General features: G+C 35.7%; 2 protein-coding genes across 3 annotated transcripts; both read right to left on the bottom strand.

The window, feature by feature from the left end:
* Nucleotides 1-33,515: 33,515 nt before the first annotated feature.
* On the bottom strand, nucleotides 33,516-34,865 carry LOC129895286 (heavy metal-associated isoprenylated plant protein 26-like). Its single transcript, XM_055970978.1, has 3 exons — nucleotides 34,466-34,865; nucleotides 34,263-34,341; nucleotides 33,516-34,034 (listed from the first exon to the last, which is right to left on the bottom strand). Exons 1-3 carry the CDS (start codon nucleotides 34,475-34,477, stop codon nucleotides 33,823-33,825), a joined length of 303 nt encoding a protein of 100 aa, XP_055826953.1. The 5' UTR covers nucleotides 34,478-34,865; the 3' UTR covers nucleotides 33,516-33,822.
* A 2,793-nt stretch (nucleotides 34,866-37,658) lies between these two features.
* Nucleotides 37,659-39,836, bottom strand: LOC129895748 (uncharacterized). 2 transcript variants are annotated; one of them, XM_055971510.1, is made up of 3 exons: nucleotides 39,488-39,836; nucleotides 39,328-39,403; nucleotides 37,659-37,922 (listed from the first exon to the last, which is right to left on the bottom strand). In XM_055971510.1, exons 1-3 carry the CDS (start codon nucleotides 39,581-39,583, stop codon nucleotides 37,777-37,779), a joined length of 318 nt encoding a protein of 105 aa, XP_055827485.1. In that variant the 5' UTR covers nucleotides 39,584-39,836; the 3' UTR covers nucleotides 37,659-37,776. The 2 variants fall into 2 exon arrangements, with proteins under 2 accessions (XP_055827485.1, XP_055827484.1); XM_055971509.1 differs by having other exon boundaries at nucleotides 37,660-37,922; nucleotides 39,328-39,409; nucleotides 39,488-39,824.
* Between the last annotated feature and the right edge of the window lie 32,253 nt (nucleotides 39,837-72,089).

The following is a 72,089-nucleotide window of genomic DNA, read 5'->3' as shown; positions in this document are numbered from 1 at the left end:
AAAATCCAAAGTTTAATAAGGGGAAATTGTGTCTTTTTCAAAGTTCGGTTCAATAAACCTAGACACTTTTATGGCCAAGTTCAAAGTCTATAAATATCCAATTCTTCAAATTCCCCTCCTATTCAATTTATTCTTTCAAAATTTCCCAAGGCAAAGAACTCTCAAAGTCTCTCAAGGTTTCTCCCAAAATTCAAGCTAGGGTTTCCAGATTTCTTCAAGGATCTTCTTCAACTCTTAGTGAATTCAAGCAACGTATGTGGGGATTGATTCATGGTCTCTTTCACCCATGAAGTCTCAAAGATTCCTCAAATTTTCTGTCACGACCCAACCCCGTAGGCCGCAACTGGGTTCCGACCTGGACCCTCTCATGCGTATTTATCAACTACACTTAAGTTGAACCGTGTGTGATGTGATACTATATATAAAAACCCCAATAGTTTAAAACTTTTTCATGTACATATAGCCTCTTTCATTTGTTTCATATCATGAAAGGGCACGCGAGCCGACAAGGCTGCTATAACAAAAACATTCACAACATATCGAATAGGCAACATCGAAACTAACTCACAAACAACCCACATAAACATATGTCTACAGACCTCTAAGAATAGTAACAACAACATATGGCGGGACAAGACCCCCGCCGTACCCCTGAATGTACAAATTTATACATTAAGTGACCAGCATCAAAATTTAGGCTCCAGAACAGTGAAGCACTTCCGATACAGCTGAGAGGAACTCCTACGCTGATGGATCTCCAGAATAAACATCTGTACCTGCGGGCATGAAACGCAGCCCCCCGAGAAAAAGGGGTCAGTACGATATATGTACTGAGTATGTAAAGCATAACACATCGTAACTGAGATCATAACTGAAATAGGGATGCAGGGGATAAGTATAACAATTAACAATTTACTGTACCTGCACCTTAGGACATGTGATCCTATACACCATCATATATTGTACCCGGCCCTCTAGTGAACTCAGTGTCATTATCATTACTTCATAATCACAAATCATCGTGTCATAATGCATTTCATTTCATCATATCATCGTATACGGTATCATACCATCGTATACGGTATCATCTTATCATGTATATCATCGTGTTATACCCGGTTCACTATGGGGCTCAGGGTCACAATGTATTGCTTTAATCTCATATGCATGCCTACATAAAGTATTCGGCCCTTTAGTGAGGGACTCGGTGAATGGAGTGGTGTACGTCTATAGCGTACCATCATAATATACATATGTACCCGGCCCTCTAAGGAGGGACACGGTGTTCCTTCCTTATTTCACCACATATACTATCATATTACTGCCGGCCCGGGACTCGGTGAATAATCGTATCATCATAACATATAACATATATCACACCTCACGTACGGCATCGTCTCCTCATGCATGAAACTATACACATCCGTCCCAGGACGCGGTGAAAGAAGCAGTAACACTGTGCACGATAACATATTCCGGCCCATCATGAGACTCGAGGAAGGATGGGTTACAGTATGTACGAGTAGAGTAGTGAGAAACCATATGCAACTAAGTCATTATCTAAGACTCGATGAAACAGTCAAGTGAACCATCACCTGAAGACTGGAGGAGTAATTATCTGAGGTATCCCTTTAGATGTCATTAGGGCTTATATCAGTTGGGGCTTCAGGGATCACAAACATGCATCAAAATAATGCCACATAATTCATGCAATCAGAAATATAATCTATGCAATCAGAAACACAATTTATCTAGTCAAAGACTCAACTCATGCAATCAACGGCATTTATAATTTCAGAGCCTCTAAAAAGAGGAGCTGGTACCTCTACTTTCTATTCATTATATAGCAGGCTCGAGAATAGTAGTTTGACTACTTTCAGACTCTTAATGTTCAGGAGTGACTACAAGTCACGAGTTACAATCAGAGCTCATAAATGGAATTACCTCTAAACCTATATCATATACCATTTCACTTAAAGTTAAGCCATTCCAAAGGAAAGAAGAAATAGGCTTTACATGTACTAGTTTTCATCATATAGAAGACAAAAGGGCAATGTCTCAGCTATTGCAGAAGTTCTAATACCAAGAAGTAAACAAGAGTCTCGACTCATACTCAGGGCTTTACGAATGGATTGAATCCCAAATATCGTATACATATCATTCATAACTTATATCTAAGACATGCCAAAAGAAAAGAAGAATAGTTCTACATATCTATTCCAAAAACACGCCAAAGGAAAGCTTCACATACCTTGTATGGACTTCTCTTAATCACGTCCACATCGTTGTCCTCGAAACCTATTTAACATGGAAGTAATGTAAGTATTAACAACCTTGGAATTTTCAGCAACTTAGACTACCCACGAGTATTCATAACATTCATCCCTTCGCTCGCCTTCTCGGCTAGTTCCTTAACTAGTTAGGATGTTAACGAAAATCGGGCAGCACCTCCCCTATAATGTGCCCTATCCGAATTCCCAACCATGTCCTTAGAACCTGAAGCCAAAAAACAATGCAACCACCAACCCATACATATACATATTACGACCAAAATTACACAATATAAACCCCCGACAATTAACTCGAAACTAAGATACCAAAACTAGAGTCTTTAATCTTTCTTTCGCGAATTCTTTAATTGCAAAGCGGAGGGTCATGTGGCTGCAACCAGAATCTCCCACACCTCATTTATATAACTTTTAGACCCTGCAATACGCCACAAAAACACCATCAGCAACCCCTACGCGTACAACACCTTATTTCGACAACAACTTAACTATAGCGATTCCAAATTTGTTTATTCCGAACGCTGAACTTTTCAAACCTTTTCCCCAACTTCCAGAAGATCATAAGGTGTGTAATACAACCTAATTTAACCTCATAAACTTCAAATTAGAGGGGAAGAACTTACCTTTCCCGAAATTGACTAAAACTTGCCGAAATCGCGCCTCGGAATTTTATTTACGTGTTGAATCGTTGTGGCAGCTTGCTGTCTGATTTTTGCTGCAAAAAAAACTAATTTTATACGACTAATACTTCCATATCATTGTATTATACGCTAATTAATTAATTTACTGAACGAAAACGGGACTTACCTATTTTTTCTCCCAAGTCGTCGAAATTTTCTCCTTAGCTCTTAGGGTTTGTTTTCTCACGTTGCTGCTGGAAATTTGTTAATAAACTGAAGTAATTAGGATACATATCAACTTATATAGGTGGTCCCAAGGGGTGAAATGTGTCATCCCCTGAGGATGACATGTGTCAAGCCATGATTGGCCACCGTGTCATGTTGCCAATTAGGGGCTGCCACGTGGCAGCGGGGTCCACCTCCCCTAAGCAGCTGCATCACCAACTTGACCCTAAGTAGGTGCATCACCTGCTTGCTTGAGGTGCTGCCACGTGTCGCTCCTCCATTGGCTTCCACGCGTCGTCTTTTTCCCTTCCTCGCGGGTTCGTAATCTCGTCTTACTTTAAGAGCTCATGTAATCCGAACTACGTAAGCTTGGTATATCCTTAAGCAACTTAAGTGTATAAGACTCTTAACTTAGTGTATTACGTAGGTAAATCGAGTCCTACGACTCATTTCTTAGCCTCCAACTCTTTCTGGATTCTTATGACTCTATCTCCAACCTCCCTTCTCACGAGGTATCACAATCTTCTTTCCTTAGAGTTGTTTGATAGTGTCGTAGCTTATCCGGCTCACATGATAGTGTCTAAGGAACTCAAGAAGATGTTCCGAGCTCAAGAGTGCGGGGTGTAACATCCTTCCCCCCTTTAGAACATTCGTCCCCGAATGTTGAATAAAACTTTCCTTAAGACTTTATACGGATCATAGGGAGATGCCTTTCTACTGGAATGGCATACATTTTCGTCCAAAAAAATTAATATACGAGTTCCAAGACTGGTGCTATCCGTAGACATCGGGAATAGGTACGGACACTTGTGTTTTATGTCCTTTTCAACCTCCCAGTTTATGTCTTCACGATTCTTTTTCTGCCACAGTACCTTGACGGAAGCTATGTCCTTAGTTCGCAACCCGTTTAATCTGCTGATCCTGGATGGAGATAGGTTGCCCCTCGTAGGATAACTCCCTGTTACGTGGACCTCCTCCACGGGAAATATTCTGGGAGCTTCGTTCCCATTCTTACGGAGCATTGATCTGTGAAAAATGAATGTATTATTTCAAATCAGACGGTAGGTCCCACTTATAGGCAGCTTTATCTATTCTAAAAATGCTCTACGAAGGATCAATGTATCTCCTTCTTGCTGACTTTAGGCTGCTAATCGATATCTTGTTCCGGAATAAGCTTTACTTTATCAATAATTTAGTGGATCACATCTGGGCCTGTCCCTTAATCGAAGGGAAAAATGTCATACTAAGATTCATCTGGGTTCCTCAATCCCTTTCGAAATGATTTCCAACAGTTAGCTGTAAATTGAACTTTTCTATCTGAGATAATAGATGTGGGGACTCCGTGAAATCTTATTGTTTCCCTACTATGTCATTTCGCAGAACCCTCAGCTGAATATGCCTTTCTAACTGGAGGGGAACAGGTTGATTCTGTCAGCCTATCTACCATAGCCCGTATGAACTCCCAGTTCCTTAGAATGCGAGGTCAGCTTGTACTATAATACATATTAACTGCTTTCCACCTCTGAGTCGGGGTTTCCATTCCCTGAGATAGGCTATCAGACTTCTGATGCTTCTTTTAACTTAAGCTATTGTACAACTCCTCTTAATCCAACTTGTAATACCTTAGGTATGCTATCTTTCTCTTTTACTCAGATCTTTTCTCCAGTTTTCTTAAAATATATCATATTGTAATCCTTACATAAATGTGTGTACAGACATAGAGCAGCCCAGAAAATTCCTTAGCGTTGCTATACTAGTGGCTTACCTCCTTTAGTCGAGTTCAAGGCTCCACTATGGCTCTTTTCCTTAATACCGATTATATCTGAATAGTTCTGCCTCGAACCATCTTATACTTTTCCTGAATAGATTCTAAATATGGCAATCACATTGTTATTACTGACTTTCTTTTATCGAGTAATCATTTGACCTCGCTCTTAGTATGCCAATATTCATAGGTTGCACAACTATTCTTGTGCCATTTTCACGAGGTGCATTGTATTTCAGTCATAATCTTTTCCGCTCTTGGCTTACTCTGTTCTATATGTGTCGTTGTACCAACACGCCTTTATAATCTCTTTTTGTCATACTTGTTTTGTTCTCTTTCTCACTTCCCAGAGGGTTACCCATCCCAGTGCTACTCTCATTCGAGCACGCTTAACTTCGGTGTTTTGACGAAATCTGGTGCATTAGTGTGAGTATGATCACGTCCATCCCTTATGGGGTCTCATTTGAAGTTTAAGCGTTTCCACGTACATACGATAGCATCAGTTGATTTTCTCTTACGCTTGTACTTCTTTTGTCCACTTCCCCCCTTTTAGGGTGTACCTATGTCATTCTCCGTATATCTTCAGCTATTTACACACGAATGATTCTATTCCAACATATTTAACGGGTTGCACCATATCTTCATCTTCTGTTAAATCATCCCCACGTTAGGTTGCCTTTCTAGGAAACCCTAGCACAATCGTAGGGTGCTGTAATATTTGGAATATCTCGAATCGAATCTCATCTAATGATTGATACTCGAGTAGTATCCGTAATGTAGTAGTGCACTCAAAGCCACATTCCATTCATCCCAATCAGTAATTAGCGAGGGCTCATAATTGGTGAACACTCCCTACTCGAGTGTACTTATACTTTAATGACTCATGTTTCGAGCTTCGTCATTATACTAACTTTATTCCAGTGGATACCACTAATCATTAGAGTGGAGTCATGTGTACACCATACTTCTTTACGCCTCCTGAGCTTGCACCTTTGTCGTGTGCCTAAGGCTCATTTCTAATCCTGCTTAAAACCACATCAACTTCGTGGTAGTAGTGGCCTTGTCTTAATACTTTTTCATCGTACTATACCTCCAGTTCGTAACTGTCTATGTCTCTTTTTGTTCGATACTTATACTTAATTAATCGCATCTATCTTGAGTGCCTCTATTAGAACTTCTGTATTATTCCTTCAACTCATTTCCATTTTTGGTTGGGCGTAAGGAATTCCATATTACCCTTTATTTCCTTGCACTAGCCATCCTTTTCTTCATCATATAACCTTTATTCGAAACTTTCCTTATGGAACTTGATAAATCTTCCTTATTTGTTCCATAGCTTGCTTTTCCGTTCCACACCTATCTTTACATTCCATTTACATTGACCACATCATACCTTCTAGTTAATTCCTTACTAAGTTTTGCTTATTCTAATAATGGTTTTTGTTATGTTCACCTGGTACCTTGTTCGCATTCAGACCCATAGTATAATACCGCTTGACTTTCTTCACGATTCTTACTATGGGTTACTTACCCTTCTTAGCTAGTCTTGTCCTTAATGTCTCACAAGCTATCTTATTAACACTTCATATCCGTCACAATTCTTTTCCCTTTGTACTCTTGTCTTAACCATACTGTTACTTCCTTCAACTATCACTTGTCATAGTTTATCCCTATGTATCAATTTAGGCAATGCCTTACTATCTCATTTTATCTCGATCTATCAGTCCTCTCTGAGTCATTTTCTTTGGCTTATAGTTCCTTTCTAACTTATTCTACTATTCCAGTATCGTCCTCCTAGTTTCTATTGCCATTAACTCAGTAATTAACTTATTTCTCGAGGTCATCCATACTTGTTTAGTTAAATCTCATCATTGTTGCAAGGACAACCTTTCAAGACATACTATAGCCCTATATCTCATTCTCCTCTTATTTCTAGGATAATTTGGGCAGAGTTTCCTCTGTATTTCTTACTATCTCAACACCTGCACGCAGAAAATACCAACAATGCCTCACAGGGCCAACATCATATATATTCCTATCGTATTATATCGCAGCCACACAGGGCACACATATATAGTCATATCATCTCATATCACAGCCGCACAGGGCGCCCATAATTAACAGTAAGGAAATGAACTTACCTGTTATGTCCACTCGAGCTGCACCTGTTATACTTTCCTTTTTACCTTTCCTTTCACTTTTCAATTGTATCTATCAATCGCATTCCAATACCTTACCTGACATAGGGCTTTCGTGCCTTTGCTTACCTACGTGCTTCGTAACATCCAATATTGTCAGTTACTTTCTTCTATCGGCGTTGTCTTCCTGCTAAAATCGCAGGTTAGTATGAGGAATTTCATTTGCTATAGCTCGGCTCTATCGCACGATCTTAGATATGAAAGAAAGTAAGATCCTAAATATCCTGTAGCCTCCCGTCTATAGATGTGGTGCACAACACACCGATAAACAAGACTCTACTAGACACGGTCTATAGACATTCCAAGGACGAACTGCTCTGATACCACTTCTGTCACGACCCAACCCCGTAGGCCGCAACTGGGTTCCGACCTGGACCCTCTCATGCGTATTTATCAACTACACTTAAGTTGAACCGTGTGTGATGTGATACTATATATAAAAACCCCAATAGTTTAAAACTTTTTCATGTACATATAGCCTCTTTCATTTGTTTCATATCATGAAAGGGCACGCGAGCCGACAAGGCTGCTATAACAAAAACATTCACAATATATCGAATAGGCAACATCGAAACTAACTCACAAACAACCCACATAAACATATGTCTACAGACCTCTAAGAATAGTAACAACAACATATGGCGGGACAAGACCCCCGCCGTACCCCTGAATGTACAAATTTATACATTAAGTGACCAGCATCAAAATTTAGGCTCCAGAACAGTGAAGCACTTCCGATACAGCTGAGAGGAACTCCTACGCTGATGGATCTCCAGAATAAACATCTGTACCTGCGGGCATGAAACGCAGCCCCCCGAGAAAAAGGGGTCAGTACGATATATGTACTGAGTATGTAAAGCATAACACATCGTAACTGAGATCATAACTGAAATAGGGATGCAGGGGATAAGTATAACAATTAACAATTTACTGTACCTGCACCTTAGGACATGTGATCCTATACACCATCATATATTGTACCCGGCCCTCTAGTGAACTCAGTGTCATTATCATTACTTCATAATCACAAATCATCGTGTCATAATGCATTTCATTTCATCATATCATCGTATACGGTATCATACCATCGTATACGGTATCATCTTATCATGTATATCATCGTGTTATACCCGGTTCACTATGGGGCTCAGGGTCACAATGTATTGCTTTAATCTCATATGCATGCCTACATAAAGTATTCGGCCCTTTAGTGAGGGACTCGGTGAATGGAGTGGTGTACGTCTATAGCGTACCATCATAATATACATATGTACCCGGCCCTCTAAGGAGGGACACGGTGTTCCTTCCTTATTTCACCACATATACTATCATATTACTGCCGGCCCGGGACTCGGTGAATAATCGTATCATCATAACATATAACATATATCACACCTCACGTACGGCATCGTCTCCTCATGCGTGAAACTATACACATCCGGCCCAGGACGCGGTGAAAGAAGCAGTAACACTGTGCACGATAACATATTCCGGCCCATCATGAGACTCGAGGAAGGATGGGTTACAGTATGTACGAGTAGAGTAGTGAGAAACCATATGCAACTAAGTCATTATCTAAGACTCGATGAAACAGTCAAGTGAACCGTCACCTGAAGACTGGAGGAGTAATTATCTGAGGTATCCCTTTAGATGTCATTAGGGCTTATATCAGTTGGGGCTTCAGGGATCACAAACATGCATCAAAATAACGCCACATAATTCATGCAATCAGAAATATAATCTATGCAATCAGAAAAACAATTTATCTAGTCAAAGACTCAACTCATGCAATCAACGGCATTTATCATTTCATAGCCTCTAAAAAGAGGAGCTGGTACCTCTACTTTCTATTCATTATATAGAAGGCTCGAGAATAGTAGTTTGACTACTTTCAGACTCTTAATGTTCAGGAGTGACTACAAGTCACGAGTTACAATCAGATCTCATAAATGGAATTACCTCTAAACCTATATCATATACCATTTCACTTAAAGTTAAGCCATTCCAAAGGAAAGAAGAAATAGGCTTTACATGTACTAGTTTTCATCACATAGAAGACAAAAGGGCAATGACTCAGCTATTGCAGAAGTTCTAATACCAAGAAGTAAACAAGAGTCTCGACTCATACTCAGAGCTTTACGAATGGATTGAATCCCAAATATCGTATACATATCATTCATAACTTATATCTAAGACATGCCAAAAGAAAAGAAGAATAGTTCTACATATCTATTCCAAAAACACGCCAAAGGAAAGCTTCACATACCTTGTATGGACTTCTCTTAATCACGTCCACATCGTTGTCCTCGAAACCTATTTAACATGGAAGTAATGTAAGTATTAACAACCTTGGACTTTTCATCAACTTTGACTACCCACGAGTATTCATAACATTCATCCCTTCGCTCGCCTTCTCGACTAGTTCCTTAACTAGTTAGGATGTTAACGAAAATCGGGCAGCACCTCCCCTATAATGTGCCCTATCCGAATTCCCAACCATGTCCTTAGAACCTGCATCCAACCAACAATGCAACCACCAACCCATACATATACATATTACGACCAAAATTACACAATATAAACCCCCGACAATTAACTCGAAACTAAGATACCAAAACTAGAGTCTTTAATCTTTCTTTTGCGAATTCTTTAATTGCAAAGCGGAGGGTCATGTGGATGCAAACAGAAGCTCCCACACCTCATTTAGATAAATTTTCGACCCTGCAACACGCCACAACACAACCAGCAGCAGCCCCTACGCGTACAACACCTTATTTCGACAACAACTTAATTATAGCGATTCCAAATTCGTTTATTCCGAACGCTGAACTTTTCAAACCTTTTACCCAACTTCCAGCAGCTCCTAAGGTGTGTAATACACCCTAATTTAACCTCATAAACTTCAAATTAGAGGGGAATAACTTACCTTTCCCGAAATTGACTAAAACTTGCTGAAATCGCGCCTCGGAATTTTATTTACGTGCTGAATCGTTGTGGCAGCTTGCTGTCTGATTTTTGCTGCACAAAATCCTAATTTTATACGACTAATACTTCCATATCATTGTATTATACGCTAATTAATTAATTTACTGAACGAAAACGGGACTTACCTATTTTTTCTCCCAAGTCATCGAAATTTTCTCCTTAGCTCTTAGGGTTTGTTTTCTCACGTTGCTGCTGGAAATTTGTTAATGAACTGAAGTAATTAGGATACATATCAACTTATATAGGTGGTCCCAAGGGGTGACACGTGTCATCCCCTGAGGATGACACGTGTCAAGCCATGATTGGCCACCGTGTCATGCTGCCAATTAGGGGCTGCCACGTGGCAGCGGGGTCCACCTCCCCCAAGCAGCTGCATCACCTAATTGACCCTAAGTAGGTGCATCACCTGCTTGCTTGAGGTGTTGCCATGTGTCTCTCCTCCATTGGCTTCCACACGTCGTCTTTTTCCCTTACTCGCGGGTTCGTAATCTCGTCTTACTTTAAGAGCTCATGTAATCCGAACTACGTAAGCTTGGTATATCCTTAAGCAACTTAAGTGTATAAGACTCTTAACTTAGTGTATTACATAGGTAAATCGAGTCCTACGACTCATTTCTTAGCCTCCAACTCTTTCTGGATTCTTATGACTCTATCTCCAACCTCCCTTCTCGCGAGGTATCACAATCTTCTTTCCTTAGAGTTGTTTGATAGTGTCGTAGCTTATACGGCTCACATGATAGTGTCTAACGAACTCAAGAAGACGTTCCGAGCTCAAGAGTGCGGGGTGTAACATTTTCATTCAATTTTTAATTAATTATGAACCCTAGTTTTTTGATGAATTGCACTAGCTAATTAAATTCCATTTTTAGATGTTATAAATGATCATTATATGCATGTTCTTACATGAAATGCATGATTTTAAGTTGAATTATGAATGCTCATGCATAAATCTATTCTCAAGCTATGATTATGAGTTAAAGATGATTTTATGAGTTGATCATGAATTAAATGATTTTCAATGAAAGTTCTATGAGTTAAAGATAAGATTCTGATTTTGAAAGATAAAGTTATTATGATGATCAAAGTTAAGATGAAATATGTTATTAAAGATGGTGATAAGTATAATTCTCACCGAGTTTGTAGACTCTTATGAATCACTAAGTTAATGAGCTATTCTTATATGTTTAAAGGATGGATTGATAGGTAGTTACTATCTTTCCCCTATTATGTTATGAACATATTTTACGAGTTTCCATTGGGATATTGACTAAGAACTAAGAGGACTTCTAGGTGGGGTTCATTCCGGTAACACAGTTAGTTACCCAAGAAAATCCTAGTAGCAACCTAAAGTCCCAAACTACGTTGCCCGCATATGATTGCCTTCATGGCTAAGCTAGTGGATCCACATATAGTACAGTTTAGTTGAGTTGAGATGAGTTACCTATGGAGTATGCCCCGGCAAGGTACCCTCCCCTGTCTTGATGCAGAAGTCACCAGATTCCATGTTATAGCTCATATGGTCTTACATGTAGGTGAAACGTCTTATCCCACACAATTTGAAGTTAATTTATGAGTTCAAAGTTGAACTTGTATGATATGCATTGACCATGAGTTTCATATGTTTTAAAATGCTCTTTTAAGATTTACTCATGTTCATTATGATTGGTCATGCATCTTATGACATATTCATTAAGTTATTTTACTTGTTCATACATACCTCACATACTGAGTACATTCAAATGTACTAAAGTATATATTTCCTATATTGTCTAATAATGTAGGGACAGATGACACTCACGACCATCCTATTCGTGGCTAGTGATTGCTCTAAATTTTCAAGAGGTTTGTGAGTCTTCATTCTATCGAGGACATGACATTTATTCATTTTGCTATTACTTTGACCTTTCTTCTATTGTTTGGGTGATCTAGGAGCTTATCGTAAGCCCTCATCAAAGACTAGGCTAGAGGCATAATTAGATGGCTTATGATGTAGTCCAATTGGGATGCCTATTGAGATGATTTCCCTTAGTCTTGTTCCCCACTTGATGATTATTTATGCTTATCTGTTCATGTTCTTTACCTTATGTATGTAATAAATCAACGATGACTTATAGTTGGGGTCCTTCGCATCCCGATCACTATATCGCGGCTTGGCCCAAGTTTGGGTCGTGAAAAAGACACACTTGGCCTAATAAACCCTTTACTGAAGAGGTCCTAGTGCTACACCTTCAACTCCCTCAACTCAACCGGATCTATATGATATAGTAGAATAAAGATAGGCTATTGAAGCCTTAAGAAAGCTGGATTTTTTGGGCACTTGCTTCCTTCTTCTTAAGTAAAGCTCAGTTTACTTTTTTGATTTGAAACTCTATATCCGACTAAACATCAATGCTGAAATCAACATCATACTCTGGATAACGGTGGGAAATACATCAAGGAACTCTCATACCAACGAAACAGAATCAATAGGAGGAGTATCAACACTAGTGTCACAAACATAAGCAAGACAGGCTAGACATCCCTTTCCCACTAACCGCTGAGCCTTGAGGAAGGAAATCACACTACATGGTATATGACTAACTGCACCTTCCCATACAATTAGAGGAATACCAGGCATACACAAAGTAACGGTCATGGAAAAGCAATACAAATTCACATGATGAGTAGACAACCAATCCATGCCTAGAATCAAGTCAAAGTCTACCATATCTAGCACAATCAGATCCGTTCTAGTATCATACCCAATGATAGTCACCATACAGGATCGATACACTTGATCCACTACTAAAAAATCACATACGAGGGTAGCTACACACATAGGCACAGGCAATGGCTCACATAAAATATCTCATCTAGTAGCATAATGAGTAGAAACATACAATTAAGTGGACCCCGGATCAAATAAAGCATAGGTAGGCTGATGAGAGACAGAGATTGTACCTGTGATGAAGGAATCTGATGTCTCCACCTCTGGCATACCCAAAAAAGCACACCTATGACTACATCTATCTCTACCACCTATCCGGCCTGCCTAGGACTACCCCTAGTACCCTAAGACTCACCTCCACCACCCTTCACACTCTCTCTGGGCAGTTGAACTAGGGCCCTAAATGTTACGATCCAACCCCGTAGGCCGCGACTGGGGTTCGACCTGGACTCCCTATACACATATCTATTAGTTGTGGTCACATTGAACCATAAATAAGACAATATCATGTAACCAATCCCTACTGGGCGATAACATTTTCATAAACCTATAGCCCTTTTCATTTGTATCACAACATAACAGGGCACGCAAGCCGATAAGCCTGCCATAACATAATCACATATATCATATATCAGGTAGACCCAGCTGAATCAAACTGACATATACAACCCACATATACATATCTACAGACCTCTAAAAATAATAATGACAACATATGGCAGGACAGGTCCCCCGCCATACCCCTGAATAAATAAAACGAGTATATACATCAGTGGCTAGTGCCAAAACTAGGCTCCAATACAATGGAGCCTCTTTCAGCTGAGCTAAGCGGAATCCTAAGCTGACGGACTCCCAAAACTCGTACCTGTACTTGCGGGCATGAAATGCAGTCCCTCGAAGAAAAGGGGTCAGTACGACATATGTACTGAGTATGTAAAACATAACATAATACAACTAGAAGCATATCTGAAGTAGAGAAATAGGGGATACACTATCAAAATTGGAAACCTGTATCGGTGCTCTGTGAGTCATAAAAGCATGCATGCTCAAATTATACAATATAGCCGGCCCTTTCAGGGATCCGATGAATCATATTTGTAGTATCAGTATCAGGCCCCGTGCCATGGTAACCTTATTACAACACATCATCATCATATATATATACATACGTACCTGACCCTTTAGTGAAGGGCTCAGTAGACAATGTAGTGAGTTGTGCACGATAACGGACCCGGCCCAGGACTCAGTGAAAGAAGTGTTACAGTTTACACGAGTAGAGTAGTGAGAAACCAACACAATTTAAATCATTATCTGAGACTCAATGAAGTCATCAAGTGAACCATCACCTGGGGATCAGGGCAGAAGGTATCTGACGTATACTCCCTAACTATCACTAAGGACTATGTAAAAAGGAGATTTTAGAAATCTTAGATGTATGCCAATGTGAAATATCTTATAGCAGTCCGAGCATTGATTATCTCAGAGCCTTTCTTTTTTTACAAACAAGAGTTTAGTCGAATCAATTGTTATACAGTCATATAGAAGACTCGAAGATAGCAGCTTACTACTTTAAAGTTTAACATTCAAAAGTGAGTGAGGGTCCTGAAGTCATATTCAGAACCTGGGAATGGAATTACCCCCAAAGCTCATATCATATCCTGCTTACATCTAAGACATGCCAAAAGAGAAAAGATAGGCTTTACATACCTATACCAAAAACATACCAAGAGTAGCTTCACATAACTTATCTGAATTATTCCTTATCCTGTTTGCCTCGCCGTCCTTTGAACCTATTCAACATGAAAGTAATATGAATATCAAATACTCTTAGCTTTCCAGCATCTTAGGTTACACATTAGTATTAATGGAATCTATTTCCTTAGTCGTTTCCTCGACTAGTTCTTCAGTTTGTTAAGGCGTTAACGAAAATTGGACAGCACCTCTCCTATAATGTGCCCTATCCAAATTTCCAATTAGGTCCCTAAGACCTAAATCCAACCAACACCAACAACCTGCAGCATATGTTTAAGTAATCCACACCAATAATATACAACATAAACTCCAAATGACTTATTAAAAAATATGATATCACAATAGGGCGTCTAGCCTTTATTTTGTAACGCCTTTTATTATACGCAATGAGGGGTCGTGTGACTGCAACCAGCAGCATCCACATACCTTTTATAATGAATTTAGGACCTGCAACAATACATTACACCCCTGCAGCAACAACTCACTCAAAACTATCAAAATGTGAATTCTGGACAGCTTACTATTTTACCTTGTCGCTTTGTTTCAAAGGGGTAATAGAGGGAAAAACGATTTACGTCCTTCATGAAAGTTATAGACATGTGTCTTAGGTAGAATACAATTTATAATCACCCCTACATCAATTTTGTACAAAAAGATATGCCCAAAACACCAATAGCAATCCGTGTAAGATTTCAAACCCAAAATCTGGGCAATACCTCCTCTACACTTCATCACCCTTTTTCGAGCATCTAAAAGCAAAAATGGATTTGAAAGTCGAAATGAAAGTTATATACCTAGGAAATACCTCTCCAAAACATATTAAATCATTCGAAACGAATCTGTATACAAGAAGTTATACCAATATTACTAATAACAGTCCCTTCCAAAAACGGGTTTGTTAATTAGTTCTTAACATTTTCTCCTTCAACTTTCTCTTATTTCTGTCCAAGTGTAAACTGCAACCATGGTTCCGTAGGCATCCTAATACACATGTATACACCCCCACATGGTTGAAAAACATTGTAGATAATTAATTCACGGAGGAAAATTAAAGAACTCACCTTAAATTTGGCCAAGGTCGTAGCTAATCCTTTTATTGCTTCACGTTTATTCTCTCTTCTCTTTGGTTTCCTTTTTGCTGAAAATGAATGACTTAAGAGTCATTAGCATACCTTTATGTGCTGTTTTAGGAGGTGACATGTGTCATCCCTATAGGGGGATACGTGTCCACACCTTATTAGGCCAACGTAACCATGCAACTAGTTAGGGGCTGCCACGTATCCTTGGTGGGGCCCACCCCCAAGTAGGTGGGTCACCTACTTGACTCCAAGAAGGTGGGTCACCTTTTTTCTTGAGGTGCTTCCACGTGTCTCCTTCCTATGCTTCCACGTGTTATCTTCTCCTCTTCTTTGTGGGTTCGTAATCTCGTCTTATTTTAAGAACCCGTGTAATCCATGCTATGTAATCTTGGTATGTCCTCAAGTAGCTTAGGTATGTAAGACTTCTAATCTAGTGGCTTACATAGGTAATTCGAGTCCTACGACTCATTTCTTGGCCTCCAACTCATTCCGGATTCCTACGATTCTATTTCCAACCGTCCCTCTCATGGGGTATCACATTCTTCTTTCCTTCGAGTTGTTTAATGTGTGTGGATACTAGGGGTCTCATGGCTACTTTCAAGAAGATTAGGGACACGTTTCAAGGTTCAATAGTATAGGGTGTAACACTGACCCTGCTGCATTTGGCATCTTCGATAGCTAATAGTAGGACACTCTCTAGCAAAGTTACCTATCATACATCATTCATAGCACGGCTCTCTTAATGAACCTTCCTGTGATGTCCCAGATAAACCTGAATGGCCACCATAGCCTGAATACCCAGAAGCCTAACCCCCAGTAGACTGAACAGAAATCTGGCTGGTCTGACCATTGGTACCTGCTGATCCACCGTCAGCAAGCTATAAGGTTGTCTAAACCATTCTACTAGGTGGATACTGTTGTGGATGGCCTCTTCCAAAAGAACCCTTACCATGTGATTGTCATACACTGAAACTGCCTTGGCGGCGAGGCCTTTTGTTGTTGCCTTTGTAAGACTCACGATGTATAGCCTCAATAGTATGGACATGATCTATTATTTGCAAGAATGAATAGCCTGATGCAACCATCTGCTCTGTAGCCAACCTTAAAGGAACAGATAACATTTTGAAAAACTGGCATACCCGTTCCTCCTCTATCGGTATGATCATGGTAGCATGCCTGGAGAGCTCATAAATTCGAGACTCATACTCTGTGACCGTCATCAGTCCCTGTACCAGCACTATAAACTCATTTCTTAGTCTCTCCCTTAAGATGCAGAGTACATACTTCTCCATGAAGGCCTCAGAGAACTAAGTCCATGACATAGCCAGTGATCTCGCTAGTCTGCAACTAAGATATGATCTCTACCACTACTTTGCTGGTCCATCCAGTTGGAAAGTAGTGTAATCGACCCCATGGGACTCCACTAATCTGAGATTATGCAACCTCTCCTGGATACTAACCAGAAACTTGTGGGCATCCTCACCTGCGACACCTGAGAACCTGGGAAGGGTCAATCTAATAAACCTCCCAAACATCTTCTGCTCCTCTATGGTCATAACGGGCCTAGCTATCATATGTTGAACAACTGTAGGAATAGGCTGAATCACCGAACAAGTTGTAGTAGCAAGATATAGAACTAGATCTAATAATATTGTGCCCCAGCCTGGCCTGAAGTGTAGGCCTCCTCTCGGACTTGAGGTCCAATTGAAGTGATAGGAAGTGTCCCTGCTAGAGACATCCCCTCCATGAAGCAGAGGATCCGGGCCAGAGTATCATGTAATAGTGGTGTAGCCATGAATCTGAGGTGAAGGTTGGGCTGGATCCACCTCTTCTTGTTGATGCTCGAATTGCTCAGTCTCTATATCTGGCTCCGACACTGGTGTTGTGTCTTGAGCTCTACCTCGGCCCCAGTGTTGACCTCAACCTCTACCCTGAGTTGGTGCTCTATCTGTAGGCATAAGGGGCTCTTGTCCATCAGAGTTGATTGCCATCTGAGAAAGAGTGAAACAATTAGAATTTTGAAGTGTTCATCATCATTAGCGGACGATTAGAAACAAGATTAGTGAATTAATTCCTAACAATGTCCTATAGCCTCCCGAAGATTGGATACGGACGTCATCATACCGATCCGCGGTACTCTACTAGACACTTTCTCCTATAATGGTGAGACCAGTGAACTAAGCTCCAATACCACACTATCATGACCAAAATTCGAGCTATGATGACGCCTACTATAACCCCGAGTAGGCAAGTAAAACCCAGCTAATGCAGAAGTCAAATCTCATTTTAAATAAATAGTTAATAAGAAAATAAAGATGGAAGAAAGAAGAATATAACAAAAGAAAAGTCGAGTTAGGGTATAGATATGTAAATACGATACAGGCCTGATAGTGACCAAAAATAACGAACTAACACAGACCAATTTCGGACCCGGTGTCACCTATACAAGAGCTACTATGTACAAAAGCTGACAATGTATATATATAATATAGATTTGACTATCCAAAAGTACAAATGTAAGTCAATACAAAAGAGGGAAATTAGTAAGTGTTTGAATGCCGGGAGCTCACCAAAATCTGAGTCTAGCACTGCCATAAAAGATCAGGCACGCACTGGCGGTTGCTCAAACTAGGAGCTGCATTAAAAAGATGCAGAAGTGCAGTATGAGTACCAAAACACGAGGTAATCAGTAGACATAATAGGCCGACCGAGATCAGAAAAAATAAATATATAATAAGCAGCATGATGATACCACTAGTAATAAAATAAAAGCACAAAACTACAGTAACAGAAAAAAGGGTACGGAAAGAATCATACAGTAATCAAATAAATTCCAACCAAACAGGTAATCATATTAATAATTTCAACCCACAAAATACAAGACAAATGCATCAATATAAAATAGTAGATATAGGTCAATATTTCCTCAACAGTGTCGTGGGGCGCCCAAAGTTCACACTTGGAGCTTCTCAATAGTAATGATGATGATGATGATGATAATAATAATAATAATAATAATAATAATAACTCAAATATGTATCAATGGGCCGCCCGGAATTCACACCTTGAGCTTCTCAATAATAATAGTAATAATAGTAACCCGAGTATGTATCAACAGGCCACCCAAATACACATCTCGAGCTTCTCAAAATGAAATGTCATAAATAAAATATCACTCATGCCAAGTAAAGATGCCATCAACGGCACCAAATCACTAACCTTAGACTCTGGTGTACTAAGAGCATGGCCTCGGGCCAAATATTTTAATATCAAGGCAATCAAGATACAAGAATAAACCAAAATTCAAAACAAGTGGCAAACGAAACCAAACAAGTCAAACTGCGACATCCTAATTCCAAATCACCTAAGAGCGAGTTCTAAGGATTCTAAGCGGTGTAAGCATACCACAATATCACCTAGACTAAGGCTCCAAGGCAAAACTCAAACTAGTCCTAATGATGATCATCATCGGCTCCAAATTTCTAAATAGAATATCAACACCTAAATCACCAACCTAACCACACGTTACAACCTAAAATATACCTATTCCAAAGTCTAACAAGAGTAATCCATAACTTAACTAAAGTCAAAACCACATAAGAACCGCTAAACTTGAGTCTTTCATTTTTGGGCCGCATCCAAATGATGTCACTCTATTAAATTATTGAAGAATACATCAAAACAAGGTCAACGATACCCATATTGCAATAATTAAAAATAAAACTAAAATTGGGTCAAATTTCGACAGAGAGACCCGAGTACGAAATTGAAAAACCAACTTCGTCACGAGGTCCCAAATAACTCAAGGAACTTGTACCCCAAAAATGGGCACATTCCGAACACCAGAAGAGCTCAAACAACCCCACCACATTCAAGCCCTAGAATAGTTCAAAATTACAAAGAAACGATGAATTTAGGAAAAACTTACAAGGTTCTTATGATGGAAAAGGGTCTTGAAATGTCCCCGCAAGAGTTTCCAACACATTAGAGTAAGAATGATCAAAATTGGACAAAAGGAGCTCTCAAAATCCCAAAAATTCTAAGTCCCAAAATGGGACTTAGCTACTTGAAATGGGTCTTTTAATTCACTGAAATCAGTGAATTTATTCATGGGCCTCGCGATCGTGAGGTCTTATCTTGCTAACCCATTGCAATCGCAATGGTCAGTCACGCGATCGTGATGCCCAGGGTCTCATACCTTCGCAATCGCGAACTCCTAGGTCGCGAAGAGCAAAACTCTTGCACCAGTAGTTCAACTGAACTTTGGAGAATTGGATTTTTCTCCGATTGGGGTCTGAAATTTATTCGGAACCTCGCGAACGTGGAATCAACAAATTTTTCAGTGGAGGTCATTTTGTTGAAATTTTGACCACAGTCAACAATTTCCAAAGAAAGCACTCACAAAGCTCAAACGGCCTAAAACTCAATTTGATCACCTCATGAACCGACCAAAGGTCGTTCTAGACCAAACTTGGCATTCCAGAGCTAACCGTGTAACAGAATTTTTATTCGAACGAGTTTACTCAAAATGTTGATCGAAGTCAAATTTGGCCAAAACTTTAAGTTAAAATGGCAAAACCAACTAAACTCCAAACGAAGACTCTAAAATCCAAACCAACCTTCCTTCTAGACCAAAATGGGCCTTCTAGAGCTGATGGAACCATTGGAACTTTCATACAACACCCTAATCTCCGGATGTTGACTAAAGTGAACTCTTTCAAACCTTAAGCCTCAAAACTGGCCAAACCACCTAAAAACTCAACCGGACTTCTTGGGAAGCGTTCCACCCATCCCAACATCACATATGAGCTATAAAGAAGATATATGGAGGGTTAAAATGGTAAAAGCACACAAAATCACGAAAATGACCTTGCAGGTCATTACAGGAAACTTGCATTAGAACACTGTTTCTGTAACTTTTCCATCGTTTTAACTTTTCAACTTCGTGGTTTTTACAATTGCACTCCACCATATCTCCACAGATTCTGTGTGTGTGTATATGCACCAATTATAATGTTTTATTCAGTCAGTTTGTGAGAAATGAACGTAAGACATTCATTCCACTTAATTCCTCTCTCCAGAATTGTTTTTCTACATTAGATTCCTTATCTTCCTTCTCATTGAGCTCAACCTCAATCAATGGAGGAAAGTTACTCATCTAAACATTTTTGTTTCCAATTTCGACATATAGTTTTAGTTCTCTGAACTAAACACTACAAAAAACACGGCTATTAGCCACGCGTAAAACCTTGGCTACATGTTAACCAAACCGTGGCCACCACAACTTCGCCACGGTACCTTAGCCACAGTTGTCAGCATGCCTATAACGGGCGTTGCCAGTAAATTAGCCACAGTTTTACCATCCGTGGTAACATTTATTTAGCCACGGTCTTGTGTGTGTATTAGCCATGGTTCAGTCGTAGGTAAAGTTAATTGCCGGAAAATAAATTTCATTTTTAAAAATTAATTAGCGACGATTTAAAATTTTAAGTAGCCACGGTTAACCTAATAAAATGCAGGACATTAATCGTAGCCACGGTTGAACCGTGGCAAAATGTGCAGTTTTTTTTTTAACAAAGTAGCAGTTAATTCCCTACAATAACCTAATGCTATACACTAATAAATCCACAAATCTTTACTTTAATTATCTACTCATCATATATATATTACTAACAAAATGTAAGTTTCATTAATAAGACAAGTACTGCTAGTATAATCAAAATGCATAAAGGTAGAAGCAACACCATATATATATATATAAACTAAGAAGAATCTAAGTTCAAAGTAGGAAATTCACTACCAAATTTAGCTTGTAAAAATCTATGAAGAGTTGCCAAGTGATTCTCATTTTGTGCAAGCCGTTTCTTGGTCTCCTCAAGCTTTTCCTTGGTCTCTTCATATCCGATCAGCTTCTCTTCCAAGGTTTCTACATATTTCTCTAGGTCTTCAACACGTTGATGAGATATGTTACTGGAACTACCGATATTAGCATGACTAACTGAATGTCTAGGCATCCCAAAAGTTGTTGAAGGACAAACATTACCACCTATACCATGCACACGACCAGAATGTTCAACTCCAAACACTTTTCCAATGGCGTCATTAGGATGAGCCAATATCTTCAACGGAATACCTAAAGTAGTAGCACGTTCTTGATCTTCAGGTAGATGCTTCGATATTTTATCCTACAAACAAAATAGAAGACATGATACTAAGTAGTTGCAACATTTGATCCATCCAACACCCTGCAACAACATCAAAGAGTCAGCAACTTATCATGAAGCTGCAAACATTTATCTGAACTGCAGCAACATACAGAGCTGCAAACATTCATCTGAACTGCAGCAACATACAGAGCTACAACATGTTGTATTCAATACAAGCTGCAACATGTTGTATTCAATGCAAGCTGCAACATTCTTGGAGTTCAAATCAACTAGAGTGAAGATACATACAGTTCAAATCAAATAGAGTGCAGATACATAGAACTTTAGCTCAACCAGGTCAGAATTCAACACTTTCAGAACTTATAGAGAAACAAGAATTGCTATAGGCACTTCAATATAAAATTCAAGTGCAGTGTTACAACCAAGACATAAGAAAAAAGGAATAGGCTGATCTCTATAGCTAGTAACACAAATCATAAATCATTAATATGGCAAAGACCGGAGAAACAGTTAATTCAAAAACATGCTAAATTGCCTATCGCTTTCCACTAAAACTAATCATTCTTTCATGATTCAGTTATAGCTACATGAATCAAATGAGCCAAACAAAATCTTTAACCAGGTCATCATCTTTTTTCCCTATACATTCAGCTATGTTTATGTCTCAGGTTAACAGATAAATAATTATGATTAACTCAATTGGCTAGCAGATCTAACATACTGCAGCACCAACACTGCCAGGTAAGTCAACAGAATCATGTTCTCTGAATATGGAGTTTCCATTGGATGTTCAATCAATAAAATGGTTTTGACTTCTAATTGATAATCAGATTGAGAATTGTATTATAGGTGTGCAACTTACAAATGCAGCTAGCTGGCTTATTTTATCTCATACTACTATAGACTATAGTTGCTATTTCATTGTAACATGGCCTGTCTGACACCCCTTTCTTGAAAAGGGGAAAAACCCTCTGATTTTTTCACTTATATAAGAGAAGATATTGTCAGAAATGAAACTCATATGAATAATAATTAAATGGAATTATAATTATGATAGTATCTACTAATTGCTTACTATTTTCATGCTGCATACTGCTTTGCAAGCACATAGTTTTCTACTTAAAATCCACATGCCGTCAAAAAAAAGAGCATGTGCAAATTCATTTACCAGTTATCAAGACATATAAACTAAAATGATTTACAACAGATGAGTGTCTCTAGTATCATAAACAAATGGCGACGAAATTTTTTATCAGTCAAGACTTGTTCAAAGTTCAGTATGACTAAAAGAAAATTTGTTGTATGTAAAAACTAAAAATGGAACAGAACTCAATGACCATAAAAACCATTAGATATTCTAAGAAGGCAATTGCAATGTCACAATGCCACTGTTAAAAGAAATTTCCAGGTGGTCATTGGCAAATACCCACGTAGTTCAGTTATTTCCACAAAGATCAACAAACCATGTGTAGGATAAAGTTATATAACTTAAGAAGATAAATAAAGTATATTTAAAACAGAACAAAAGGATGTCATTTCTAGACCAAGACTGTCACAAAAAGTAGATAAGTATTTAAATCTTACCGCTAAAATCTTTCCCTCTTTATTAACATAATTGCCATTCTTTTTTAGTAAAGTTGACAAAACAACTTCACTTCGGCATACGGGCCTTCCCAATTTTTTCTCCTATCATTAATCAAGTATAGATAAAAATAATTAACAAGCAACATATTTTATTTTGTATAATAAATTTGCTCTCAAATAAGAATGGAATTAATACGCAAGCAAAACAAAGAACTACAAGAGTTCTGCTTGTCCCTCTGTTTGTCCCTCTTTAAAGAACTAATACGTCGATATTTATACAAAATCTTCTAGGAAGAGTTGTCTCAAAAAAGAACACCCTACAAGAGAAAACAACACTCTTCTTCTTTTACGTTACTGCAATAGGATGACAAACATAGCAAGATACATATAAAAAAGAAGAAAGCTTAAAGATAAACAAAATGAAGGGTAAAGCTGTAAAGTTATAATTCAAATACATCTCATATTTTCATTTTCATGGCATTAACATACTTATGGAGTTTTTCATATACTCCTTATCTACATAAGTTAACAAAATTTAAGAATTACAGATCCATATCAGACTTTGTAAATTTTCTTATCAAAAATAAATTTCTATTCAGAAAATGTTAAAAATTGTTGTTCCACTCTGAGGCTGCAGCTAATTTGGTCTATTCGAAAAGTACTTGTGTTTCAAAGGGATAATATAACATATAATCTTGATACTTCAAAAATTAGGAAGTTCTTGATTTATTTTAAGGCAATATATTGCTGACATGCTAGTAGATGACGGATTGAGTGAAGATGAACAATTGAAAGCACCAAAAGGAACATTATTTTGTATAATAAAGTTGCTCTCAAATAAACTTCAAGGTAAAGAAACTTACCATTTGACGACCTCTCCTTGCATTGCTTTTACTACCACCGGCATGTGAAACTTTAAGTTTTTTTCTGTTTCTCGCATTTTGTGCACTTTGTGTCTGCGATAATCAAACATTCATCCAAATATATAGACTCAAAGTAGCAATATCTATACATTAAAGTAGCGACATAGAAATTTGTAAAGCATTACAGTTCTTTAAAAGTCTTTAAGGCAATAAATTTTAGCCAAAAATGTAGAAGTAGTGATTGTTTTGAGTTTCAGGGTGAAGGATGATGAAATAAACTAAAAAGCCAAGTACAGATAGCCTAAGGATGGATTACTTCCAACTTCAGAACCTGATGTTAACATAGCTCTTGAGAAATGCAATTGTTTTGCTCGGAATGTAACTCAAATTTTCCCAAAAAAGCTGCAATAGTTTTACTTATAATATGGCTGCAATTTCACTCGAATTTGACCAAAAAATAAGAGTTTACTTCAACTACTAAGGAGCAAGATAATCATTCAAAGACCGCCAAGCAAATTCAAGTTACAATACATTCCTAAGACCTTTACTTAGGCGAATACAATCTAAATAATGCTATATTATAGAAAGGAATGTAGTAAACCAAAATAATACAGTAAAATAATACCAAATCTATAGCAAAATTGAAGAGAAAGAAAGAATAAAATTATGAAGATCAATTACCTTCATCTTGTCCTCTTTATAGTGATGAACAAAAGCAGTCCAATCATTAGAATCCACGCTTGCAGGATGATTAGCAAGTATGTCTTCCTTACTTTTGTTAGGATAGAAGCGCTCACATCTTAACTTATATTTATAGGCCCTCCATCTTTCGCATAGAGAATGCATCACCCATTTAATTCCAACCGCATAATCAAACTCAAAATTCTCCTTCAAACATTTTTATATTTATAATTCAATATCTAATGAAAAAGGATACATTAATTAAAGTAACTTGAAAGAATGTATTACCTCAATAATCTGCCACTGAAGGCGTGTTTTTGCCTCTGGCATCCTATCCCATCTCTCAACTGATATGGGGCAAAATATCAATTTTTGAGAAAGTTTGCCAAGAAATCTTACGAGTAAATTTGAACCATTATCACTTCCTTGTCCATCTCCATTGAGTTCCACCATTATTTTTTTTATTTTTTCCAAGTTCCAAACTCGATCTGGTTGCATCTTTTGAGTAGTAACTTCTCCGGTCAAAGTATCTATTATTGTAACAAGCAAACAACATTAATCAGTTGATTTGTTAATAATAAAACTTGAAAAGTTTGAAGAAGAAAAATATGGTCTCTTACAGATCTGCTAATTTGACAATAAATGTTACTTTTATTGCCAATAAATAAATAATACCAAAATAAGATAGATATTAAAAAACAATAATCAACTCTAATATGAAATTACTTCTAACCTTTAACCTTGACAACTAAGGGCTCCTCTTTCTCTTGGATGTTGGCTTCATTAGAGCTTGAAGAATAATTTAAGTTGTTATCACTGAGTGCAGGAGTTATTATGTTCTCATTTTCAAGTTGATTTTCTTGTTGATCCTCATTAAATTGTTGTTGCGGATCTTGAAAAATTATGCTAATGTTGTCAGCTTGTTGTCCTCGTAAGCTTGCCAACAGTTCTTTTACCAACTTCTTACGTTTTTGCTTCATATGGAACTTATCCTGTAGAGATTACTTTAAAGAAACAAGCATAAAGTAAAAATCAGCACCTGTTATGCACACATACCAGAAAAAAGTTTTTTCATGATCACAAGACTGTAAAATTCCTTAAAATGTAAGTTTTTATTCCAAGTCACTAGCAAGCAAGACAGAAAATCATCCATACAATAGATTATGTAAAATATCTAGCATATGAGTAGATAAATATACTAAAGATACAAAACACACACAATTAATTAAAACAAGGCAAGCAGACTAGAATCTTAGTGCAATTCTTCAATTTCATAACAAGGGAATTGAACTAATCTCGCATTCCTTCACCATTTCAATCACTCCCATCATCATCATGTACATCACTGTCACCATCATCATCATCTCTATTATTGTCACTTTCATAATCATTATTACTGGAATCATCTTGTTCTTGTTCATCACGAATATCTCGGACTAATGATAAGTCTTCAATATTTTCCAAATATTGCTCACGAAAAGGTATGTCCTCCATTGATGGCTCCTCTAAATCTACAAAATCCACTTCTCCCATATCATATATGTCTCTCGGCTTTATATGACAAATACAACACCAATCTTCTTCAATTGGATCATCAACATAGTACACCATTCTAGCATCAGTTGCAAGTATAAATGGTTCATCTGTTTCTTTTGCACCTGTGTGTATCAAACTGGAAAAGTTTACACTTATAATTCCAAATTCATCTATCTTGATTCCCTTGTTAAGTGTAGTGTCTACCCAAAGACATTTGAATAACACAACCTTTAACTTGCCATAATAATTTAACTCTATGATGTCAATCAATTTACCATAGTACGTGTCATCACTTGATTGTTCAATAGATTCTCTACCATTTGAAAATATTTTAGTAATAGCAGACATAACAACACCACTATTTTGTGTTTTCAATCCTTGCTCCTTCCACATAGTACGAAACTTAAATCCATGAATGTTATACTCCTTGAATCTCCTCACAACATTATTTGGTCCATTTGCAAGCAATTCGATTTCTGGCGTAATCTCCACACCATTCTGACTTGCAACCTTTGTTATAAATATATATTAGGACAGTTATATATAAATTATAAGATTGTGAGTTTAAAAGGGAATGAAATATTTGAGATCTTACATATTTCTTAAACCACTCGTGAAAATGTTTGTGCACATATTCTTTCACAAATTTTGAGGAGTTTCTTTTGCCACGATGCATCCTAGTGACTTCAATTCTAAATTTTTTAAATGTAATTATAAATCATATATCAAGATATATATATATATATATATATATATATATATATTAGAATTAAAAAATGAACAATATGAAAGATCATATAACTTACTCTCGAAATACATCAACTAATTCACAATTAGTTAATACATATCGGTGAGCTTGTATGATTTCCAAGGAAGATATGGATAGAGTCTTAATATCCCCAATAGGCTTGCCCAATACAGGAAACAAATTTGACAAGATAGCATATTCACTACTAGCATTAATTTCACTTTCATCATCATTACGCCTTGGTCGATTAAACCTTGTTTCAATATCACCATCCTCAAAATATCTAGAACAATTAGTAAGGTTTTCCTCTGTAAGGCAACCTTCAGCTATACAACCTTCTGCAGCGGAATTGTTACGAACATAAGATTTAAAATGACCCATTCCCCTGACAAAATATTAAAACAAATCGTAAGATTAAAAAAAATTAAAAATACATAGACTTACTAAGCAAAGAATATACCTTTCTACAGGGTACATCCAATGACCTTGTACAGGACCAGCAAGAATTGCTTCCTCTCCAATGTGAATGACCAGGTGAAACATAATAGTGAAGAAGGATGGAGGGAATATTGCTTCCATATTAGCATGATTTAACCAAATTCGTCGCTGGAGATCCTCTACATGCTTAACATCCAAAACCTTGCTTGATATTTCTCTAAAGTAGTTATATAACTCAATCAACACTGAAGTAACTTATTTAGGAAGAGATCTTCTACAGGCAATTGGCAAAATATGCTCCATCAAAATGTGGGAATCGTCTCTTTAAATTAGAGATCTTGCGTTTCTTAAGATCAACACATCTTGAAATGTTTGATGCGTAATTATTCGGAAATACCACATTGTTTAAAACTTTTAGAAAGATATCCTTCTTATCTTTCTTCATGTTAAAGCATGATGGAGGAAACTTAGAAGAATTAGGATATGGATGAAGTTTTTCTCTAATTCCCATCACTTGCAAGTCTTTACGAGCTTGCAAATTGTCTTTTGATTTTTTTTTGTCACCAAGTATTGTAAACAATACATTGTCACAAACATTCTTCTCTATATGCATCATGTCAAGGCAATGACGAATAAGATGGTTCTTCCAATAAGGTAAATACCAGAAGATACTCTTCTTCTTCCATTGTTTTGGGCCAGCCTTACTTGTACTATCATCACGAGGCCTCTTTCGACTCTCCTCAATTTGTCTCAACAAGGTTAATCCTGATGGTAGGATAGGTGCAGGTCTATGATCCTCAAAACCATTAAAAGACTTCTTATTGTACCTATATTTGTGATCATGTGGCAAAAAACGGCGATGTCCCATAAAGCAATTTTTTCTACCAAACTTTAGCCTCATAGAATCTGTATCATAATTACATGATGGACAAGCAAGTAATGTATGTGTATTCCACCCAGACAAGTTATCAAGACCTGGAAAATCACTTATGGTACACATCAATGCAACACGCAATTGGAACATTTCCTTAGTTGAGGAATCATAAGCATTTACACCATTCCATAATTGTTTTAACTCAGCAATTAGAGGTTGCAAGTAAACGTCAATGCTATTTCCAGGCATTTTAGGACCAGGAATTATCATCGACATGACAAGAAAAGTTTGATTCATAAAATACCATGGAGGATAGTTATAAATATATAACATCACAGGCCAAATGCTAACACTGGAACTTAGATTTTCAAATGGATTGAAACCATCCGTAGCTAAAGCAAGTCGCACATTACGAGTCTCTGAAGCAAAGTCTGGATAGAATGAATCAAAATGTTTCCACGCTTTTCCATTTCTAGGATGTCGTAATAACCCATCTGGATTAGCTTTTGTAGCATGACACTTCAATAGTTCTGCAGTTTTAGAGCACATGTAGAGCCTTTTCAGTCTAGGTATAAGTGGGAAGTACCGCAACACTTTTGCTGACTTTCGCTTCTTTCTATGTTGGTCATCAATTACAACATTTGCACCAACACCATTTTCATCTGATATATACCTGGAAGTATTACAGACCTTGCATTTATCTCTATTCTCATCCCCTGATGATCCCCAATATAGCATACAATGGTTCGGACATCCATCAATCTTATTGTAGTTCAAACCTAATTTCTTAATCATCTTTTTTGACTCATAAAATGATGATGGTAGTTTCGCTTGGGGAAAAGCATCCTTTAAAAGGTCAAGAATCATTGAAAATGATTTATCTGTTGCACCACATAAGACCTTAATATGATAAAAATGAACAATGAATGACAATTTACTATATTTTCTACAACCATCATAAAGTTCTTGATTCTCATCCTCCAACAACTTCTTAATTTCCTCTCTCTCTTATTGACTCTTACCTTCATCATCTTTAGGATTGTCATTATTTAGTAGATTTGATGGACCAAAATCTTGAAGTTTATTATTATCAAATACACCAAAAACATCATTCAACATATCATGCATAGGATAGTGTCTAGCCGGCTCATTATGTACTCGGGGTAATGATTCTACATTCGATTGAGCACGCTTTTCGCCATGCATATGCCAACAAGTATACTTTTTTGGAAACCCCCTTTGAAGCAGATGACTAAACACTTCAGCTCTATTGCGCATAATAGAAAATCCACATAAAATACAAGGACATAAAAATTTTCCATTAATAGATGCATTTGAAAAGGCAAATTCCAAAAATTGAACAACACCATCCGAGAATTCTTTTGATCTAATTGGACTCTCAATCCAACTCTTGTCAATCATGTTGGACTAAAGTTGTTGAAGATATGAACAAATAAAAAATTAGGGCTAAGTTTTTTATAAACTTAAGTGGAAATTTTTTTAGTGAATTTAATCGTATACTTACTTCTCCCCTCCAATTAAACCATTCAAAATTTCTAATTACAAGCATATCATAAAAATAACTAATAAAAAAATCTTTATATTAGATGTTATGGCTTTTTATTACTCTATTTCTTTCCTTTCTTGCATTGTTGTTTTAGCAATTTGCCTATGAATGCCCAAATTGTGACATCTCCATGTACAGCAACAATGCAGACTAGTTTTACTCCTTCTGGAATAGAGGCTCCAAATTGTGCCAAACACTTACTAAGTGTAAGTAAATATACTTGTGGATGAGGTGACACAATAACTAATTAAAAGAGAACATGTGTGGTATGTAGATGCAAACTAATAATTTTAATATCATAAACTTTATCGTTGCTCACTCTAATCAGTGCACAAATTAAATTAATAATAATGATTAAAAAAAGAGTAGACATACCAGAAATCATGATTACCATGAGGCCAAAAGATATTAGCAAAAGTTTCAACACTTTGAGGATTAAGCAAATCAGGAATACACAAACTCTCATACAGTGGCAATTGTGGAATCATCCCCATGTAGCCATGTAATGGTTTTTCTGAGAAATTTTTCAATTTGGTGTCCAAAGGAAATTCAAATAAACACTAGTCATATATAGACTCACAAAATGGAATAAAGTTAGAAGTATAAATTTAAGTAGTGAAAATGGACACTTCAGGTGCCTTTAGTGCGAATGGATTAAAGTTAGAAGTATAAATTCACACCATTCATAAAATTGAGTACTAATACTTTAGAGTGGATCAATAAAAGACCACAACTTTGTAGCAATTATCACATGAAAGTAAATAAGAATGGAATTAACACGCAAGCAAAACAAAGAACTACAAGAGTTCTGCTTTTGAGTCTTTCCTAGTACAGCAGAAGCAGAAAAAAGCATTTCAAACCGAGAAGCTAGTTCACGATGTGTAGATTGTCGGACACACAACACATTTGAAGACAACATAAGAAAGTTCAATACCAATAATATGGATTCTTCTTCTACAGAGTGTACATAAGCTAAACTTGGCTCACTTATCATGGACGATTATTAGTAATTATCTTTTAGGTGATGTGATAGTGTAAAAGTCCCAATATAGAAATATTTCATTCTTAAATACTTTAGGTACTAGAAGAGCCATCACACATGCACCAACATAAAGGCTTGTAAAGAAATATTTCTCAACAATATGCCTCTCCTAGCAGTATATATTAAATCCATTGGTGACTGGGGAGTGGCATCAACATAATCTGTAGTAACAAGTAGTGAAAATGGACCCTTCAGGTGCCTTTAGTAGAAGAGTGAAATCAGAAATTCAACCACAGCAATCAGGACTAGGAATGGATTAAAGTTAGAAGTATAAATTTACACCATTCATAAAATTGAGTACTAATACTTCAAAGTGGATCAATAAAAGGCCACAACTTTGTAGCAATTGTCACATGAAAGTAAATAAGAATAGAATTAAAACGCAAGCAAAACAAAGAACTTTTGAGCAGTTCTTAGTACAGCAGAAGCAGAAAAAAGTATTTCAAACCATAAAATTCCTATTCTACGATTACAAGTCATGTGAAAATAGAAAGTAGTATTTGTTGGCCAATAGAAGGTTTGAAGGATTTCAAAAGACCATAAGCCCCGACAGGTTATTATTATCTTTAAATTTTTGTACTGACTTTGTCATCACTTAATTTATCTATGATTCAAGCAAAACTCACAATGTTCTTTGGTACTTCTCTTCATTTCAGACTCAATATTGTAAGATTGATTGATTTGTTGGATAAGAGTGCGATCACTTGGGAAGAGTTTACTTCCGAGGTCAAGGGTTTACATTCCAACAGATTAGGAGCTCCTTACTCTAGAGAAGCGGGAGAATAACCAAGATTAGAAGAGAACTTTTATGCAAATCTTTTTCCAGGTTGTATTTGTGACAGATCTTTGATGGAGGTGAGTAAGCAGCAAATTAAAAAGAGATCGAGTTTGAAGGCTGTTGCACAAACATAAGGATTTATTTCAAAGTTTAAATTCTAACGAAAATAATACTAGGTGATTTTTTTTGAGTTACTCAATCCTTGTGTTGATTAGATTGAGTTGATGGGTGGGAGGTGACACATATCTAGTAGGATTAGTCGATTTCAGACAACACCATGTTTTATACACCATCCAATGAACTAAAACTTGCTACACTTCAAATTCAAATTCGATATTTATCCTTCAAACATTGCGTCTGATCAGTAGGATAGTCAGTACAACTTCACTCCTAGTAAATAAGTACTATTTCAGAATGTATAAAAAGCAACAACTAGACAAAAGTCTGCTAAAAGGGTTTAAAACAACGTGAAACCTATTTTCTGTTGATATATTTATAGGAAAACGGAGAAGGAAACTCTCAAACCCACAACAAAATTGTCTCCTTAGAAAATCATGTATACACTAATCACTCCTATCTATTTTTGCATCAAAGATGCAGTGTGGAAGTGAACGAAAACTAAACTAAGTTGATATGAAGTACAACAGAGAGAAGATACTTTTTATCTGACTTTGAAAAGGGTAATTGGTTGTAGATTAGACAAATGCCAGTATTTGATCTACAATACTATTCAAAGGGCTGTCAAGATTTCGGCCTTTTAGTATACTAGGGCAGAATCAAAGAGGACTTTGTGAAATAAATAGAGAGCATAGAAAACAGAGGAACGTACTGAAGAACTTCACACTTTGCCGCCGATGAAGTTCGCCGGAGAAGAAGATCGCAACAAGTTTTCGCCGATGAAGTTCACTGCGCGCCGATGGGAAGAACTTCACACTTCAATTTTGGGCGTGAATTTGTGTTTATTTTGGGTGAAGTGAGGGAAAAGATTAAAAGTGTGGGAATAAGAGGAAAATAATAGCAAAAATGGAGGGAGTAAAATTTGTTTGCCACAAAATTTAGCCACAAAATTTAGCCACAGTTATTAATGTGTAGAGAATTTTAACTTTTAATTTAATTTTGCCACGATTTTGCCACGGTATTTAAAACTGTGGCTAATATACCGTGGCTAACATGCTTTTTTTTTGGTAGTGTAAAATACGAATAAGAACCGAGTACCTTGGTCGAAGTAGGCAAGTTTTAGGAGGTGACAAAAACTTGGTAAGAATCAATTAACCTCCCCCCTCCCCCTTCATGAGTCGTGTAGGTGGGCTTAGCCAACACCTCTCATTCTCTCAAAGTTGTACTTTCCAATTCTATTTTTGGACAATTATATTTTGCAAATACCAAAAAAATCAAAAGGTGAATGTGTTTGGTAATATTGTGCAACCTTTAGAAACGACTAGTTTCAATATATTTGCACCCTAATTGGCGCCATGAAACATTATTTTGTCCAATAAGTTGCTTTTGTTCTCCATTTGTTGATTGTAAATAATGACTTGTTTTTTTTCAATATGAAATACTCAAATTAATTCCAACAAGTGGATTGATTTTGATTATATTGTGGGAGTACATAGATGCATGAACTAACTTGAAGTTGTTTAAAAGACAACAACACTATGTACATAAACATACATTAATTTGGTATTGTATACAAAGAGGGCCGTAGTTCTCCCGTACAAGCATAAACCAACAAATTAGTTTTACTAAACACATGTAGCTAAACAATTGGAATACTTCAATATAAGAGCATCCGCTGTACAAGGTGCAGAGTTCACCTGCCCATCCATCAGAAGTGTCAAATCTGTAATGAGCATGTCTTTCTCTGATTGTGTTATTTTAACTACTAGTATATATTACTTGGCATGAAACGGAATTTCCTTGAAAGCCTAGGCATGTTGCATAATGGAGTGATCAGGGCCATCTGGGGCATGATGCATCTCCTCAGCCTGTCCATCACCATTTCCGGGTAATTGAATGTCCAAAATCTCTACTCTCCGGTTCATTTTTTTCCTGATTCTTATGGCTATATCTGCCGGATCGAACCGCCCGACTATGCTTACTCTCTTCTCTTGCTTCTCTATCAGGTGCATCTCTATTTCTACACCAAAATACATAAAGTTGTAGATATATAAAAATATTAATTTTGTGACGAAGCCAAAATTATTTATTATGAAAATTGAAAATCTATATTACAAAATAAGGTGATTCAATATTTACTACGTATACATTAAAAAAATTGACCTAATGTAAATTTTTTTATGTGAAGAATGTTTGGATGAATCTTGATTATTCCAAGGGGAATGCGAATTTGCAAATTATGCCTTACCTTTCATTCGGAGAATGATTCTTCTCATTTTCCTGCAACAAGAAGGGCAATCTAGATTAATCCGCATCACCATGCATACCTGTGTTTTTACAAGATTATCAATTAGAATTATGTTTCAAAAGTCAAAACAAAAGGTGAGGTAATTGTTTGATAACAGAAAAAGTGACTCAAAATTAATGTTGCCAGGGTATTGGAGTGGTTACCTGTCCTGACATGAAACAAAGGTACTATTTGGGACAAACCTCAACTTTTAGTGATGAAAAGTCAATAAAAGAAAACGTGGATGATATATGAATCTTTTTTTTTTTTGTAATAATAATAAATAAATGCATGAGTATACTACAAAGAGGAATCAATGAATTGATTCGTTGGTCCGCTAAGAAGCCTTTGGAATGAGGGTTACATCATACCTTAGTTTGTCTTGATTGTTCTACCACAATTACAAACAACTAGGCTTTTTCAGGGGTAGGTGTTTACCTAATATTATGATTCATCATAATTCCATTCTTTTCTTGCACGTTGAATTCTTCTTAAACTCAAACCATACCATTAAGAAAATTGACTTCTAACATTTGGCAGGTCTCTTTCCCAGCTACCACTATAGCTAATTCTCAATACTGTTAGTTTTAATTATCAGTGTTAGATTAAAAATATTTAGCTTTGGTACATTAAAAGGATTTAATATTTATAGAGATTTATTTACAGGAAAACTTTATATCTCATCTCAAATTTAAAGGATGATTTATGTTATTTCTAGTGTTTTTATGTAACAGCTATATTGTAGGATATGGGTAAAATATAAATGACTTTATTGAAACAAAATAAATGAAAGTAACTTTAATAAGTCATTTTTATAACTTGAATGATGGAATTATCCGAATAGGCATTCAATAAGTAAAACTATAAGGGAAAATTATGTAACTAGTCAAAAAAATTTAACTTATTTATTTAAAATAGCTACACTTTAAAAATATTATTTAAAAGAACAATATTATATATAGCAAATTAATATATCCTAATCTAATTCCTAAATTATCTCCACTCAAATCCACATATATGGCACCTAATAATTACCCATGTTCTCTCTCATTTTATATCCTCATTCCATTCCCTCCACCTGTCCATTCTTAAAGTTTCAACTTCCAGTTCTCTCTCATTAGAAGTACACGATTTTTTTTCAAACATTGTTAAATTCTTCCAAAAGATATACATCACTATCTCATTGATTCAGGTAAGCAAATTTTCAGCATATATCTTTCATGATTTTATCGGATTTTTAGAGATTTGAGGAAGAACACGACATTTGAAGAAGAAGTTGGAGAACTTGTTGAAGACCAAATTGAGGAAGAACATAACAATTTTTTCTTCACATAACATTTGTAGTTTATTCAAAATATTTAGTTTGTATTCATTACAATAGGTATGCCAAATGGTTTAAGATTTTTTTCACAATCTATTGCACTATTCAACGTATTGTATTCTTTATCAAGTTGTATTCTTAAAATATTTATGTTATTTTGTATTTGTATTAATTATAATTTCCATGTTATATCTTGCATACTACATTGATTTTTTTAGATGAAACTTTTATTTATTTGTAGATTGTTCTTATTACAATAGTCAATAGGTATGCCAACTGGGTTAGAATTTTTAAGAAGATATGTATCCTATTTTTCACAATCTATTTGTATATTTTCAGAATGTTGTATCATTTCTTAAATTGTATTATTTATCGTATGTATGCCATTTGATTTTGTATTCATTTAAGCATATTTGTATCCATGCATTCTTGTCACAAGTCTATTTATATTTTTCAAAATTTAGTATCCTTTCTGAAATCGTATTCATTCAAGTTTATGGATGGTTTGTATTTGTATTCAATTCTATTTTACATGTTGTATCTTGCATACTACATTGGCCTTTTTCATGAAATTTGTAGTCATTTTAAAATCAATGGTTCATTTCATTAAACTTATTCGTTCTTCTTCATAGGATAATTCAACAAAACTCTTGAAATAATACATTTTAGAGTAAAGTTAGAAGATCAAACTTGAATTACGAAGACAATTTTTTTTATGAAAGAAATAGGTCTAATACGTTCAAAACGACCTAATGGTTCGTTACATATCGATGAAGATATTTATTATTCTAACAATAATATTTGATTACCTGAATTGAATTTGGGGAAGAAGGATGATTATCAATGGAGAATTCAATCCAATATAAATTTTCGGTCGATTATTGTGTTTCAGGAAGAAGAAGGAGAATCTTCTATTTTGAGACTCCTAATTTTTGTAAAATACAAATTGAAAAATTTAAGCACTTTTACCTATTTTAAAGATTGTCTTTCCTAAATTTCTCTAGTTTATTAATTCTTTTTTGTATTTTGTTAATGAAAACTCTTAAAAAAATACATAAATGGATCTAATAGCAAATTAAATATAGTTATTTTTAATAAATATTAAAAATATAGTTAAGAGATTCTATTAAATACTAAAATGTTGTTATTTTGAAATTTTTTCCTAAATATAACCTTAATCATAGAATAAGGAGAATCCCGATTCTCAAAATCATATTTGTTTGCCTGAGACTTGATAACGTAATTTGAACTTAGTGCTCGAAAAGAATAATAAAAAACATTGACTTATAAATTACTTAAAAGATTATATAGATTTGGAATTTCACTCCTTTTGAAAAAAAAAACAAATCAATTTCGAATCCATCCCCCCTTACTTTTTTGTCTGCCTTCTATTGTTCACCAATGATTTACGGGTGTGTTTGGTAGGAAGGAAATCAGGAAAAATAGTCCGGTATACCTCTCAAATTTATTCTTTAGAACTGATATATCCCTCTTTACAAAAGTGATTTACATATACCTCTACCGTTATAAAAATGACTCCCACATGTTTTTTCTTTGACGGAAGTGAAAAAACAATTTTAAATTTAATTTTAATTTTTTTTAATTGAGGCATTTGTATAACAATAGTAAGGGTATATATGAGTCACTTTTATAAGGAGAGGTATATTAACTCTAAATGACAAAGTTATGAGGCATATCTGACCCCTTTCCAAAATAAATGCTTTTTTCTTACTTATTTTCTAGTGTTAGATAAATACATATAGAATATTATATATAATTTAAGAATATATATATATATATAAAGTATGAAAAGTTACTTATGAAACGTGTTTTTCTTAATTTCATCAGAGAAGCCATCATTTTTCTAATTTTTAAAAGACAATTCTGTTTCAGAAGGATCTTTCTTGGTATTAAAGTCTTTATTTTCTAGAAATAAATATTTTAACGACCAAATATGAAAAATATTCCATTGCAAAAGATTTTTTAGGCAAACGACCAATTAAATCAGCTCAATATCTCGGAGACATAATCGAAACATTTAAATGATTTATTAATTTGTAAAGGAATGAGGAATAAGGTACAGTTTTTTTCTTTTGTAAAAAAAATGCACATGTGGGGCAACAAAAAGTAGAGAGTTGAGTGGAGTGTAATTAATTAGGAGGTGCAAGAAGAGAGGAAGGAGCGCATGAGAACAGCAAATCTTGAAGCTGCTTCTTCTTCTTCTTCTTCTTTTTTTGAATATTCACAAGTTAGAGTCATCTTCTTCTCCACCACACTCACCAATATAGATTTCGTTTCTCCTGCAATCCAAACGAAAATAATGCTTAAATAAATATACCATCAACCTAAGTTTGCTCATGCTATGAGACAGAGTTTTGGTAAAGGGCTAAATATACCTATGTATTATCAAAAATAATTTTAAATTATATAATTTGTTATACTTTGGATTGATCCAAATATACCTTTTAAGTCTTTTGATCTAAATATATTCTTATATTTTATGTTGATTAATTTATCCATATTTTTAACAGAAAGACATATGATGAGATTTAAAAAAATTAAAGCATTCTCAATTTTAAATACCCGATCACTTTACAGATTCATTCATTACAAATAAGTAAATTTTACCAAAATCTCATAGTTATTTTTTCCAATTACATATTATTCATATATTTTTTAAAATTATCGAAATCTCTTCTTTTAGGCGGAATCTGAATATATCACGTACATCATGATACATCACGTAAAGTGATGTATCCGACCGATACATCGCGCACATTGATATATCAGAGAATAGGAAAGAGTAAAAATTTTTGTAATTTTTTCAAATGGTAGAGAATTTTAGAAATATAGTAAAATAAGTTGTATATTTAAGTAATTTTTTCTAAAAACAATGGTAAATCAACACTAAAATATAGAGGTATATCTTAATCGAAAGTATAACGATGAATATATATAAATTAGTACAAAAATATATTTTGGTCTTTTCTGTTTTAAATAATATTGGCACTTGGCAGGAAGAAAAAGAATGACTTGTCAAACTAATTAATTTTTAAATTAAAAAGTTAAGGCTTAAAATGGCAGCACTGTGAGTGAATTGTATGGGTGCAAAGTTATTTGTGCTTTAAAGAGGGAACTATAAGATAAATTTCCAAACCAATGGAAGGAAAAAGGTAAGAAATTCCATGGAATCCAATGCAAAGCCAGTGGGCAGTGGTCCAACAAATTAAAGCAAGTTGTATGAATAGTGACTTGTCGTCAACATACGACGGATAGGATGATATGTCTTACTTTTACATGTACAGTTCTACCCTTTATGCCCGTAGACGAATGGCCAAGTGGTTTAATTAAAATACTTGTTTTGAACAGTTTAGATAAAAGTGGATCAGCAAACAATTCGAAACAATACAACAGTTGCCATTTATTTACCATTGGAAATGCCACTAACGTATATTATTCTACTGAGCCAACTTTGTTAAGAGTAAGATAGTCATGTGCCCCCCACCTCACAGAATGGTTTAATTTCAATTTGCAGCAGTACTGAAGGTAGCTAATTAAGGAACGTGACTGTGACTCAGAAATAGGTAGGTACAAGCTAAGCTTCTTTCAGGAGCATATATATATATATGACTGATATATATATAAATGATGGATTATATGTAATTAAGTAATAGTAAGAAAAAATGGATGGAAGAAGTTAATTACCCTTCATCTTTGACATGAGTTGAGCCACTCTCTGCTGGCAGATGGTGCAGCGGTAGTCCGCTAAGAACACGATTTCCTGCACCTAGAAAGGGAAAAATTAACTATAGAAAATGCTGTATGGATGAAATTAAGGAGATCGAGAATATAGTTAGTTGGTTACAAGTGGTATGGACAAAGATTCAGTAGAAGCCAGTGTAACTCTAGGATTTGGCATCCTTATCCACTCATCATCTTCTCTATTGTTCTTCCCATGCATCTTGTATTCAAATTGTTTCTACAACGTACATGGATTTTGAGATTTATCAACAGCAATGATAGACAAGTCCCATCATCCCCCAGATGGATATATGCTTATTTGTGTATTCCAGAAAACACCCTACCGTACCCTCATACGTACGGTGACGAAAAAATATGCTTCCATCTTACAAGCACCCCACTACCTATATATGGTTTCAACTTCAATTATATTATTGCATTCTATCTATGTGATGAGTATTAATTAGGGTTGCTTAAAATATATACTATAGCTCTCCCATACCCACCCCTGTTAATTGATTAGTTCCCATTATCCATTAAGATGTACTCGTGTTTAGGTAGGATAATTAGACCCCGCAGCTCCATTTTCTCGATCGTGGATTCAATAACATCATTATTCATTACCCTCTACGCGAAAGATTGATCAAGTCTAGTAGGACCCAGCCCACCCACTTAATGATCACATAATATGTTGGTAAAAATTACAATTACAACTGAAAAATAAAATCAAGAAAATAAAATCTCTTATATCCGAGCCGTATATATATATATCGCTCTTTTTAAAGAAATTCCAAAATCACTACAACAAAAGTTTTCATCGATCCAGGCATCCAGCAGTAATCTTCTTCAGTTGTCCCCTATATGATACAACAGTCACTCACAAAGTAAAACTCAATAAAATCTAGACAAGCGTTGAGTCCAAAACTTCACAAATAAAACACATTCTTTCAATTAATAATTCAGAATTCTCTTCTTCTTTTTTTTTGACTAATTGTGCACTCTATATTTTCTTATATATGAAACAAAGTAAAACAATAATTATTTATAAGTGAAGAAGTCTTTTTTACAATGAATAGAAAGATAATGAGGAAATAAATAGAGAACATAAATGGACTATATGCTACATAAATTACAAGGTATAAAGATAGAGTAATGAGGGAATTAAAGTGAAGGCAACAAATGTCATCAACGTGCATAAGCAATGCTACACAACTCAACAAACAAAAAATTGTTGCTCAATTCATGAAGGAATTGAAACATAAGAACTAACTCCAAAATTGAGTAATGCAGCAATCAATTAGAGGCAGCAATAAATTACTCTAATGTGACAGACTAAGTCCTCCAACGGACAAAAAATTGCAATCATAGCAATTAAAATTTTAATGGAGGTAATTCTAGTTATCGAAGAAATAGTATTGAAAAATTCTAAGTTTTCTAGTTGCTTAAAATATTTAGTAACTAGTCTAGCTTTATATTAATCAATAGATCCATCTGGTTTAACTCTTTTCATAAGACTCATTTGCACCTAATTGTTTTACTATCCGGTGGTAAATCAACTAAATTTCAAATTTTATTGAAATTAGTAATTTTATTTCATTATTTACAACCTCTTTCCAAAAATAGAATCATGTGAAGATAAAGTTTATTGTAAAGTGAGAGGATCATCCCCAACATTAAAAACATAACATTGCTAAAAAAAATGTGAAAAAATGCATCGCTTTTTTAGTCAAACTCAACGAAAAAGTGACGCAATCACTTCCATTGCTTTTTTGCTCGACGCTTTTAAAAAAGCAATGGACAGCGTCGCAAAAAGCGACGAACTGCGTCGCCGCTAAATTTTTTTAATTAAAAAAATATATATAAAAAAACGATGGACTCCGTCTTTTTATTTTCTTAAAAAGTAATTATTTAACATAAAGCAATGAATTATTTGTCTCCGTCCATCGCTGTTTGATCTTGGTTTTCTAAAAAAATTTTAGAAAGGCGACAGACTAAAAGTCTCCGTCCGTCGCTTTTTTGGAAAAAATTTTAAAAAACATTTCAGAAAAGCGACGGACTAAAGGACCCAGTCCGTCGCTTATTTGCAATATTTTTGACAATAGAAACCTGTAATTTCTGTTGTCCAACTACAATCAAAATTCAATTCACGTCATAGCAATTCAGCCCATTCAAACACAAATAACAACAAATAAAATACGCAAAATACATAATAACAAACATAATTAAACACGTAAAACGAATAAAGTCATTATTTAGAACGATTTAAAGTATTTCAAAGTTAATAAAAAAAATTAAAATGTTCATAAACTAACATAGGGAACCAAAGGATTGTTTGCTATATATTCATCACTATCGTCGGATTCATCCGGAGTGGACCCTCTTGAATAACGGGGCGGAGGCTAACGGGCGAGGTTGAGCACTTGTTCTTTAATTTGCTCAACTTGCTCATTCATACTTTTTGGCTCCTCAAACCTTCTTTTCTCAGATTCTGCTAATGTGCGTGTAAGTTCTGAAATTTGCTGAGACATAACAGTTATCTGAACTCCGTCAACGGCCTTGGCTTGACGCAATGATTCAATACCTTCTAAACCTGATTGAAGTCGTGGTATATTATTTCTAGAGCCCATTCCATATATTCGGCACTTGTGGTTTCCTCCAACCACTTTTTATGTCTAAATTTGAGTGGATTGTTCAGGCGTTAGCTGGATTGAATCTCTCATATCATGTATGTGCCGCTCATAATCTTGCTGCATATTAAAAAGTAAAAGTTATAATCAATATATATATATATATATATATATATATATATTAAAAATAAAAGTTAGAATCAAAATATATTTTACATTATGTTAAATAACTTACATAGGCTCGTTCGATCCTTTTCTCCACCCACTCATTCGGATCCAACGCATTAGTCTTTTTCTTTACATGAGTCTTTTTAAAGACTTCATGACGATAGGTAGTGCATCACAATTCTTTTTCCTATAAATAAAAATACAATTAATGAAATTATATTTTGTCAAATAATTTATTTAAGAAAATAAATTTAAACTTAAAATTTAAAAACCTTACAATCTCCTTCTGAATCGTACCAACACTCTTTGCATCTCTGGTGTGCAATGAGCCCCCCTTTAGGTTGGCTCATGCTTTTTTTTCTTGTTCGGACAAAGCCTTGAATTCTTTGGTATCCCAATAGCGGCATAATTCTTCAAATATATGAGACATCATCCAACTCGAAGGTGCCCGATCATTCCTAATTTTCTTTAGCCAGCTAGACAGTCTGATGCTCGTTTTTCTTTCAAAAGTGGTCGCAATGACCATACTATACATTGGCTCTCAGGTACATAAAGTATGAAAAAATGAATAATGTTAAATAATTAGTTAAGTAAAGTATAGCAAAAATATTAAACGTAACTTAAAAAAATAGATTTAAACATAGATATACTTTGAATTCATTAAACATCGCTTGGCGGATACTGTTTGGAATCTCCCGCCAAGAGTGATAAGGCTCAGTATATAGCCTCCTAACATTCTCTTGAAGAGCCCTAGCAGCCTCCTTCAAAGGATGTCACCTTCAAGACACATAATAAATATGTAATTAGTTCATGAATAATTTATTAATGTAGCAAAAATAAATAAACAAACATTAAACTTACGAGGATCCATCAGGCTCAATCATGACTCTTCCAAGTCTGTCCCTCTGCCTAGGAGCTAACCCAGGTATATCATGTGCTGCCACTGGTCTATTAGCAGAAGAAGGTGAAGCTGATGATATAGGAGTGTCAGTCTCAACACTAGAATCTCTAAGTCTCAGAGTAGATATGTGAGGTGACTGAGATGTAGGAGATGGAGTAGACGAAGATGCTATTCTCTAGGGTCGAGCAATAACCTCTATGGGTAGATGATAGGTTTGATCATATGAAGTATATCAGATCTGTGAACTAAAGGATCCATATTCCCAAAAGGCACAACATGAATATGTATAGGACTAGCTTGGTGGCGCTGCAGCTCCGGCACTGAATAAATATGTCCTGGGATATCTTCAGGATCAACAGGTCTCCTAGACTTCTTTTTACTCCTACCAGAATGGCTAACCCCAAGATGATTCCAGGATCTATCATCATCACCAGATGACATCTGTATGTAAAGTAACAATACAATATATAAAAAACATAAATTAAATAAATTACTAGTTATAATCTACTACTCTATTCCTCCTCACTTGTTTCATTTTCGTCATCTTTCCATTCCATTTTTATCACGACCCAACCCCGTAGCCCGTGACTGGTGCTCAAACTAGACACTCGCATGTACCCCTGTTAACTATAAGTAAACCACGCATAGTTTCTAACTTAAGGAAATAGAATGCTATCTCAAACTGTGACATGTTAACATATTAACAGAACTCGTCTCTTGATGAGTCACAACTTATCAATAGGTAACATAGTACATAAGCTGATGAGGCTGTCATAGCATGTGGGGTCGTCCCATTATGTACATATACGCGAGCCGACAAGGCTTCCACTATGAAAGGAAATGTCCCAAAACATAAGTCATATGAACACAACTGAACATATATACACACAACCCACACATATGTCTATAGAACTCTAAGAGTCTTAACGGTATCATATGGTAGGACAAGGCCCCTGCCGTACTCCTAAATAAATGAATATATACATCAAAAGATCAGTACCAAAAATCTAAGCTCCGACACAATGGAGCACCTCCCAAAATTACTGAGTGGAAATCCTAAGCTGGTAGATCCCTAAAATGCGTATATGTACCTGCAGGCATAAAATGCAGCCCCCCCGAAGAGAAGGGGTCAGCACGGAATATGTACTGAGTATATAAAGCATAACAAAGGGGATTACATCTGAAATAAGGATTCAGGAGACAAGTATAACAATTAATAAATTACTGTACCTACATCTTATGAAGTGAAGTCATGTATATCATCATCATATACCATACCTGACCCATTTTGGGACTCGGTGCCACAATTATATCATGATATCATCATATGTATATATATACCGTATCTAGCCCTCTAGTGAGGAGCTCGGTGAATAGAGTAGTGTACACTTATATCGTATCCGACCCATTATGGGACTCGGTGCTATAACCATCTCATTGCATCATCATATCACCATATACATATATCATACCGTACCCGGCCCTCTAGTGAGGGACTCGATGAAGATATAGTAAAGTTGTGCACGATAACATACCCAGCCCGGGACTTGGTGAAAGATGTATTAACAGTATGCACAAGTAGAGTAGTGAGTAATCATATGCAAATTAAATCATCGTCTGAGACTCAATAGAGTAATCAAGTGAACCATCACTTGAAGATCAGGGTAGTAATCGTCTCAAGTACCCTCTAACTGTCATTAGGGATCATATCAAATGGAGCCTCAGGAATCATAGACATGTATCAAGATAATGCTAAACAACTTATGGAATCAGAGATATTTGTCATCGTGGAGTCCTTAAGAATAGGAGCCTATACATCCAATTACTATTCAACATATAGAAGGCTCGAGGGTAATAGCTCAACTACTTTAAGAGTTTTAACATCCAGAAGTGAATAAGAGTCATGAATCATACTCGGAGCTTATGAATGGAATTATCCCCAAGGCTCATATCACATATCACTTATATCTAAGACATGCCAAAAGAAAAGAGGGATAGGCTTTACATACCTTTTATGGATCAACTGTAACCAAGCTTTCTTTGTTACCCTTTGAACCTATTTAACACGAAAGTAATACTATTATTAATAACCTACAACTGTCTAACTTATAAATCTACAACCAACCACCCATAGGAATCATTTCCTTGTTCACACTTCTCGATTAGTATTTTGGTTAGTTAAGAACTTAACAGAAATTGGGCAGCATGTCCCTTATACAACTCGCCTAATTCGAACTTCCAATTAACTTCCGATTAGCACATCAATACCACAACAATAACCACCATCCATATACAATAAAACTGCTTCAATATTATTCAATACAAGCTCTTAACAGCCCACCCAAAATCACGATATCAAAATACGGTTTTTGATCTTTATTTCATAAAATCACAACCACACGGAAAGGAGCATAATATGGCTGTGAACAACAGCACCTATACTCGTCTATATATATATATTCATCCCTTCAACATACACGAATTACTTTCAAATACAATACCACCATAATGACAACACTAATCAAACTTTAATCCAACTATAACGACTTCAATTTTGTCCATTTACAACATCAATAATAACCGTGTAATTTTTCTACCTCCAACCCTACTTAATACAAAGTAACCTTTCCATTACAACACCATTAACTCCAATTTGAAAAGAAGAAACCCTACCTTAGCAACTTGGCTTTCAACTCGGCTGAAAGTTGATGGCTTTATGTTGGACCTTGTTGCTGCCCCAATAATTAATTTACGTCGTTAAACACCTTCACTTGAATAAATAATACCTTAGATAATTAATTTACGGATCAAAATTGGAGGCCTTACCTTGCTGCAGCTAGGATCGTGGCTCTCTCCTTCTTTCTCTCTAGAATTCTCAAAGTTTGAAGATAAGAAATAAAACCCTTGGTCATTAGTTAAACTTATATACACCATCTTTGGGAGTTACACGTGTTATCCCCGAAGGGTGACACATGTCCATCTTCTACACATCCATCTCATCCATGCACCCACCCCACTGATGCCACATGTCTTGGTGGGGTCTATCTTAGTAGGTGCATCACCTACTCATGCCAAGTAGAAGCATCACTTACTTGAAGTAGGTGCATCACCTACTTACTCTTTTTCATAGGTTCGTAATCTAGTATCTCCTTGAGAACCTACGTTATCTTTACTACTTAAGCTTGACATGTACTCAAGTAGCTTTATGATGTAAGACATCCAAATTGGTAGCTTACGTAGGTCGATTACCATGACTGATTATTTAGCCTCCAACTCCTTTCGAATCCTTCCAAACCTATTTCCAACCATCACTACTCACATAAAACTTTATAGATAACATGGATCACATGACAACTTTTTAGAGAAACTAAAAAACATATTCTTATGTACATAAGTGCGGGGTATAACACCTTCCTCAGTTGTTTCATATTCATTTTCATTCTATTCCTCCTCCTCAAATGATTCATATTCCTCGTTTACTTCTTCCTCAATATTTGGCATTATAAGTTCATCATTGGAAACCTCTTCTAGTATGTTTTGAGGATGTTCTAGTGTGGTTTCCAACTCAACATCAACTTGTTGTTGAACAAGTACAAATCATTTTAGTATGCCACATCTAATACGTTCTCAATTTCAATTCTTTCCACAGGCTTTGTCTTATTAACAACCCACCAATCAGCATTATCTCTACGCAATGGATATGGAGCGTAATAGACTTGCTTAGCATTTTGGGCAATAATAAAAGTATCATAACTTCCTTATTGCCTGGTGTGCTTAACTTCAATTATATTATGCTGTTGGTCCACCCTTGTGCTTCTGTGTGTTGGGTCAAACCACTTACACCAAGGCCAACCTGAATATCTTAATTCAATAATCTCTTGAATGACACCATAATATTCTACAGTTTGGCCATTACCGTCGACATCACCTTGAACGCACACACCACTATTATTGATTTTCTGGTGCATATAACTTCTTCAGTTTGAAACTTAAAACCATTCACACAATATTTATTCATTGTATGAATATGAGATTCAGGCCTAAGTGCGATCTCTCTCACAAATGGCGAATGTTCGACATGTGAGTATTCATCATAAACCTAAAAATTGATTTCAAAATAAAACAATTTACTATAAAATGAAAACATTATACCTATTGATTCAATATAATCTTTCACACTTACATAATCCTTTATCTATTTGGAAAACCTCATATATATGGTTTCATTGCTCCATGTGCTTACGAACGAGCTGATATATATATGTACAATTTTGATAGTTAGTAATCACTTGTTACTATGTAATTTGATAATACAATTTAACATTTACTTAAGATATGACTAAATTTCTGCACAATTAAGCAGAATATGGGTCACAGCTGATTGTCTTTCCATAGTAGCGAAGCCTCGTCTTTACGCCGTTTATATCCTCGACCACTTTGATTAAAAATTGAAATCGATGAAAACATCGGATCACTATCACCTTCATCATTGCGATTAGGCCTATTTCTCCTACATGGAACTTCATCCCCAAAGTAATAGGAATAAAAGTCATCGGTTTCTCTCGCAATATGAGCTTGAACAATTGATCCTACAATCTTTCCTCTCTGTTTAATTATTTGTTTGCACCTTTCAATTTTTTTGAATGTATATATCAATATATGTTAACTAATAATTATAGTATATATAAAAAAATAACTTAATTACTTATATAAAAAAAATATTACCTCTGAAATGGATATATCCACCTTATTTGAACTGGACCTCTAAGGCGGACTTCTTTTACAAGATGAATCGGAGGATGCTCCATCACATAAAAAAACCACTGGAAAAATCTTCTCCAGCTTTGTAGTAATAACATAAATATTTTTCTCCATCTTATCAAAAGCACTTTCCAACAACTTTTCAGAACATAAATCTCTAAAGAAAAAACTTATCTTTGTGATTGACTTCCATATCCTATCAGGTAGATGGCTAAAAGAAATAGGAATCAAAGTTTCCATGAATATATGACAATCATGGCTTGTCATACCTATCAACTTTCCTTCATTCATATCTTTCCTCTTACCCAAATTCGAAGCATATCCCTCTGGCATTCTCAAATTTTTAACCCACTCATATATGTCACGTTTCTCATCCAATGTGAATGAATAACTGGCTTTAGGCTTGATAATTTTACCATTTTATAGTTCTTGCAACCACAATTCTTTTTTCCTACAATATTCCTTTAAGTCCATTCTAGCTCTTGTGTTGTCTTTTGTCTTGCCCTTAACATCCATCACTGTGTTAAACAAATTGTCAAAATAATTTTTCTCAATATGCATCACATCAAGATTATGTCATAGGATATTATTCTTCCAATACGACAACTCCCAAAATATGCTCTGTTTGTTCTAATTATGTTCAACACCATATCCAAGAAGTATAGATGGTGGAGTTTCTGTAACTTTAGGCAATTAAGAAACTCTCTCCCAAATTTGATCTCCTGTCAGTGATGGAGGTGGAGGGTCATTTTCAACCCTATTTTTTTAATGCATGTTTCATCTTTCTAAACTCATGGTTCATTAGCAAGAACTGACGATGACAATCAAACCATGAATTTTTTCTGCCATGCTTTAAGGTGAATACCTTACTATTTTCTATGCAATGAGGACAAACAAACTTTTCAGCAGTCATCCAACCAAACAACATCCCATATGCAGGAAAATCATTAATAGTCCACATTAAAGCAGCACACATAATTCTGCTTAGTATATCATAAGTCACTACGCCTTTAAACCACAATTGTTTAAGCTCATCTATCAATGGCTGTAGATAGACATCAATCAAACTTTTAGGATTACCAGGACCTGGAATAACACATCTTAGAAAGATGTACGGACTTGTCATGAACATTTTAGGAGGAAGGTTGTATGGGGTAAGAAATACAGGCCAACAAGAATAAGGTAAGACATCATTAGAGAATGGTGTGAAGACATCTGCACACAACCCCAATCTTACATTTCTTGGTTCACTAGCAAAATCAGGATACATGTTATCAAAATGTTTCCATGCTTCTCCATTAGATGGATGAGATAAGACACCCGGCGGCCTTATATATTCACGATGCCATATCATATATGGAGCATACCTCATCGATGCATACAACCTCTTTAATCTAGGAATAAAAGGTAAATAATGCATCACCTTAATTGGGATCATCTTTCTAGTAGGAGTCCTCTTATAACGAGCTTGTCTACAAAACTTATAATTTTCTAATTCACTATCAGTCTTGTAGAACAACATGCATCCATTAACACAACAATGAATTCTGTCATAAGACAATCCTAACTTGGAAACCAATCTCTTTGCCTGATAAAAGTTCTTAGATATGTTAAACTCAAGATTAACTAGTTCACCCAAAAAATCAACCATTGAGTCCATAGCCGCATGAGGAACACTCTAATATGATTTAATATTCATTAACCTAACTGCAATTGACAAAGCAGAATGTGGACTCCCTTCACATAGTGGATGACTAGCCTCTTCTAATTATTGAGAGAAGCGTCTTGCTTTTTCATTAGGAGTTTCATCAAAATATAGTTTGGGTTCCATCCCACCTTGAACCCCAAAAACATCATTGACCATTTCATGAACTCTATCATGTTGAAATATATCATGTTGAACTCTATCATGTTCAACCCTAATTTGACCATGTGGTGCTAGCATATTATATTCATCCACGGGAAACAGATTATAAAATATATTATTCAATCCATCTATTTCTGCATGATCAACCCATACAAAATATCTAGGCTTAAATCTATTACCATACAAATGAACCATAACTATATATAAAAAGCAACGGTCATCTCTAACGGTCATCTCCTCCCTCTCTATCTCACACTGTTCATCTCCGGTCAGTTTTGAATGGCTTCACCGCCACCGGTGAAGCTCCCATGGCCACCGAATATAGATCATCAAACATAACCAGCTAATGACACTCTGCATCTGCAAAATAATACTGCAATTTCAAGTGAAGCTGGTTTGAATCAACAATAATCGATCGGTCAACAAAATATTGATGCAATCACTGTCTCTGAAGAGGAGCTGAGAATTGCACACAAGATCGTCAATTTTCAAAAACATGGTTTGATTCGAGTATCAAGAACTATGGTAGATGATTCCTTATCTTTTGGACTACATACAGTCTAAAAATTGGATCAAACCACCGCACCATTTGAGAGCACTGATCAGGCGACTCCTGAGAGAAACATCACAGAGTCGCCAGAGTTGAGCCTTCATATTCGAAGGGGCTCCAGCGACATTCGAGAAGGCGGACCCCCTGGGGTTTGTTCCCCATCTCATGGCGCTCCTACCACCAAAATTTCAACCCAAATAGACGGTGAAATCATTGGGGATGATGGTACCGGCGAGGTTGCCGGAGCTCAGGTGACATTTTCAGGTGGAAACTAATGCAAAACGGGGCATTTCATTGATACAAATACACCCCACCAGCAACTCACAAACACTAGAGAAGGAATCAAATCCTCTCAAATTAGATCGAATTTGCCAAATCAACAGAGTCACTGTCAGAGTGCCAGGGCCGGAGCTCTGGCGAACCATTTGTCACAAGATCAAATCCAAAATGTCCCTAAGGGCAATGCGCAACTTCCCATCCACAAGAGGTGTCTCGAATCATCAACAAAAAATTCAAGTTCAAAAAGTCGTCGAGACACTCGTCAAGGTGATATGCACATTTTCACTGATAATCAAGCTGAAGAACACACATTGGTTCAAGACCAATATCAACAATATGGTCAATTCAATCAACTAAAGGATGATATGCACACAATTGATAATGCAAAGTCGATGCATCCTTTTTCCAAAAATGATAAACATGCCTCAGGAACTTCACAACAATGTAACAGTGCTAATGTTACAGACCTTCAAGGTAAGACCAATCCTTCCAACTTGATATACTCTGAGACTGCCAATTTGAAATCCAGTGGAGTTCTTTTGCAACCTAATGCAAATGTAATCCCTAGTAATGTTGTAGGTAACTCCTTGTAGGGCACTGATCATACCAAAATCAATTCTAAAAGCAGCCCTGAAATTTCTACCAAAATGCCTAACAATTCTATTCCTCAAACTAGCAACCAGCTACACACTCAATAGCCTACCACCACCCACAATAGCTTCCCTAAGGTGTCTAGTAATTTTGACATCCAGGTTCAAAATAGCCAACCTAAGGTGCCCACCAGCTATGCTAATGTTGGTCCTAGACATATTGGAACTAAATCAGTCAATACCCAACCTCAACCAAATTCCACTAACCAAAACCCCCAGAAAAATATTTTTCCCAACTTAAAGGACCAGGTCCTTCAGCCTGCCCCTTACACTGTAGTTCAGACCTTTGCTGCCAAACTCAAAAATAATCAAGTAAAGAATGAGGCTCCTATTGAATTAGCCACCCCTGAATACACAACCAAACAGGGCCTGCCTGTTGTGTTTTTTGAAAAAGAAGACTTTATGCACAAACTAGCTCAAAGATGCAAATACACCTTGGTTGGCAAATTTACCCACACCATGCCAAAGATAGAGTTGATAAGAAGGAGCTTTATCATTCAAACTCAGCTCTCAAGAGGTGTAAAAATTGCTCATTTCAATGCTAGACATGTCTGCATTGACTTGGAAAATGAGTTGGATTACAATACTGTCTGGATCAAACAGAGAATGACAATAGAGGGCCAACTCATGAGGATTCAGACATGGACACCTACTTTTAAACCGGATGAAGAAACCCCAATAGTGCCAATCTGGGTAGCCTTACTAGAACTACCTTGGCATTGTTATAACATGGAGTTCACCACTGCCCTGCTAGCCTCTGTAGGGAAGGTACTTTATCTAGACACTGCTTCCATACAAAAAACAAGGGGAAGCATAGCCAAGGTGAGACTTCAAGTGAACCTCACCAATAAAATACCTCCCCATGTTTGGCTGGGATATGAAAAAACTGATAAAACTCTAGGGAGGTGACAAGCTATTTTATATGAAAATGTACCTGATTACTGCATGTATTGCAAACATCAGGGTCACTTGATACATGTTTGTAATATTCAAAGAAGGGATGAAGAACAAAAAAAAAAAGAAGAAGAAACAGCAAAAATGAACAAAAACAAGAAGGGCATGCTAACCAAGGATCATAATGACACAAATATCAATACATCTGTAAAAGATGCTCCTGCTCAGCCACAACAAACAGTTGACAATGCAAAAGAACTGTTGTGGCAAGTTCAGAGGAAGAAACAGTCTAAGGGAAAAAACAAGCCCCAACAAACAAATGTGATCAGCTCTATTCAACCACAGCAGAACAGGGGAGTTGATAAACCTCAGCAAAACATCACAGGTCCAGGTAAGCCCTCTACTCCTATTTATACTTCCAATAATTATGTTGATCTTGTTACCCAGGATCAAACCAATAACCAAGATGCAGGAGAACCAAGTAACCAAAGGAATTCCACTTTGAAGAATTCAGCAAAAATGCAGGAAAACACCATAATTCAACAACAAGGTACTACTCAAGGGAGAAATGTAACAAGGAATGCAGGTATTGACTTATTACTCCCCATACCCCTTACACCCCCACATCATATCTCTGCTGCTGTTGGCTGTGTAGTTGATGGAGGAAGGGTTGGAGGAGTAATGGAGAACCCCACTAATCTATAGGATGGGGAACCCAAAAGGGGAGGGATCTTGTCTCATGTTTTGCATGAGAATATCACTGACCTTAGGAGTGACCTTACAGCCCCTGCTAACCCTGCACACAAGGCTCAAAATGACATACCAAATACTGAATCCATCAGAAGAGATCCCCCTACTGATGATTCTACCATGCAAAACATCTTAGGCTATATGGCCAAGGATTTGGGATCCACTGCAAGTAGTAGTGGCAAAGACTCTAATGCTAAAAAGAATAAGTTAAGCAAGAAAAGGAGAGAGGCTATCAAAAAGAAAACAAACCTTTCTGAGAAATGCCAAACTCCTTTAACTAACAGTGTTGCAATGCAGCAAAGTGAACAGGGATGTCAATAATTTGTACTTGATGATGATCAGGTGGGTATAGATATCACCCCTTTTCAAACTCCAGAGGTAGATACAGATCACTTCACCTTCAACACCAACATACAGGACCCTATTGATGAGTATGATGTATGTGATTCAGAAAATGAAGAAGATAATAATTATCAGCCCTTGCATGATCAGGAGGAAGATGATATTATAAGTGAGCATTTAATCAAAACCATCAACCCCTCTTCTGAGAATATATATGAGGAAGACATCCAACAGGCGGCTAGTTCACAAGGTCTATCTCCTAGAGGGATACATAGGACCAGATTTAGCAACAAGGCAAAAATTTCTACAAAGACTGCCCCCACAGGTAGACCAAGTACCAGGTCCCATACTTCAAGAATTTCTCAATGATTAGTACCCTTAGCTGGAATATAAGGGGTATTAATACCCAAGGAGCCATAGATAGAATAAAACTTCTCAAAAATATCCATCAAATTTCTGTTATAGCTCTAATGGAACCTTTTTCTGATAACTCTCAGTTATAATACTTCAGAAACTAGCTCAATATGGACCATGCCATCCACAATCCCAATGGTAAGATTTGGATTTTCTGGACCAAAGATGTGAATTGCAAGATTTTGGAGAATGATGAGCAACTAATCACTTGTGAGCTCAATCATGCCATGATCCCAAATCAATTCATCACTACCTTTGTCTATGCTAAATGTAAAGATCATCTCAGAAGACCTTTATGGGATAGCCTTCTACAGCAGTCTACTACATCCAATCCATGGTGCACTATAGGAGACTTTAATGTTATTGTAGACCCTGAAGAAAAATTAGGGGGTGTCACCTATAATATGAGAAAGAGTTTTGAGTTCATTAGCATTATTGAGGCTTCAGGTCTTCAAGACCTTGGTTTCTCAGGTCAGAAATACACCTGGTCCAACCTGAGGGGTATCAACTTTAGAATTTGGAAGAGACTTGATAGAGGGATGGTTAATGATAACTGGCTAGAGACCATGCCCCATACCAGCATTACTCATCTTCCTTCTGTGGGTTCTGATCACTGCCCCTTGCTCTTAGAAATGATTGACCAACAACACAACCCCATCAAGTATTTCAAATTCCTGAACTGCTGGCCTGAGCAACCTTCTTTCATAGATACTGTCAAGAATTGCTGGAGCAGACCTTCTAAAGGAAATCCAATGTTGAATTTTCATCAGAAAATAAAAAGACTTACTGCTACTCTTAGCTGCTGGTTAAGAAATCAATTTAGAGACATCTATGCTAAAGTCAAAGAATATGAGGAGAAGGCTAGACAAGCTGAAGAGAATCTGATCAGTATAAACACCAATGAAAATAGGTCTCAACTGCATGCTATCAATGCTGAGTACATTAGATACATAAAGATGGAGGATTCTATCCTCAGACAAAAGTCTCAACTTCATTGGTTCAAAGAAGGTGACAGGAACTCTAGCTACTTTCATGCTCTCATCAGAGGCAAGAGAAGAAAGCTTTACATCCACAGGATCCAAAATGAAGAAGGCTCTTGGGTGCAAGGTGATAAAGAGATAGCTGATGCTGCTTGTGAATATTTCCAACAAATTTTTACTGGAAAAGAGGAGCACATCCAACAGTAGACACTCCATTGAATCCCTACAATGGTGACTGACAAAGACAATGAAGATTTACAAGCCATGCCTACTATGGAAGAAGTGAAAACTGCTGTTTTTACTATGAATCCTTACTCTGCTGCTGGACCTGATGGGATGAATGGAACTTTCTTTCAGGTGTGCTGGGACATCATCAAAGAAGACCTTCTTAAAGTGATCACATCCTTCTTTTGTGGACAAACTATGCCTAAATATTTCACCCATACTTGTTTGGTTCTACTCCCAAAAGTAAATCATCCTACAAAAATCTCTGAGTTCAGACCCATAAGCCTTAGCAACTTCACTAACAAAATCATTTCCAAACTCCTCTACCTAAGACTTTCTCCTATTCTTCCCAACCTCATTTCCTTGAACCAATCTGGCTTTGTCAAGAATAGAAACATCTCTGAAAATATAATGCTGGCCCAGGAAATAATCTACCAGATCAAAAAACCAAATATTGGAGGCAATGTTGTGATAAAACTTGACATGACCAAGGCTTATGATAGGGTCTCTTGGAATTACACTTGTCTTGTGATGAGAAGAATGGGGTTTAAAGAAACTTTCATTGACATGGTTTGGAGAATCATGGCTGATAACTGGTACTCTGTTATAGTCAATGGTTCAAGACATGGTTTCTTTCACTCCACAAGGGGTCTCAAACAAGGTGATCCTCTCTCCCCTGCTTTATTTATCCTAGGTGCTGAAGTGCTGTCCAGACTACTGAATAATCTTCATCAGCATTCCCAATTCCATGGTTTCTTTATGGCAAAAAAGGGACCTCAGATCAATCATCTGAGTTTTGCAGATGATATCATCATCTTTACTTCTGGAAGAAGGCACACCTTAGCTCTCATTATGGAAGCATTAACTACCTATGAAAGAGTTTCTGGACAATTGATTAACAAGCAAAAAAGTCATTTCATGGTTCCCTCCAATGCTTTCAAGTCTACTGTACTGAGAATCAAGAGTATCACTGGTTTCAACCAAAAGAGTAGTCCTATAACATACTTGGGATGTCCTATTTATATTGGTAGGCAACGAGTTATTTACTACTCTAATCTTATTGCAAAAGTTGTAAGCAGGATCACTGGTTGGCATGCTAAAATCCTGAGCTATGGGGGTAGAGCTATTCTTGTGAAGCATGTTATTTAAGCCATGCCAATACATTTGCTTTCAGCCAGCATCCCTCTCTCAACCATTATCAAGCAGATTCAGAGCATCACTGCTAACTTCTTCTGGGGATGGAAAAATGACAAGAGGAAGTACCACTGGTCCTCATGGAAGAACCTTAGCTATCCTTATGATGAAGGGGGCATAGGGTTTAGACAAATCACTGATGTGGTTAAATCTTTTCAATACAAGCAGTGGTGGACCCTTAGAACCAAGAACACCTTGTGGGGAGAATTCCTTAAATCCAAATACTGTCAGAGGGCCAATATTATTACAAAAAAGTGGGACACTGGTCAGTCCTTAATTTGGAAGCACCTCATGAACAACAAATACAACATTGAGCCTCACATTCAGTGGCAAATTAAGTCTGGCTCTTGCCTTTTTTGGTGGGACAACTGGCTAGGTGTTGGCCCTTTAGCTCACTTTTCTGCTAACAGCTGTAGGTTTAACCACACCCAAGTTTAAGCTTTTCTAACTAATGGCCAATGGAATGTTGATCTCATTATCCAAAAAGCCCCTCCTCAGTTTGTTCCTAACATTTTAGCAACTCAATTCAGCTACCATCCTCTCAAACAGGACCATCCATGCTGGATTCCTAATACCAATAGGGAGTTCAGTTGTTCTTCTGCCTGGGAGCTCATTAGAGATAAGAGGACAAATACTATGCTGAATGCATGTACTTGGCACCAACTAATACCTTTCAAATGCTCCTTTCTTGTTTGGAGAGCTCTTAGAAGGAAATTACCTACCAATGAGAAAATAACTAGCTTTGGCAAAGCCCCCTCTCAGTGCCATTGTTGTGATAGACCTGGCCAAGACACCATTGATCACACCTTTGTTGCAGGAACCTTTGCCAAGAATACTTGGAGGGTGTTTGCTGATTCTTTGGGCATAAAAAAGGATTACACACCTCTTAGAAATATACTTATGAGATGGTGGACATCTAAATACAAGAATGAAGCACATAAACTCCTGTTACAAGCAATCCCTGTCTTCATTTGTTGGAACTTATGGAAGAATAGATGTGCTTCCAAATATGGTGGGAAGAAATCTAACCTTTCAAGAGTCAAATTTTCTGTCTATAAAGACATCTCTAACCTGCTCATCACAGCTTTTCCTTATATTGAATGGCCAAATAACTGGAAGGACCTAGTCATTTCAGTGGAACAATGCTACCATGACACCAAAATTACCCCTGTATGCTGGATCAAACCAGGTGATCACATGGTAAAGCTAAATACAGATGGTAGTGCCCTTAACAACACAGGCAACATTGGTGGAGGAGGAATACTTAAAAATACTCATAGTGACCTTATCTTTGCCTATGCAGTTCCATTGGGGGAAGGAACTAACAACCAAGCAGAAATCAGGGCTGCTATCTTTGGTCTATCTTGGTGTACTCATCTTGGTTATTTACAGGTAGAGTTAGAGGTAGATTCTCAACTCCTAATCAGGTGGTTACAACAAGAAGCAAAACCCCCTTGGTCAATAAAGGAGCTGCTGGACAATTTAAACAACATCATCAACCAATTCCAAACTTTCAGCTGTAAACACATCCTTAGAGAAGCAAACTACACAGCTGATGTCTTATCCAAACACAGCCACAAATGTAAATCTCCTGAACTCTATTTCACTGTGCATGATCTCCCCAAACAAGCTAAGACATACCTTGAGATGGACAAGCTGGAAATGCCTTCTTTCAGAAGAAAGAAACTCAGGAGAATCAAGAAACCTCCCTAACTCATTCCATTTTGGTTCTAACTCAAACTTCAACATGGTTTTGTCTATGCATAGCTATAAATACCTTGAAGATGTCATAGTTAGAACTCCTGGCAAAAGGAAAATCTCCCTTCCTTATTACTATCTTTATTATTTTCTTAAAATAACCAGTCTAACTTTAGAGGTAAGGAGTAGAGTAGTTTATATTTTGTCTTCTCTTCCTTCTTGGCTTAACAGGTATAGGAATCTTGATTGGAAGCCCAGGCTGTTTTCCTTGCAACACATATGGGACACATTCAAGTTCTTGTTTTTTGTTTTTGTTTGCTGGTCTGTGCAGATACATCACATTACACATTCTGGAATTTTTCTACATCAGTAACAACAGGAGGAGCCATAAGGGAAGTGCTTCTTTTTGGGGTGACAGAATTGTTTTCCAGATTTTGCCTTTTGTTTCTATTTCTGTGCAGGTTACAAACTATAGCAGGAACAACATTCCAGCCTCTTCCAAGATTACAACAGTTACAACAATACAAAAGCATTCATCAGGAACACCTCTCAACAACTCCTACCAACCTGAAATTGCACCTCTTGAGCCATCTGTGTTTGTCTGTTTATCAGTACAGATTCACAACACACTCCAGCTGTGATAATTTGAACAACTTGCAGACATGCAGCTCTACAGATTCAGCAAGATCCCTGGATCAAAAATAAGAGGAGCTGTTCCTTGCAACAAGTTTGTCAAAACTAAGGAGAAGCAGATGCCAGAAACAAACCTCAGCAGCAGCCATCAGCCCTCAACAACATGCATCATGCAACATCCAAAATCGTCCAAATTTTGCAGGATAATAGCATCCCCAAAGATGGTTGAGCCCAAGAAATTTCAGCTCGAACGGATAACCGGAGACATTAGTCGAGCGACATTGAAAAAGACAGCCGATGTTGCATGCAGAACAGTAACTCTCAAGAGGAGCAATAGTATACATCATCAAAAATGCTCCAAATTTTGCAGGAATACAGCAACTACAACAATTGTAGAGCCCAAGAAATTTCAGCCCGAACGGAGAATCGGAGACGTTAGTCGAGCGACCTTGAAAAAGATAGCCGATTGTCATGGAACCCCTTTGTTTCTTCTTCTTTGGCAAAATCCGAATTTTAACAACTTTCAACAACTTGTATGCTAGCTATTATATGGACCCAAGAATGTAAAGCCCGAATGGATTCTCGGAAATGGTAGTCGAGCATCAAAGAAGATACGACCGATCTCGACCCATGCAAAGGAAATTGGGTATACTTGATTTTCTTCAATTTAGCTAGGTTCTGTACCTTAGTTGAATAGAACTAGTTTCCTATACTTGATCTTCCTAGTCGAGAGGAGTCCTCTCATTACATATCTTCCATTTTATTTTTGGAGGTAAGGCCTTTCACGTCCCCCTCCTTGTACTCGTCAGTTTACTTTTATATATATAAGATGAAAATTTTATAAAAAAAAAAACCATAACTATATATAGATTAAAAAATTTCAAGCACCTACATTCACGACAAGGACACCTAACCAATTCATTTCTCTTAAAAATATTAAGTGTCATTGCATGATCGATAAAACTTCTTACACTGTCAATAAATTCAGGTTTCAAACAACCACCAACTTCATAATGCATGTTATACATCCACAAACGATGATCCATCTACAAAATTATATATATTCAAGCTTAATTAGTTCATAAAGACTATAATTCATCGAGACTACAACTGTCATTAATTCAATTTATAATTAATTAATTCATATAATAATTAACTTCAAGTTCTACTTAATTTAAGTTATAATTAATTCAAGTTATAATTAATTAATTCATATAATAATTAATTCAAGTTATAATTAAGTTCAAGTTCTAATTAATTCAAGTTATAATTAAGTTCAAGTTCTAATTAATTCAAATTATAATTAAGTTCAAATTCTAATTAATTCAAGTTATAATTAAATTCATATTCTAATTATAATTAAGTTCATATTCTAATTAATTCAATTTATCATTAATTTCATATTCTAATTAATTCAAGTTATAATTAATTTCAATTTCTAATTAATTCAACTTATAATTAAGTTCATATTCTAATTAATTCAAGTAAAAATTAAGTTTCAAAGCTCATGACATTCAAGTTGAAGTTCTAAATTAAAATATCCTAAAATTCAAGTATCTAAGTTATTCAAATTAGTTATAAAATCTAAAGAGTTCAAAATTTATACAAACCTAAAAAATTTCTAAGTTTAACTTCAAAAGTCCTAAAGTTCAATTTCATGACTTTAAATATTTAACTCTACTTAGCTTAATTAATTCTAAAGTCTAAAGATTTCAAAAATTATACAAATCTAAAGTTTAAAATTAGTATCTAAGTTATTCTAATTATAAGTTCTAAATTAAAGTCCTATAATTCAAGTATCCAATTTTCAATATTTTTCTAAGTTTCAAACTTCAAAATTTCATATATTCAAGTATCTAAGTTATTCTAAAGTTCAACATTAGCTTAATTAGTACAAAAGGAAGCTTAACTTCAACAAAATTTCTAAAGTTAACAAAAAATTCAACTTCAAAGTTCTAATTAAGTTCAACTTCTAAATTTAAGTATCCTAAAATTCAAGTATCTAAATTATTTTAATTATAAGTTCTAAAGTCCTAAAACTCAAGCCTCTAATTAAGTTCCAATATTTTTCTCTAAGTTTCAAACTTCAAAACTTGCTAAGTTACAATCCAATATACAAACAAACTACATAAAATTAACTAATTAAGTAACTACTAAATCACAAATTACTATCCAATTTACAATCTAATACAAAAATCTCAAATCTAACTTAATGCTTAAAATCAAAACTATAACTAGATTTACTAATTTTACAATCCAATATACAAATAAACTACAACAAATTAAATGGCATGAACTAATTAACTAACTAACATCACAAATTACTAAAATAATTACAATCTAATTCAACAACCCAAATCTAACTTAAGTCCTAAAATCAAATCTATAACTACATTCACTAATTTCATAATCCAATATACAAATGAACTACAACAAACTAAATGTAATAAAGTAACTAACAAATGACAAATAAAAAAAATTAAATTTTTTTATAAGGTTTGGGCCCTAACCTCTAAGATAAATAATACTCCTAAAGCAGCAGTGGCAGAGGCGGCAGTGCAGCGGCGGAGATGGGGGACAGCGACGGGGTTGGGGGGATGTTTCCAGATATATTTTAATAAAAGTGACGGAAAACGTCTCTAAGCGAAAAAAACTACCAAAATAAGCGACGAACTAGGCGTCACTGTCTGTCGCTCCTAGTAAAAAAATAATAATAAATAAAAATAAAGGACAGTGTCGTTTTATTTGTCACATTTTATTTGCGATGCTGTCCATCGCTTTTTGTTCTGTCGCTTTTTGGACTCTTTTTAGTAGTGTAAAAATCAGGACCAATATCTTTTTCTACTCTATCTCTTTTACTTCTTTTTAATTCAAAATTATCATTTTCTTTATTTTTCAAAGTAGAAGTAGAAGATCTAGGTATTGACAAAACATTTTGTTCAATCTTTGACCCCCATTATTTTAGATTCAAAGGAAAATTTTAATTTCATGAAAAATAGTATCAACTGATTTTATTATAATATTATTTTTAAGATTAAAAAATCTACAGGTTGTACTATTTGAAACATAACCAAGTAAAACACAAGCAGTAACTTTCTTATCTAACTTTGTAATATTGGGATTCATTAGCCTGACAAAAGTTAGAGAACCCCAAACTCTTATATATTCAAAATTTTACTTGTGACCTTTCCACAACTCAAAAGGTGTCAATTTAGTTTTTTAACGAGGCACACGATTTAACATTTAACGAACAGTCAAAATAGCTTCACCCCAAAAATTAAGAGGTGCATTGAACTCAATAAACATGACATTAGTCAACTCAACCAAAATTCTATTTTTTCTTTCCGTTACACCATTAGATGCAGGAGATTAAGGAGGAGTAGTTTCATAAATTATTACCAATGATCTAACAATAGAATTAAACTCATTAGACTCATATTCACGGCCTATATCAGTTCTAATTCATTTTATTTTTCTTCCAAACCTTTTTACAAACTCACGGAGATAAAATTTAAAATTTCAAAAGTATCACATTATTTTTAATTAAGTAAACATATGTAAACTTAGAAAAATCATCAAGAAAGGTGATAAAATATATATTTCCTCCACTGGTTAAATTTTTTTCAAGTTCACAAATATCAGCGTGAATTAATTCTAATAAATGAGTTTTGTTTCTCAACTTGAAAACTACGCATTTTAGTGATTTTAGCTTTACTACAAGCTTCACAGTTTCAATTTTTTTAAGCACTAAGATTAATTCTAAACTACTCATGATAATCGCATAACGATCAGTAATATGACATAAATGATAATTCCAAAAATTAGTAGAAGAAAGTATAAAAATAGAAGTAGAAACCTTTTCATTTCAACATTCAGTTTGGACATCCCATCACAAGCATACCCCTTTCTCACAAAAAATCACTATTTCATAATTATATATTGATCAGATTCAATATTCTGTTTGAAGTCTACTTTATTAAGAAGAAAACCAGACGATAAATTTTTTCTCATGAAAGGGGTATAAAGTACATCTTTCAAAGTTAATAAACTTCCAAAAGTAAAAAATAATTCGACATCTCCCATTTCAAGCATTTGAGTGGTGTGAGAATCACCAAGCATGATGGTTTTGGGCTCATCAAAAAGAGTATATTTTTAACCAATCGATAACGTTTGTCTGAGGTGTAGGACCACATTTTCAAAATCTACAAAATCAAGCAATATGTCTACCCTTGCCACAGACAAAGCACGATACCTTATCTTGAACTTGTTGATTTTGTGCTTGGTTGACCCAAGTTAGGCCCTAGGTGTGACACTTCTATTAGAATTTTGAAGGACTCTAACCAAGCCTCTTAGGTAAATGAAGCAATAATACTAAATCATAAATGCAGAAATAATTCTCAACATGAATAACTCGATAAGAGAGAAAGCAACTCTGACAAGTCATGACAACATAGACTCCATGAACAACTAACATGCCTCTACTAGTATCGATGGAGGCATAAGAAAAACTTCTAGCTCACCCAAATATAAAAGATAAAATTCATAAGGAACAATGAAAAGATAAATGTCTCATCCTCAAATGATGAGGACTCACCAACAATAGGAGAATAATGTTCAAACTCTATTCATGAGTGAAAGGTGCGTGATGATCGTAGGACCCTATATTATGAAATAATGTAGGTAAATATTATGCGTTAGTACGTAGAAAGTACTAAGTATGTGAGATGCATGCATGAACAATGATAATAGGACATAGTCAATATAAAAATGGGATGCATGACCAATATCTTAAAAACATGAGTAAAATATGAGAACATTTGAAGATATAGTCATAAGGTCAATGCATCACAAAATCTTCATAAGATCTTATAACATAGCATACACATATATGGGATATTTAAAAGTCATTGTGAGAGATACCTTTAACCAACATAAATCATGTAAGGTATAACATAAAGTTTGGTGTTTTCGTTGCACACCAAAAAGAGATGGTGTATACTGTCTAAAGTAAGAACCATAATGTAACATCCCCTAAAAATGTTGTATACGATGTTTCGATTCTCGCCTAAAAATGATACAACCTCTGTATTTTGGTCATAACTTTTTATAGTATTGTCCAAATTAGGTGATTCAAATTTATGAATAACCACAAGATCATTACCTACAACTTTGGTGAAGATCATAATTTATGTTTCGGGTTAAGTAGGTCAAATAAATTAATTATTGTAAGACAGTGTGTTGTGATGAAATAGAGTATTTGTAGAAGAAAATTCATATCTCACTGTAGGATACTCCAAATTGGTTGATTCTTGAACGAAAAGAAACTAGACTTCTATATCTACAATTCTTATGAAGACACTAAATCCTAATAATGAATTTATCTTGTTCAAACACAGCTCCGAAAAGGAGTATTCTGTCAAAGATAACTCATTTCACCTACCATGGAAAGATCTAGATACATTTGACATCACTCATGACATAAATTGTCCTCCAATTAACATCATCCATGATATCATAATTTTCCATTAAATTTTCAGGTTTTTCTTTATAATTATTTTATTTATTGTTAGGTCCCTCTTTCCCACCTATAAATACCCACCTTATTTCCTCATTTTATTCATCAAGCTTTCTCAAGCAAATCTTCTCTCTATACACTTCCTTACATATTCTCAAATATAGTTTTAGTTCTTAGTAGAAGAAATACTATTCCGGTGATTCATATACTCCGAGTAGTACACAAAATATTCCGGCGAGAAGAAAAGCTAGGACTCAAGAGTGTTTATTAAATCTTTCGATTCCGACTAAAGCTTCAGATTCCAAGTATGTAAGGCTTCAATGAGAGTATTCCTTCCACTCTAGTGTCTAAATTATTTTGATTATATGATAAATTATGTTTATTTTTTTTAAACTTTACTCTAAGTTATGTGAGTGTTTATCCATGGGTTCTTCCATCCATGTAATCCAAAAACTCTTTCAATTAAGTCTCTTGATTTCAAGTAATATTTTCTTATGGGAAATTCTTATTTATTCTTAATATCATGAATCATGATTAAACTAATGATTATTATTTTATTTTGATGCAACATAATTTCATATGTATTAATTGATGGTTCCTCTATTTATCTATTTAAAGATTCTTGAAATTCATGGTGGGTTGTTTAAAGCATGATTTTTAATTAATGGATTTCAAAGTATTTATGTATATTTATTTACACACATGTTTGCAAGTTGAAATGATTTGAACCCACCTAGTTTTACTATGTTTTGAATAAAGTTTGGCTTGAAAGTTTTGACTCCAAATGAATATTTATGAAAACAATATCTATTATCAAAAGGGAGTCTTATGAAATAAAAGAATGATGAAATGATATGAATGATGGATTCTTTATGCAATAAGGACAATTCTTGCATATTTGAATAACCAAATATTTTAATGAGCTATTTCACCGAATATGATATTTTGAATTCTCAAGCTATATGCTATGAATATTTTGAAGTATTAAACTATTCTGTGGGATTGACTTAGCACCGAATGGGGCATTGAGGTGGGATTCAGTAAGGGAATCCTAGTAGCAACCCCTTGTCTCATTAACTATGTGCCAACATAGGAGACCTTGTAGGATTAGACTAATGGATCCATAAATAGCCCTTAAAGTTAAAGTTAAAGAAATGAATGAAGTTGACGGAGTTCTACCTGGCAAGTAGTCTCCCCGGCCAACGTAGGGGGTTATGTTGGATTCCATGTAATAGTTCGCATGGTCTTAAATGTCGGTTATGGTTATTTTCCCACAAAATAAATGTTTGAAAGGATATCTATATGATTTATTATGCATGCATTACATTATGTTTCATATTACATAAATGTTATAATGTTTCCTCAATGTTCATACATCCTTACATACTTAGTACATTCAAAGTACTAACGCATACTCTTTTGCCTATATGATATCACCATATAGGGAACAGTGCTCCTCCTCGTTCTCCTCCACGTGGCTAGTTGAGATTTCATTGAATACTACTTTTGGTGAGTTCCCATGTTTCGAGAACAATACTCCTTTATCTTTCTAGCTTATGATATGTTAAGATATTTTACTTTGACATTTCTTCTATTATGATTGAGGGTGAGCTAGGGACTTGTCTTAGCCCCATTAAATCTAATAGTTAGAGGTATTGTTGGACATATGTAAGTTGAAGATTTACTATTATGATTTTCGCTTGTTTATTTATCATCATTACCTATGAAAGGCTAAAAGAATGCTAAGAGGCTTGTTTGAGGTACTTTCGGATTCCTCATTCGCCATGTCACGTCTAGGCCCTAGGCTTGGGTCGTGACATATAACATTGCCTAAATGGATCCATTAAGCTACTAAGGAATTAAGTCTCATCTATCGAGTGACCCTTTCTAAGGAATCAAGCCTCTACTAGTGGGTGATCCTTCTTCCTACGGTGGCACATATTTATGGGACAGTGAGATTTTTGATAATGTCTCATGCTTCTACTAATGGGTGAACCTCTATTCCAAGGTCCACTTGGTGTTAGGTCAACTCTCAACAAAATTTCATACTTAATATACCATAAACTTTGAAGATGGTAAATATCTAATAATACAAAGTTCATCATAAATACTTGAAAATCATAAGAATAACTCCTTTAACATATCATGACATCATAACGTATTCATCAAGATACTTATCTAATACATCAAAATCATGCTAAGCTTGTTCATATAAAATCATGGAAAACCTTCATGATAGAATAATTTACTTTGAAGTAACCTTTGTCTTCATTGAAAACACATAATTCATAATACATCAATAAATATCATTAAAATCATATTGCATAAGCTCATGATGCATGCATAACCTTAAATCAAAAATTGATAGTCATAAAGTAGTCATAATACATGGGTTATTGTAAAAGTTCTTGAAATCATGTGATTATCCTCAATTAAAGTATAAAAAGATCATTAGGATTGAAGTAAAGCATAATTAAATGAACCCAATACAAAATCATTAAAAAACTAAAGTTAGGATAATTTCATAAAGGAGATAATTGAGAAAACCTTTGGGACTCCATGGATGGAAGAAGATCCATGGATGAATTCTCACATACCTTGAGAATCAAAGCCTAAATGCAAGCTTCTAGAAATGGAAACTTGATCTTGATCATGGATCTCTAACTTGACTTGAGGAAGAAGATAAATCTTTGGGAGAGAAATTCTGGAGAGATGATTTTTGTTTTGGAAGTAATTGAGGAAATGATGAATTTAGGAGGGGTTTTGGGTAATTATAGTTTATGGGAAAAAGGCCAAAAACCGTCCAACTATTAATATAAAAAAATGGGTAATGACCAAAACCCCTTGAAAAAATAATGGAATGGACCCTCTTCACGAGTCGTGAAGTGCACCAAGGACAGTTCAAGGGTTCGTGGTGGGGAGGGACTTAGGCATCGAGGTGGTTGTGTCTTGTACGGAAGCCACAACCAAGCGTGGTGCTCACCATGAGCTGTGGAGGTGCTTGTGGAAGGGCTTTCCCAGAATAGTCCCTAAGGCCTTCCTTTACGGGGGATTTTCACGCGCAGTGGTACTCTAAACGGCCCGTGAAGGTCCTGTGGATATAACCCCTATAAATTTTCTGTGAAATTTTTCTTCGAACACACCCATTCCATCTTTCCAACTTCTGAGGTTTTACATATTTCCACCGTTATTTTTCTTGGGAGGTTTACCATTATGTTTCTTGAAATTTTTCTTCTTTGGAATCATAGATTTATTTTTGTGAGAAACAGGAGTAGCAATAAAATTTAGTTTCATTGTGATGTTTCTCTCTTCTAATTGTAATAATGCATCTTGGCCCCTTGCCTCCTCTTTCATACGGATTCACATTATCATTGTCTCAAGAAAGGTCTCCTTTTTCTTGTGATGCATATGTTTTTGAAATTTCTTACACCAAGGTGAAAGTTTATCTATTATGCTACAAACAATAAGGTTATCTCTAATTTTGATTTACTTACCTAAGCTCTCCTACAGTCATGATAGAGTCTTGAGCTTGGTCTACTATTGATTTGTTGTAAACCATTTGGAAACAAAACAATCTGCTAGATGCATATTTTTTCACTCCAGCCTCTTTGGTATCATACTTACTCTGCAATGCTTTTCCAATTTTTTTGCACTAGAGTAAGTTCTATCATAATAATCATAGAAATTAACGGATAAACAATTAAGAAGATAATATCGACAGTTGTAGGAATCATTATCATACTTTTCCACTTTATTTTTTGAAGAAAAATAAGTTCATTGTCACTCATAGAGGTATTGTCTACTTTATTAGGATTCTTCTCAGTTAACACATAAAAAACATTGAGAAGACTTAAGTAGAAAAATATTCTACCCTTTATTCTCTTGAAATGGTTGCCATTGGACCAAGATCTCCCATTTTGACATTCACAGATCTTTCAATTCTTTCCATTGAATCTTTTTAAAATTACTGGTGAAATTACAATTACAATTGAAAAATAAAATGAAGAAAATAAATCTCTTCTAGATGATGCATCAATATCTCACTCTCTTTAAGGAGATGCAAGCCCATTGTAGCAAAAATTTTCACCCGTGCAATAATAATCTTCTTGACTTATTCCCTCCAGGATAACATCCAATCACAAGCCTAGGACTTAGATTCGACATTATGAATGAGACACCCAGAGGTGCCTCACTCAAGCCTCTTAGTATTCATTTAGCTTTTTATAGGTAATAAGATTTGACAATTAGAGAAAATAAAGAGGGAAAAATGGGACTAAGGGAAGCATTTAAATGAGAACCAAATTAGTCAAACCTTACTTATACATGTCCAACATTACCTCTAAATCATATACTTGGCGGGGGATAAGACATGTCCCTAGCTCACCCTCAATCAATTTAACACAAAAGTCAAAATAAAGTGTCTAGAAGTCTCAACATTTAATAAGCTAGAAAGACAAAGGACTATTGTTCCCGAAATATGGGAACTCACCCAAAAGTAGCCTTCAACGATCTCTACTAGCTATGCAGAGGAGAATGAAGAGGAAAATCGGTCCCTACATGGTGATATCATGTAGGCAAAAGAGTATGCATTAGTACTTTGAATGTACTAAGTATATATAGGATGCAATTTAATGAAAAATGTTAAAGCATTATAAGTAAAAGTACATGAGTAGATGCATGCATGAGAAATCAACATGAATAGCATTTGAAATATTCATTTTATGGGAAGATGACTACAATCAACATTTAAGACCATGTGAGCTATTACATGGAATTCAACATAAACGCCTATGTTAGCCCGGGGAGAGTACTTTCTAGGTAGAGCTCCGTCAACTTCATTCATTTCGTTAACATTTAGAGCTATTTGTAGATCCACTATCCTAAGCCTACAAGGGCTCCTATATGGGCACATAGTTAATTAGACAAGGGGTTGCTACTAGGATTCTCTTACCGAATCCTACTTCAATGTCCCATTCGGTGCTAAGTCAATCCCACGGAATAATCTATATAGCATAGAAAAATTATCATTTGCATTACGTGCGATCATTAAAATATCATTCAATGGAGTAGCTCATTAAAAACCTTTCTTGGATTCAAACAAGTGAGAATTGTCATTTCACAAGTAGAATCCATCATTTGTTAATCATTTAATCATTCTTTCATTTCATAAGAATCCTTGGATCATAAATATTGCTTTCATAAACATTCATTTGGAATCATAAACCTTCAAGACCATATTCGTTGAGAACATAGTAAACTTAGGTGGGTTCTATTTCAATCGACTTTTGAAGCATTTAAATCAATTCTATCATACATGAGAGTAATGAAATACATCAATTAAAGCATTCTTATAACAACCCACCACTATACCTTAAAACCCTTTCATGCCTTCATATAAAGACATTTGGTAAATCAACCATTTCATGAAATTAAGATCCAATATGAGCTAGGATAGGTAAATAAATTTCCAGTATTCAATAATCCATACATTTGAAATCATAATATGAACACCATAAAATCCACAATTAGAAATGAGCTATTAGGGTTTAGAAAAATACTTGGTCTCTATGGGGGAGGAACGCATGAATGAGACCCACATACCTTGGGGAATAAATCCCAATGCAATCTTGAAAATAAAGGCTTGAAGATTTTGAAATGAAACCCTAGCTTTTCTTGGTGAAGAAGAAGACCTTGAGAGGTTAGGATTTTGAGTCTTAGAGTTTGAATGAGAATAATGAGTTGGGAAAGGGTCACTTAGATAGGTTAGATTCAGTCCCCAAAATGACCCCACTTTGATGATAAAACATAGAAAATAACCAAAATAACCATCTTAAAATTTGCCTGACTCGGCTGCACGGATTACCCATCATGGTCCGTGATCATTACCATGACTCATGGTGGTTTTTCATGATAACTGACTTACAAGAAACATCTTGGGGTTTGTAGGAAGAGTCTCAGTACTTCCTTTATAGAGACCTTCACGGTCTGTAGAGGGCATCACGGTCCATGAACCTTGGATGTGGTGTAGGACCTATGGTAAGGCCTATAGGAGTGACCACCACGGAGCACACCATGGTTTGTGAAGAGTTACACGGCCCGTAGTGGTCATTTGTGGTCCTTGCCTTGGAAAGTTTCTTGAGGGCCTTAGGGTAGGGGTCAGCACAGAGGGAACCACAGTCCGTGGTCCCTCATCGTGGTCTCTTCCATACAGGATTGGTTTCTAGAACCTTCACCATGGTGGATCACCATGAGGTGTGGTGCATACCACGACCCGTGATGGCCTTTGTGGTCATCTACTAGTTCTAGTTTCTGCATTTTTTTGGAATTTCATCCTTTGTTTCTCACTTTAGGTCTTTCCAACTTTCAGAGTCTTATAATATCTCCCCTTTGGGAATTTTCTTCCTCCAATGATATTTAATTTGTATATAAAGGACACAAAATGAGGATTAGCATCCCAACATAAATACAATGACACATACGAAGGTATAAACCATGAGACTTTCATACTCAACATAAAACATGAATTTAAAACTCATTTCATGAACATGAATGCATATGAACCCATGTGAACAACTGAAACATATAACTTGGGATGATTGGATCATGAAGGAATTAAATACCTCAACTAAGAATGGAAGGAAAGATATTAGGGAATCACTTCATCATATGTGCATCCACTTCCCATGTAGAACTTTCAACTTGTTGATTTCTCTAAAGGACTTTAAAGGATGCAGCTTCCTTGTACCTCAATCTCTTGACTTGCTAGTCTAAAATTTCAACCGCAACCTCTTCATAGGTCAAGCTTTCGTAAACATATACTAATTCCAATGGCACAATAGAACTAGGATCAACCACACATTTCTTCAACATAGATACATGGAACACCAGATGAACCATGGCCATTTCCAAAGGCAAGTCCAACTCATAAGCAACCTTGCCAACATGTATCAAGATTCTATAAGGCCCTACCTACCTAGGTATCAATTTCCCTTTCTTAGCAAATCGAACTATACCCTTTATGGGTGAAACCTTTAAGTATACACAATCATCCACATTAAACTCAAGATCTTTTATCCTCGTATCATAATAGGACTTTTGGCAACTTTGAGCAATCTTCAATCTTTCCCTAATGACTCTCACCTTCTCTAAAGTGTCAAGCACAAAATCAGGACCCAACAAGGTTATCTCACCCACTTTGAACTAACCAATCGGAGATCTACATCATCTCCCATACAAAGCCTCAAATGGCGCTATCTCAATACTTGAGTGGTAACTATTATTGTAGGAAAATTCAATAAGCGGTAAATGGTAGTCATAACTCTCTTTGAGGTCTAACTCACAATCTCTTAGCATATCCTCTAGTGTTTGAATTTTTTGCTTGTCTTGCTCATCAGTTTGAGGGTAAAATGCGGTACTTAGCTTCTTCTTGGTACCAAGACCCTTTTGAAAAAATCTCCAAAAGTGAGAAGTGAATTGGGTACCCCTATCTAAAATAATTGACAATGGCACACCATGAAACCTTACCAACTCCCAAATATACAACTTGGCATTATCCTCGACACTATAAGAAGCCTTGACTGGTAGAAAGTGAGCCGACTTAGTCATTCTATCAACAATCACCCAAATTGAACCATGAACTTTCCGAGTATGAGGCAAACCCACTACAAAGTCCATATTCACATCTTCCCACTTCTAAGTGAGGATTTCGATGTCTTGTGCTAGGCCACCCAGCCTTTGATTTTTTGCTTTAACTTGTTGGTAATTTGGGCATTTAGCTAAAAACCTCGGTATGTCCTTCTTCATGCCACTCTACCAATAAAACTCTTTTAAGTTTCGGTACATTTTAGTCAAACCTAGATGAATAGAGTATGAAGAATTATGATCCTCCTTCAAGATCAAACTCATTAGGCCATCCTCATCTGGAACACATAACCAACTTCGGTAGTGAAGTACCCTATCTCCCTCTTGTGAAAAGACTTTTGCTTTCTTTTCTTTCACTCTTTCTTCCCTTCATTGACATATGCCACACTCCCCATAGATATCCTACTAAGTGCATTGGCAACCATATTAGATTTACCCGAATGATAATGCACACTTATTATATAGTTCTTGAGGAGTTCTAGATACCTTATTTTCCTTATATTGAGGTCTTTTTGAGTGAACACGTATTGAAGACTTTTGTTACTGATAAACACATCCACATGTACCCCATAGAGGTAGTATCGCCAAATATTTAAAGAAAATACAATGAATGCTAACTTAAGATCATGGGTAGGGT

The sequence above is a fragment of the Solanum dulcamara genome, chromosome 7 (assembly GCF_947179165.1).
Source record: "Solanum dulcamara chromosome 7, daSolDulc1.2, whole genome shotgun sequence".
Lineage (NCBI taxonomy): Eukaryota > Viridiplantae > Streptophyta > Magnoliopsida > Solanales > Solanaceae > Solanum > Solanum dulcamara.
The sequence above is the reverse complement of the archived record's forward strand: the minus strand, read 5'-3'. Positions and strand labels throughout refer to the sequence as shown.

Excerpts from the sequence above, each read along its gene's own strand:
- LOC129895286 (XM_055970978.1), bottom strand. Across the intron at positions 34,035-34,262 it reads AATCATTCTCCGAATGAAAG|AAATAGAGATGCACCTGATA; the intron begins GTAAGGCATAAT and ends ATTTTGGTGTAG.
- LOC129895748 (XM_055971509.1), bottom strand. The coding sequence starts at position 39,583 with ATGCATGGGAAGAACAATAGAGAAGATGATGAGTGGATAAGGATGCCA. Across the intron at positions 39,410-39,487 it reads AATCTTTGTCCATACCACTT|GTGCAGGAAATCGTGTTCTT; the intron begins GTAACCAACTAA and ends TTCCCTTTCTAG. Across the intron at positions 37,923-39,327 it reads ACTCATGTCAAAGATGAAGG|GAGAAACGAAATCTATATTG; the intron begins GTAATTAACTTC and ends TTTGGATTGCAG.